The sequence below is a fragment of the Dermacentor variabilis genome, chromosome 8 (assembly GCF_050947875.1).
Source record: "Dermacentor variabilis isolate Ectoservices chromosome 8, ASM5094787v1, whole genome shotgun sequence".
Classification (NCBI taxonomy): domain Eukaryota; kingdom Metazoa; phylum Arthropoda; class Arachnida; order Ixodida; family Ixodidae; genus Dermacentor; species Dermacentor variabilis.
Genome location: NC_134575.1, coordinates 56,647,868 through 56,719,956, shown reverse-complemented (window position 1 = coordinate 56,719,956; position 72,089 = coordinate 56,647,868).

Sequence of the window (72,089 nt, the reverse complement as noted above, 5' to 3'; positions counted from 1 at the left end):
TTTACAGTGAACACGCTGCTTTTGCGATGAATATTTCAAGAGATAGTTACATTCTCTGCGTACGCCGACATCTTGGCTCCAAAAACAGCATCAGATGCAACTGGGCTGATGATAAAATAGGTTCTGTACATCAAGTGTTTTGCGTATGGCGACGACTAAACCCGTTTCTAAATACATCCACCTCGTATTGCCTAACACTAAAATGTCTGCGAAAATATCACAGCTGCGTAAAATCATTAAAATAGACAAATACATATTCATTAAAAGAAGGGTGTGGAAAGGACGGCACCATATTCCCAATGCTATTCACTCAACTTTTGAACGAAGTATTAGACCTGCCTCAGTGCGAGCCAAACGGTATAACAATAAAAAAACAACGAAAATCTCAGCAACGTTTGGCTTCAAGAGAAGATTGCCTAGTTCAGCATTTCTCTTCGTAGGATTTTTCCAGCGTCACTGCCTACAATATAAAATATAATAAATAAAAACTAAAATGACAGTTGAAAAGTTAAGGCAATCAGTTTAGGCTTTTGCATAAGCAAATATTGAGGTTAAAACTTTTCGTAGAGAATCTAAACTACTCTATGCCTCAAGCTTCCTTGATTCAAGGTGTATATGAGTAGAACTTGAGTAGAACTTGTTGCTGGGCGATTTGGTTGGGATCTAATGAATACATTGTTGCGACGAAAGAAAGAAAATGTCTAATGTAGTAAATGTGTGTGTAACTGTATATGTGTTAGTAACGATGAGCACCCCTCCGCCACATGGTGCGGTGTGTATGTGGACGCATTTCTGGGGTTGTTGGGATGTTACATGCAGTCCACGCTCATCTATTGAGAGGGAACCGATTTTTTTCCAGCAGTGTGGCTTTGCATTTGTTCGTGCGTGGCGCCCTTTCTTAGTAGTACTTATTCGGGAAAAGTGGACAGCACACTCATGAATAATCTTTCAGGTCGAGCAGAAAAGGTAGCCCGGTATGGTCATGAATATTTGACTTTCGTTGACAGGCTAGAGTACAGCGTCAACCTCAGCGACGTTCTTAAGGTGTTCAAGATACAAAGTGTCAGACTGACTTTCACTTGTGAGACGCCTAAACAAAATTCAGAACATTGACGTACAAGTAGTCTTCCACCGCGCAAGTGCATTCTGGCAGTACTAACGAAGATTGGTAAAATTCTTATCTAGTTATCAATCAGGCCACTGAATACTAGTGCAGAACCTCATAGCGCCCATTCATGTATTCGCTCGTCCACTGCGTAGTCATGCGGGCATTCAGTGGAACGTATCTTCGAGTTAGAAGACATGAAACTGCAAGATTCTAATTTTCCCAGCCCAGTAATTGCAGCAGCTCTGCAAAGCATTGTCAAATTGCTAAAAGTGGGCGGCAAATTTCAATCTGTAAAAGAACCGCAATAAAAAGGAAAAAAATGGCGAGATTGCATGTATAGACGGCGTCTCCCGTCGCTTGTAAAAGGTGGAATCAAATTACGAAATAAATGAGTTCCTTTCGGCCAAGAACAAGCTGAGGGCTGCTTATCTGCCTGCTCAAAGGCGCATGGTGTGGAAAGAGGTACGTGGCACAGACGGGCTGCAAAATCGAACACGGCCTTAGGATTGTTTGGTGAGATTAAAGGGGTTCTGTGCTAAATTCCGATCAGTTATGAAAAAATGTCAGATAGGCCCGACTGTCTGCTCTTTGAACATCCGCCTTCGAGAGCATCTTAGACATTGAACAGGTGCTACATATTTTCCTTCGCTTCACTTTCCTCCTGGGCACCGTAGCACGCTGGAGAGCTCAGCGTTTTCTCAATATATTATCCTCTCCCTTTCTGTCCATCTCCTTTAGTAGAGCTTCGCTTCAAACACAATCCATTTTTATGTCAAATCTAAGCAATTATATCCGACCTACCTTATCTCTGATGAGCACGCATCAGCCGTAATAATACACTGCAGTTTAGGAGCATGGTACTGTTTTGTACAAAACAAATGTGCGCTGTTCTCTAGTAATAATTATTTCATTGTGCAAATGAACTTGAACCGCTTCAGATCAGTTTCACTACGTAATTTAATTGGAACTACAACGTTTTAAGTGAACCGAAACAAAACCAGAGAGCAAATAAACGTTTTCAGTTCGACAGTCTGGTCTCGACAAGAGCAATGAAACTACTAAATTCAGTGATAAATAGTTACTGCCAGAAAAGTAAAACGCTAACACCTAGAAACACATTTCTTTATTCAAATGTTTTGACGCCATTTTAGTGGCCTTCATGCGTCGTCTGGGTAGCTGCAAGAACCGCTGATATCTAAGGCCTGTAAAATTATCGATACAAGGACCCCTTACATAGAGAGCCCCAACTAGCTTGGGTATTAGGATGAAAAACAGCCAAAAATTTGCGGATAAGGCCACTGTTAGGACTGGAGCGTGCTTAGTTGAAGAATCCTTATTTTCTTTTTTTCTCCGAAGTAAAATAAATAACAGTGAGTAAATATCAAACTTGTTTTATTTTCAGCTTACGGGCTCAATTTAAATCCAAAAATTGAACGACGTGTTTGAAAATATTCATTTCACTTGTTGACGCCGCGTTATAGTTCGCGTGGAACTTTTATATATATTTCGAAGATGGTATCCAGCGCTTGATGGTCATGGGTGGCGCTTTTAATTTCTTGCTTTTGATTTTGCGAAAAAGCTACGCTGTGAGCAGCGTCTTCCAAACGACTCAAGATATTGATTTCAAATGTGTTCAGCGCTAAATAGCTGATAGCCTAATTGATATTAGGAGGTAAAAAACGGAGGTGCGCAGGTCATTATTGCGTGGTTAAGTAATCAGTGGTCAATCAATGTTACAAAGTGTGTGCGAAGGGAAAGGAAGTGCACTCGACGTCCGCTACAAGTTAAGGAGAGGAATGAAATGGAAAATTTCCAGGCCTGAAAATGGAATCATGTACGTCAGGATAGGGTGATCTAAGATCACTAGGAGATTATTTTATTCTGCACTGGACATAAAAATAGGATGATGATGTTTTACAACCAGCAAAACCTATCCGGAATCGTTACGCCACCTTGCAGTTGAGCCACAGTTCACTTCGTGCTGTGGCACTACATTCGCATGTTTGTAGAATGACGTCTGCTGCCGCTTGGATACCACCACTTCCACCTTGGCACCGTACTATTTTTTCGCAGCAACGGCTCAGAACGAAGTGCGTCGGTGTGGATAGCTGGACGCCGTGGGCTGCGGTTTATTTCGAAACCACCTGGAATGTTTAGCCGTTATGTACTCTGCAGGCAGTCCACCGCAGTATTCTGAACTCTACTTGACGTGTGTTCTTATGAAGCTGCTAAATTTATAGAAATGTTGGCTTTGATTATTGAACTAATATTGACTGATTGGCTTTTACATTTACAAGTGACACTCGGGCAATGAGAGACAACGCAAGTTAGATGTTCGACGCCTTGATGCACCAAAACAGTGATTTGTTACAAGGCTCTAAAATTGCAGTGTACGCACCATTGTGCATTTCGCTTTTCTCAGAATTCACCCGCCGGGAACCTGCATAGACGAGCCCTCGACTTCGTGCGAATAAACGCCGCGTATTATGAGCTGCGGAGAAGCCGACAGAAGCGATGAATGCTGATGCGACGCTAAAGTGTGGTAAGCAGCGACGTTTACACACACACAGAGCAATGTTCACTCTCATTAATTTAGCAAAGTCGGTAACCACTGTTCCTTTCTGCATTTGTTTTTCATGGCGCATTTCGTAGCACCCCGTGCCCCCCACAGGCGTCTGAAGCGAACAGAGCCTGTGTTTCGACATCGGCTGGCGCACGAAGACATCGTCTACCAGCAAATTAGAAAATACTGACTGCCTAGGAAGAAGATATCCAACTGTGTTCAGCCTGGTCACAGGCCTTTCTGATGGACGTACGGTTGCTCCTGGCCATGTCTCGAAGCGAAATGATTTGTTTATTATCCTGGTTCCTCGTTTGTTTTTTTCGCAAACTAGCATTTAAATAAGTACACTCACTCGCAGTGTAAATTGGGCACTACCATTTCTTTGACAGTGTAGTGAATGGGCGAATGCAAACGCACTTGTCGGCGTGTTAGCAAAGGTTCAGAAAAGGAAAATGTCGTAGAGGGGTGTGCAGTAACTTGCCATGAGCATATAGTGGCAACTACAGACGCATGACATCATATCATGCTATAATTTCATCGCGCTTCTTTCTTTCCTTCTCGTTTAATCTTACCTGGACTTCTGGCTCTCACGTGACGCCGTAAATGCTGTGAACGTTCGGTTGTGTCATTATCTTACCCTAAAGACATTATCACTAGAAAATTAAGTGGCAACAGCGCAGCCTAATGAATTTCGCAATGGTCTTTCGATGGACCTGTTCTTACCTGTATTCTCGCGATACAGGAAAATTTAAATATACATAGAATAAATGAGTTTCTATGTTCAAGATTTCAATGTTATTATTTTTGGTATTAGTATCCATACTCCCAATTTCAAGCCCACATTAGATTCAACCAATCAATAAACTGATGCAAATCACTGTAGCCAATCATTAGAGAAAAAATTTGAGCAAAGACAATGTTACGATAACTGTTAACGCGGTGTCGTCAGCATACACCAAGTCTTTTGACAGGTTAAGGGCGTTCGATAAACCATTTATGTATAATGAACCCAGAATATGGTCTAAAACCAAGCCTAGTGGTACACCGCATATATTATCGATGAAAGCAGAATAACGCTTGTTAAATACAACTTGTTGCCTTCGTGCGTTAACGTAGCTGTGGATGAATTGAAGCGCGCTTTCAACGATACCAGAACATTCAAGTTTTTCGAACACCACGGAGTGACAGATTGTATTGAACGCCTTTCCTATAGCACGAAAAATTGACACAGCAACGTTATTCATGTTAAGAGCAGAGTTAAGGAATTGCGAAAGTGTTAAAACTGCGGTTGATGTTGATCTAGTGGCAACAAACCCATGCTGCGACGAGCAGATAACGTTATTGCTTACGAGAAATGCATCTAACTGTAGTACAATGAGCTTTTGAAGTAGCGTATTACCTACGCTAAGAAATCAGATTGGTGTACAACTACTCGGATGGTTCGGATCACCAGTTTTGCACATAAGGACAACTTTTTTCACTTTCAATATATTTAAGTAAACATAACTACTAATCGCATCTATTATGCAAGCGGCATCTCTTATGAAGGTTTAAAATACTCCACCCAGCGTAATTCCTAACGAATACATGTCAGCCAATGAGATACCCGTAAGGGTTCGAAATTTCTCACAATCTGCTGTATCAACCAACTATCGAGGGGCCTCTGGTGGGTATTCTTTTTCTTTTTTCTTTGGATGTTGTCAGCAGTATGGGGAAGTGGTTGCTGCCGCAAAAATATTAGGTCTCTTCCCGTTCAAGTTTATGCAATATAGATGCGGAAACCATGCTAAGATAAGTTGAAGAAAAGGTTCTGTTTGCGAGGCATTTATATGTGTGTTCCGTCTTATTCAGCAGACACGCACCAGAGGAGAAAAGAAACTGTTAATCAACACGACCTCGCGCATCTATACAAGAGTCGCCCCACAAGTTACTGCGTGCATTGAAATCTCCAAAAACGGCAGAAGCTTCTAGCAATTCATCTATAAAGGACTGACATTTATGTTTGTTTAATTGGTTATGTGGGAGTATGGAAAGCGAGCAAATGGGCATGACTTTGTTTAGGACAACAACTCGAACCACCACTGCTTAAAGGGGCGTTTGTAGCTGTGAACGTTGACACGCTATGCTTTAATGAATTACATTGGCAACACGGCCTCATGATGTGAGTGCATCATCACGATCTTGCCGAAATGTAACATACTGTCGGAGAAAGTATGTATGCTTGGATTTTAAGCGCGTTTGCAGTACATAAAACACTTTTGGATTGTGTTCATCGATAAGTTCTTGCACATCATCGTGGTTTCTAAGACCTCTGACCTTACATTGTGTAATTTATGCATTCATGCTGAAAGTAAATTGTGGCAGTGTGTACAAAAACGGAAGTGGTGCCTTAGCTTAGAGAGCTCTTTTGACGCCCTACAACGCGGCTTTTGTTCTTTCTGGTGCGGTCGAGGGAGCCTCGCAGCTCCTTAGGCGCTTGGTGCGCGGTCAGGTTAGTTATAGTGTTCATTGCTTCTTGTGAGGCACCCGACACGCGCTCGTGCGAACGAGAAGTTCCGCGAAAGAGTATCGCCTCGGAGGACGAGATCTCTGGGCCCACAAGCCCGGAGGTCGACGGGGCTGCCCTTAGGTTTGAGCTGCGTCGCGTGTTGCCAGTGCCAGCAGGGGCCGTGGAGGCTGAGGCAGCCTTGACTGGCCCGCCTTGGGTGTAGTAGGCTTCATTACTTCCACCCTGGTGGCAGGAGCCACAAGTGACAGCTCGCTGTGCGCGGGCTGGGCACATGGCGGTGGCCACTGCAACGCTGCCCCTCGACGCGCCGTATCAGCATAAGGTGTGGTGTAGAAAGGTGAGCACCTGTTACGGGATTCCTTAAAACAAGTATTTTCTTTAACTTTTAGGGTGATTATTTTTTTCTTTCTTCCAGTTCGTACGGAAACGTGAGTGTGCTGGGTGGTCACCACTGCAGTTCACACAGTGAGGTGCGCCACTACTGTTTTCGGGGGGGTTGCCCTGCACTCCACACTTTGCGCAGTTTATTTAACCACGACAGCTCTGCGAGCCATGGCCGAATCTTCGACATTTGAAGCACCGTATAGTGTTTAGGATGTATGGTAGGACAGTTAGTCTAATGTATCCTGTTTCAATGGTTTCCGGCAGAACGCTAGATGCAAATGTTGGATAAGATATTTGGTGGGGATGTGTTTTACATTGGTGACATTTGGTCTTTCCACCCTTCAAGGAGTTCATCTGAGAATTTCAAGAGGTTTGTTTCTGATAGGAGTCCGCATGACCAACGTATTGATCGGTGTGGAGTAACGGAAATTGATATGTTACCAAACCTGACAAGACTGCCGAGTTCCTCGTACTGATATTTCTGAGGGATCTCAAGACGAAGGTCTCCGCTAGCTATTTTCATAATAATATAATCTGACCCTAATATTTCGGTCAAATGTTTTGCAACTAATAATGAAGAAATGAATCTGGCTTGTTTTTCCGAGTTCTCACTGTGTACAACAGGGAATTCGGATTGGTCTGTTTTGGTCCGTTGAAACACATGTTTAGTTCAACGGTGCGTTCCCTCTTTCGAGGGTGATGATCAAGTATTTTTCGGAAAGGCTGGTGTTCTCACAGTAGTTTAGTTTCTTTTCGGCAGCAATGGCAGCCACTCACCACGGAGCCCAAATAGGAACCCTGCAGCGCTTCACGCGTATAGCTGCAATCGCCAACCCTAGATTTCCACTATAATCTAACATATTATACACAAGGGAGGGCACACACACAAGCTTAACCCAAGCCGCATGGAAAATAGGAAGTGACGAAAGAGAAGAGGCGATAGGGCAGTAAAAGAAAGAAGATAGCCAAGAAAAGGATTGAACAGTGGGACAGAAAAACGCTGCTGCTGATTTCTTCCAGGTGGGTCAGTCTGAAGGTGCCGTCTACGAGAATCAGAGGCATAGGAGGTGTGTTACCTCCGACGGAGGGCCTTACCCGTCCGAACACCCGGCATCAGAACCACCACCAGGATCCCTCTTTCACCGGACACGGCTAAGGCGCACATGGCTACACGCGGGAGGATCCAGTCCTCATGTGGTCGGGTACGTGGTCACTATGCGTTCTATCGATTGGCCAACATTTCGAGAATCAGTGACCACCGCATGTCAGGCCATCCAAGCACCATCAAATATTGAAGATGTCATCGCGACAGCTTTACGTGACACAACAAAACAACTCAGCGCACCTTCACCTAGATCACCTATTGGTCACCAGTACGAGCGATTTCGGGCAATACGGCGTCGAGCAGAACGTAAATACAGAAGGACCAAATCACCACTAGATGTCACTGCATCACGCCGGGCTCAGCGTGATGTCCTGCGCCACCTTGAGAAGCTAGACAAACAAGGCTGGAAATCATTCTGTGGCTCTCTGGATCCGAGAAAACCTCTCTCTAGAACTTGGAAAATTGTACGAAGCCTTCGCTCGCCTCCACAACAGCTTTACCCGTTCAGCGCTGTGGCCATACGGCAAGGCCGGCGTGAAGTTGAGATCGCCGATGGCTTCTGCAAATTACTTGTGAACTCCTCAAACAATATACCAACGCATTCACGACTGACTTTCCCACCATCTAGTGATCACCGTCTTAACGCGCCTTTTACTATGCACGAGTTCGACGCTGCGATATCTACTTCCCGCCGGCCAACTTGTCCAGGACCAGACGGAATTACATACTCCGCGATTTGTCATCTTGGAGTAGAAGTTCGAGAAATTCTCCTGACGCTCTACAACTCTACGTGGGACACAGCAACTGTGCCTAATCACTGGCAGTGCAGGCGTCTTGTGGCTTTACTAAAGCCTGGGAAATGCCCACATGATCTCTCACGTTATCGGCCAATAGCCTTGGCAAGCTGTGTCGGTAAAGTGATCGAGCGTATGGTACTGAGCAGACTGGAATGGCTTCTCGAGAAAAGTGGTGGACTTGCTGATTTTATCAATGGATTCAGAAGAGGCCGATCATCCATTGACGGTGTGATGGACCTAGTATCTTCTGTTCAATAGGAAAAGAGACGCGGTCGTCTGGTATGCGCAATATTTCTGAATATCAAAAGTGCCTACCAAAACGTCTTCCACCATTCCATTCTTCAGGCGCTTGAGGATATTGGTGTTGGTGGCCGGATGTGTGCATGGCTGCAGAGTTACCTCAGTGGCATTTCATGTCCACTTCGGATGGCGAGACTGATAGACATGACGTTCGTAGGGGTGTCCCTCAGGGTGGTGTCCTTCGCCCAATATTGTTCAATATCATACTGGTGGGCCTTGCAGACTAGCTACCTGAAACACCGCGTATCAGTACGTGCGCGGATGATATCTGTATCTGGTCATCTGGGGTCACACGTCCACAAGTGCGTGCAAGGCTCCAACGTGCGGCTACCATAACGGCGAAGTACTTGCGCCGTAGAGGCCTGCAACTCTCAGCAACTAAGTATGCAATCATGGCATTCACGCGCAAATCAATGTCACATTATCTAATCGTTGTCGACGGAACGGCGCTCCCTTTAGTCACCCACCAGAGATTTCTTGGCGTGATCAAAGACCGCAGTCTTTCTTGGACCAAACATGTTACTGCGCTTAGGGCTTAACTGACCAACTACACACACGTTCTTCCTGTAATAGCAGGACTGAGATGGGGCCCCTCTGAGCGAAGTTCGCCCCAAGTATACCAGGCACTTTTTGTGGGCTACATACGCTGCAGCATGCCTGTGTTATCTAACACGGGGTCATCATGTATACGCACGCTGGACAGCCTTCAGGCACAAGCACTACGGATATGTCTTGGATTACCACGCTGCACGTCAACCAAGGGCACAATACCGGAAGCACGGGCTTGTCCAATCGACATATACAGGTCTTGCGAACCTGTGCGAACCTGTCTTCGCCTGCTAACCAGACACTCACACCATCCACTGTCAACACTTCCAAGCACCAACCTTAACTGTGGTTTTTCTAAAGCTATTGCATGTCACGCAAGCATTATAATGCAAGATTCCAGGCCACCGACATCCACGCGACACCTCCATGGACATTGCTAAGATAACTAGTGAGGCTTCAGATACCTGGAATTATGAAGAAATCTCACGTTTCCTCCATTGGCTTGAAGCAGCTCACCCTATCCCATATATTTACATTATATAGTGGGACTGTACAAGTATACACCGATGGTTCGCTTACGCCATCTGCCACAACGGCCCCATTTGTCATCCCACAATTTGGAATTACTCGACCATTTCGATTAGACCACAAATCAACATCTATGGCTGCGGAACTTGCGGGAATTCGGGAGGCTGTTCATTTTATGAGAACGCAGACACCGCATAAATGGACGATATTGTATGATGCCAATCAGCGTTACAGGCGCTAAAATACTTTTTAAAGAAAGGACCGTACTATCTGCTCGTGCTCGAAATCGTCGAACTTCATCACAGTGCCGAGTTAAGTGGCCATGTGATCACCTTTCAATGGGTGCCTAGTCATTGTGGTGTTTTTGGCAATGAACTCGCTGACAGTGAGGCAAGATCGGCCTCCTCTTCCTCTGATGAAGTACGGATTGCCTACTCGCGACCTGACACCAAGTCCATGCTCAAGAAACTCATGCAGGACCTTACAAAGGCTTGCAGAGCCCACTATGACAACATTCACAGACGTCTACATATGGTTGACCCAGACGGTAAATTCTGTTTGCCTCCGAAGCTTACACGGAGCAAAACATCATTGCTACACAGCATTCGGCTCGGCGTTGCGTTCACCCGTCGCTACGCACACCTCATCGGCCAATCGAATAGCCCTGATTGCGAACACTGCCAAATGCCCGAAACACTGCAACACGTACTGTGCGACTGCCCAGCATATATGCTCGCGCGAAGGATGTTAGACAGTTTACTAGCCAGGGTTGGCAGACAACTACTATCGGAGGAAACTATCCTCGGCCCATGGTCTGACACTGGAATTTCAATGCGTGCAACAAAAGTATTGTTGAAGTTTCTGCAGGACACCAAGCTCGACGAGCGGCTCTAGCGAGACAACTGCCTCATATACATAAGCACTCACCACTTCTCTTATCATCATCATCCATCCCAATACTTTCACTCCCCTTCCCTCTTTCCTAGTGCAGAGTAGCAGACTAGAGCGCACTAGCTCAGGTCGACCTCTCTGTCTTTCCTATCAATAAATTCTACTCTTCTTTCTACAGCACTACCCGATTACACATTAGCTCTACACACACTTGTCAGCGCCAGATTATGCTTCAATATTCTGAATAGGAAGAACGCATTCTTCAGAATGCAAGGGTTTGATATGGAATCAGTTCTGAGTGCACTAGTTTACTCAGAACTAGTCTTTTTCGAAGCAATACTATATGTGCGTGAAGATACCTCAATTTCATTTCCAATTTTTCAACCCGAATTTTGCGTGCCTTGTGTTATAGTTACGTCGGTAACACGAACACAGCGCTTTCTTTTCCTCTATATTTTATGGAAGCTCAAACTGCGGTGAGCTAAATTATTAGGTACCAACGTAATCTCTACAAGTACAGAGCCGTATTCGAACACTCATTCTAGCAATCCGCAAATCACAACATTCTGCTTTGGGCACTTCTGAAACGTGCCATTCTCGCCGGCAGTATCAAAGACGTTAGCAGTGACCACAAGAAATGGGCATTCAGTCGTTCTCTCAGTGCATTTTGTAGCGGCAGTTCGCAGTAACGACTAATAGAGTACACTGCGGGCATCCATCTTGACAGGAGATAGGTATAGTAATGAAAAAGAACGCCTGGAAGAAGGACGCTAGTTTCCACCATGCCAGACGCCGACCAGCAGACGCTGCCGTTGCAACCTGTTCTCTGTGCTGGATCGTATGGCAACGACGTTGTCGGGATGGACAACATCGACCGTTAAGCCTAACTTGCGTCCTAGGAGTGGGTGAGCACTCATAACAAATGGGAAGACTGGACCAATCTAACCAACGTCGTTTTATCTCTCGCGGGTGTGTCCTATCTCTGGCTCAAGAACCATGAGGCGGCTTTGCGAAAGTGTCTACATTCAAGGCTGATTTTACAGAGGTATTTAACCGTCCCACAGTGCGCAAACTCCAAGCCGAGCAGCGCTCGTAGATACGCACACAGGATACGGGTGAAACATTCACCAGTTATATTGAGGACGCTGTCGATGTAAGTAGACGCGTCAACGGCACCATGTCGCAAGCGGAAATAATTTAACATATCATGAAATGAATTTATAATCGCACCTTCCAAACGCTCCTGGCAAAGAGCCCAACCACTGTTGCCGATGTTATCACCCTCTGTCAGAGCTTGGACGAGCTCTGACAGAAGACATTCGTGGAGAATTCCTGTGCGAATCTCGAGTCACCAACCCAAATGGACGACTTGATCACGTCCGCCCTCGGTGAGGCCACGCGGAACATATGTGCACCTACACCTGGGTCTCCTATCGACGTGGAATTCGAGAGGTTGCGCGCAGTCCGACGGCACGCTGAAAGAAAATATAGAAGGAAGAAATACACGTACGATCTCGCCCTTTGTCGCCGAGCTCCACGACAAATAAAGCGCCCTCTCGAGAAATTAGGAAGGAAGCGCTGGAGGAAGTTCTGCTCATCACTGGATCCTCGCAAGCCGCTGTCACGTATTTCGCATGTAGTCAGCAGCCTACGTTTTCCCCCTCAAGAAAGGTAGCCTTTCAGTGCTCTGGCCATTCACCAACACCGCAATGATGTTGAGGTAGCGGATGACTTCTGCAAAATGATTGTGGGCGCAACTCAGCCAGCCTCAATCCAATTCAAAGTTTTTGCGCCACCTTCCTCAAGTGACCACTACGACTTGCTCTTTACGATGCCCGAATTAGAGGCTGCACTTGCGTCGTGTTGGCATTCATCTGCTCCTGGCCCTGACGGGATCTCGTACTCGTCTCTCTCTCACTTTGGCAGGGCTGGTCGCACTGCGCTGCTCAGTTAATACAACGCCCCATGGGTATCCGGTATTGTTCCGCAGCAGTGGAAGATCAGCCACCTGGTTGCTCTCTTGAAGCCTGGAAAGACTCCTTATAAGCTTACCTCATACCGGCCAGTTGCATTAGCCAGCTGTGTTGGAAAAGTTATGGAACGAATGGTCCAGGCGAGGCTCGAATGGTTTCTGGAGACAAATGATTTTATCCCAACATGATGACCGGTTTCCGGCGGGGTCGTTCTTCAATTGACAGCGTCATTGACCTCGTTACGACAGTAGAATATGAAAAACATCAACGCCGACTCGTCGCCGCTGTTTTCTTAGACATCAAAGGGGCCTACGACAACATCCTTCATGAAGCCCTTCTCAATGCCCTAGATGACTTGGGTATTGGCGGCCGGCTCTACCTGTGGATTGTGAGCTATCTCAGCGGCCGTTTCGTTTACATGTCCACGCCTGACGGCGAGACTAACCGTCATCAGGTAAGCTGTGGAGTTCCTCAGGGAGGAATTCTCAGCCCAACATTATTTAATGTGGCACTGATTGGCCTGGTGAGCGAACTTCCACCTCACATCCACATCAGTGCATATGAGATGACATCTGCTTATGGGCTTCTGGTGCAATACGCCCACAACTACGTGCGAAATTACTACGGGCTGTGTCATCTACTTCACGGCATATTCGGCGCCAGGGTTTGCTCTTAGCTGCCGAAAAATGTGCTGTGGTTGCATGCACGCGCAAATTCGTCTGCCGCTGCCCGATCTGCATTAACGGTGTCACAATACCTTATGTCTCCCACCACAGATTCTTGGGCATTATCATCGACAGCGGTTTGTCATGGTCGAGCCATGTTAATCCGCTGAAGCAAAAACTTGCTTGCCATGTTCAAAAGCAGCAAAAACTTGCCATGTTCTTCGCTTCGCAGCAGGCATGAAATGGGGCACCACGGCAGGCTCATTACTAAGACTTTATCAGTCTCTTTTCGTAGGCTCCATTCGATACAGCCTTCCGATACTCTCAAACTTGAGCGTTTCCTGCTTACGGACATTAGAGAGCGTTTAAGCACAGGCACTCAATGTATGCCTAGGGTTGCCACGGCGTGCCTCCAACGAAGACACAATTCAGGAAGCCTGCGTATGCCCGTTATCGATATACCTGTCCCACGAACCACTTCGTGTATATTTACGCTTACTGACACGACACCATTGCCATCCATTGACGTCGGTTCTACATGAGCGGCCGGACAGCAGTTTCACAAGTGCACTCCGCTGCCATCTATCCCAGATAGCATTAGGCTATGCCCTTTCATATCACCCCGTCAAACCACCGTGGGTGATGGTTCAACCTTCCGTATGTCCCCGCCATACTAAAGAAATCATTGGTTCTCGTCAGTGGACTACAACAACTTGCTCTCGCTTACATCTGGTCAGAACACCAGACATATGTTCATGTTTACACAGACGGCTCCGCGTCACCAAAGGCATCAACAGCAGCTGTGGTGATACCAGCCCAACAGATGACTTCAGGTTTCATACTAGACCATAATTCTACATCTACCGCTGCAGAGCTTGTGGCTGTTCGGGAAGCGATTCGCCACATCTGCGGGGAAAGACCTCAAGAGTGGTGCATTTTCACGGACTCATTACTCGCGCTGCAAATTTTGCGATGCTTCCTGCGCCACACCGCATCTCATGTTCTGGCACTGCAGATCACCGAGCTACTTTCATGCGGTCAAAAAAAAACACCACCGCATAGTGTTCCAATGGCTCCCGGGCACTGTGGGCTCAACGGTAATGAGATGGCCGATGTTGCAACAAGGCGCGCCCTCAGCAATGGCCTGCGAACTGTAGTGCCATTCTCCAGATCCGTACATCACATGCCTCCTGTCGGAATTAATGAGGAGTGCGACGAGAAGATACTGGGCCCAGCCGGACGCTCTTCACGTCCGCCTTAAGAGGAAGCTTTAGCTCGGGTGCTCCTATCTAAATACATGTAAAAAGAGAATTCGTTTTTCTCGGCAACCACTGCACCAATTTTGACGAGGTTTGTTGCATTTAAAAGAAAACCTTAAAGTCTAGTGACTGTTTGTTTTGAATTTTTGAGTTAGGGCGTCAATCTTTTATTAAGAACTGGCGAAAATCCGAGATTTCCGAAAAACAAAACTGCCAAGTTTACAACTCCGTAACTCCTAAAGAAAAAACGATAATACAATTCTGTGAAATGCATCTAATAGTACATCCAAAGCGGACAAAATTGATATATTACACATGAATCTCAAAAAATTTAGTAACATGGAAATAGAGCTTTTGCAGAACCCTTGTAAACTACGTAACAAATTCACGTAAGATGCAAATTGACATATCGAATTTGTCCGCTTTCAATAATCTAATGGATTCTGTTCACAGAGCCGCAATATCTGTTTTTGACACAGAGCTATCAATTTCTCAAAATTGTGCTTCTATTTTTTTCAAATGGTCAAATATTTGAAAATCATTTTAAGAAAATTGAAGCCCTAAATAGAAATTCCGCTTCCAACAGTCACTAGAATTCAACTTTCTCTTTCAAATGCAACAAATTTCATTAAAATCGGTCCAGAGGTTATCTCATAAAAACGTTTTTGCGTGTTACATGTATTTGAATAGGCCGCGTCGGAGTTGGGCCCGAGCTAAAGCTTCCTCTTAAAAGGCTGGATCCCGATATGAAATTTCCTCTTCTGCGTGGAATTCCTCGCCCTCATACATGCCTGATACACTGACTGCGATTAGGCGTCGCCTTGACGCGCAAATATTTGCACATTATTGGACGGACAGACTCCCCGGGCTGTTCAGTATGTGGCGCTGTATAGACTATAGAAGATGTGCTCATGGTGTGCCCTGAGTATGCGTGCGAAAGACTGACAATGGCAGATACCTTGAGACATTTGCACAATGGACCACTGTCGGAGGACCTCTTGCTAGGCGCATGGCCACAGAGTTGCCAGACGACAGAGACAATGCGTGCTCTTTCAGGTTTAATAGGTGACACGGGCCTGGACTCACGCCTGTGATACCAGTTGTATAATCTGTCCTTCACCTCGTTCCTCGCATTATCATCCCCCATTGTGACCCTTCTTATTCCCCTCTTCCCCTTTCCTTACGTAGAGTAGCAGGCCAGATGCTCCATTACTCGGCCGACATCGCTACATTTTCCAGGCATTAAAATACTTCTTCTTCTTCTGGTAGCCGAACAATATGCCTGCCATAACTTTACAGGCACTGAAAATAAGATAAATAACAGTTCAGTATTCGTTTATTGTCTTGGTCGGTGTTAAAAAAATCATATTATGGGGTTTTACGTGCCAAAACCACTTTCTGATTATGAGGCACGCCGTATTGGAGGACTCCGGAAATTTCGACTACTTGGGGTTCTTTAACGTTCACTTAAATCTAAGCACACTGGTGTTTTTGCATTTCGCCCCCATCGGAATGAGGCCGCCGTGGCCGGAATGCGATTCTGCGACCTCGTGCTCAGCAACCCAACACCATAGCCACTGAGCTACCACGGCGGGTCTTAGTCGGTGTTAGAAGTTATTCAGAAATATAAACTGAAAAAAGAAGTAGAAAGAAACAACTGTTGCCTATCCGGGATGGATTTCAGTATCTGCCTCAAGTAGCACTCAAGTAATTACACAAAGATGCAACATAATCAGTGTGATTGACGCCGTTCCCACAAATGCTCATTTACCGAAGTGCCCGTCATCTTTGCGATCACTGAGTACACATCGCTAAACTCCATTAGAGAAAAAAAGCAGAGCAGAAACGTGTCATTTACGACGTACGTTATAAATTGGACAGCAAGACGGTAGCTTTGAAATGAGGTGTGGCACTAGAAAAATGGCCATTTTCCAGAGCACAATGCTTATAGTAAAAGCACGTTACGATGCAGTGCTACCCGAAATTGTTGTACTATATCTGTTTCTTCTTTTTACAATTTATTGTATTTACCACGAACTGGTAATCGCTCGTTTATGGAGTCTTAGCACAGTATTCAGAAATGCATCTGAAATTGAAGACCACGCTTAACTTGATTTAACTGGCGCTTGTCGGGAAGAAGCCGAAGGAAATGCAGTGAACTCCTTGGACACCTTCATAGCATGCGCCATTTATATGTAGTCAAGTATGAGCTTAAAAAGCCCTGAACACTTGGTATTGAACGAGAAAAAGGGCTATGAAGTCAAAATGGGCTATTTCATAAATATTTCGGCGCAAGAAGTACATCAATGCGTTATGCAGAAGCGGAGTTATTGGCAATCAAACAAGGCCTGCGCTGTATTTCCGTTCCTACTTCACTGCCTTGCACTGCGAAGGCTACGGCGCAGTGGGGCGTGCCCACAACGCTCCTAAATGTCACTGTGGAGCACAGTTGAAACGTCATTTTGTATATTAACATAGACTCGACGAATTCCGCCTTTGGTGCCTACGACGCGCTAAACATAAGCCAAAACGCTGTTGGCCTCAGCGAGCCGCATTGCGCTCTATCTAGTTGTGGCGGCACCTCGCGATGGCCAGGGTATCTACGCTACGTAGCCGACCGAAGCTTGATGCCAACTATCGGGCAAGGGAATGGAGAAATAGTGCGTCCGATGGCGAAATAGTGCGTCTAGAATCGAGTGAGGACTGGGCCTTAGGTTCAAAAAAGAGCGTTTGAGAGACAAAGGTGACTTCACTATCGGCTTCGCTTCGCTTCGCTTACGAGCTCATCGCACTGCGTACGACATCAAGACTTGGCTGAGACTTTGACAGCAACATATGCTACCCGCGGACTATGTTAGTTCACCAAGCACGAGGGGTGGTTCATGGCTCCTTTCAAGTTAAGGTGCATTTCAGAATACGGGAGTTAGGCTCTATGTCACAACAATGAAGCTGTTTCGGTGTAATATTTTCGATGTATAACAGAGTAATCACTGCCAAATTGCACCGTGCAACGACTTGAATAGTTTGCCACCAGCAGCGGCTTTTGTTATGTTAAGAATGTTCGTGTGGTAACGTATGGGAAACAAAAATGGTTTCCCTTAATATGGCTGCGTGCACTGTGGGATTTTTTTCTCATTTCTCTTTGACACTGTCATAGGGCAAAACGTGTTTGAAACAAACAGCTATTTAAGGGTATTTTCATTTTACTATTCATATTAGCATTTATTAAAATAAATTACGAGGTATTGTTACTTTGCTTGGCTGCATGGATTTATTTTTTGATATTTCCCGCATTTTTTCGGTAATGCAAGGTGTTTCAATAAAGTCCGAAAGTAGAAGACCACACATTTGGGATTAAATCCGCGTTCTAAATTGGTTTTCGTCTAGGTAACCAATAATAACTTCTCAGCAGTTCATTTAGTCGGCCTATTTCGATGCCTGGGTGACCATGGGAGTTTGTTATCATTTTGAGTATTGTTTGCTGCTGCTTTCAGGACTGCAAAAGTGTCTGCTTTGGGGATTATCCAGAACCGAAGTTAGCAAATCTACTAAGTGCTATAAGGCCCTGGACTCCTTTTGCCCGGCAGATATGTATGATATGACGGAACGTGATGACCCGTGCCTGCAATACGACAAAGACGAAAGCAAACTTGACGAGGCAGCGCAGGAGGATCAAAAACCAAATTAGCACCTTGTCGAACAAATTGTTGAAAATAAAACAAAACTTTGTCGATGTGCCCGCAGCCTTCCTATAGCACAATCGCAATAATACTCTTCCTGCTACGGATAAGATTGGGTTCGTCCTTGCATACGTTACTTCAGCTATTTCAACCAAGAGCTTGCATAAAAAATGCTGAACACGCAGGACTCTGTTTAATTTTAGACGAAACTGGCTGGGAACATAACATGCTGTTCGCTAGTAGCGCGAAGTGAACACGGACACAGAAAGGAACAGGCAGGACGAACGCTTTTTAAAACGAAGCAAGTGTCTCCTAATCAAAAGATTCGGAGACGCTTGCGTTAGCCATGCATCGTTGTCTCTGTGAGATTGCGAATTTCAGTACCTTCGCAATACGTGGACTAATCTGAAGTAATCTTTTATTGTTTCCTTCTTTGACTTTCATACCTCCTGATATGTTTAACTGATGTTTTTTACCTTGTCATGTTCTTATGCTGCGGTTTTCGCAATAACCTATATATATGTACTTCGTTTTAATAAAAATTTAGTGAAGAGATAGCGCTCGTCCTGTCTGTTCCTTTCTGTGTCCGTGTTCACTTCGCGCTACTAGCCAAGATCATGTTGTCGTACCAACTGGCCCAACTGTCTATCCTTTTGCTGGGAACATAAGCCGCGTAAGGGCAGCCGAATGACTTAAAACGCTAAACAAAAGCAGGAAAAAACTGAAGGTTCCACCTACTAGCCTTAGTTAACTGGTTATTCCTATAAGAATGACCTAATAAAAATATATAAAAGTCCAAAAAAGCAGAATCATACTTGACAGCTTTGCAAGTTCCTGTGGCAGATATAGTAAAGTTGTAATACCATTTCAATAGCACGCAACACAAGTAATACTAGATAAAGTTTTCTCGCTGCTTGCATTCCGGAAAGGAAGTACTCCATCATTGATAAAAGCTTGACATTCTTGTGAGTTGTGTACTGCAAAGCTTTCATCAGTGCTTTTCGATGGTCGAACTTTAAGTAACGCAAGAGTTCAATGCCCTACATGCTTGCGCTGCTTTCGCAGCTATCGTCGCTGGGGAAGAAAATAAGTATATATATGTACATTGCGCTTAGATGCGCGCAGAGTTGGGGCGTTGGTTCACCTTCCGAAATGCCGCCGCACTGTGAAGGCTGATGCGCTTACCGTCACGCAACACTGACAGATAGGCAGCTTTAGGATATCTTAGGTGAGAGATAAAGGTTACTTTACTGTCTAAGATAATATCAAAATACTAATGTTTGGAGCCCGCGTATAGTCGTTCTTCGTGGAGCTCTGTCACGAGGTCCGGTAGTACACGTCTCTTGTTCGAGGGGAGGACGCACAAGCTTTTTAAGAGTTTAGTTTAAAACCGTTCTCGTCAGCTAACTTGGACGATTTCTTCAATGCAGGCTGTCATTGTCGCTCGCCCGTAGAAAGGCTGCTTGATTTGTAACCCATCCGCAGAAAAAAAGAACATCGTGCGTTGTATGACAGTATGGAGCGAGCTCACCTTTACGATAAATAGAGTACAGCCCAGCATACCACCTTGTTGTACACAAGCCTACGGCGTAAGTTGACGAGACAGGACGTTATCAGCACTAAGACGGAACTTGCGATAAGAGAGGTAACTCAGAATTACGTTCAGTAAGCTGCCTCACTCCCATTCCTGCCAAATCATGGAGAATTTCAGCTATATGTGAATTCGAACTTTCAATGTGCGACTATATCTCCTTTGGAGATATAGTCGCACATTTGTTCTCTAAATATTCTTGTTTTAACTATCTATAAGAAAGTTACCGATCTGCAGGCTCCAGAATTGCAGAACGTTTAACAAGCCGTATATTTGGTTCAATGCTACCAGCCTGTTCGTTCACCTCGCAATTTAGCCTTTAGTTTTCGAATGAAATAAAGAATATGACCATGGGTGTAACGCCCGAACGGAGTCCCACCGTGTTATGGCAGAAAAACAAGCCTAATTATGCATTATTCTCGCTAACAATGCCACAAAATGTTAAAATATTTATATTATCGCATAGCTTGAAGAAACACGAAAGTATCACGTGTGCTTGGGGCAACGACGTTGGGTTGAATACCCAGGACCTATCAGCATGTACATCCCGTAGCCTTAACTTCTTTCTTTCGGCATTTTGCATTTTTTGCATTTTGGTTGCTACATCGTGAAAAATTGGTGAAAAAATAAAATTTTAACTCATTCCTCAAGAAGTGATCTCGTAAGCTATAGCAGCCGCTCTCTATAAAGCGTTACGCATAAGCGCAATGAGCCAAAAGGCATGCAACTAGCAGGAATAGCTTTTGCAAGAGCAAGCACTTGATTTTCGCAAGGAGCAATAATAATAGCAACATACAAATAAGAACATAACTATTGGAAAGTGTTACGTTTCGCCTACAACGCGCGGTATAGCCGGCGCGGATGCAACGGACGCCGGGGCTTCGTTCAAAGCGGCGGACATTTTGGCCCGTTCGGCGCCGCTGCTACGCCTCCCCGCAAAGCGCGTCCAGGCATGTTCCAATGCCACGTGTCTTCGTGTGTGCGTGTGTGTGTGTGTGCATGTTGGTGCCCACGCTTGTCAAAGCGCGGCAGCCGGGGAGAGGAGCTCCCCCAACTGTGAAGCGAGGAGGTCTGACCGGCGCCGGCCCGGCGGATGCGTCACCTACTCGTCTCAACGTGCCCGAGCGGCGCATCACGTGCCCCTCTGACGAGGCGTTCCTTCTTGCCCTCAACTGCGAGAGTATAAAAGCAGCTCCCCCGAACGCCAAGAGAGAGGCTCCGATTTCTTCTGTTGAGTTACGTGCTCTCCCGTCTCTCCACTTCGGTCGACCTGACTGCCCGCTCTTATGCGATGATAGAATAAACAAGTTGTTCTGTTAGCAGTCGACTCATGCTTTGCCGGGACCTTCGGATGCTTCCAGTTGTGCCCCAGGCCGCCGGGCCAACGCTACCCTTGGGGCTTGCGACCCATTTGCAACAACGGGCGTCAGCGCTGAGATTCCAACAACTGTCTGCCAGCGGTGAGATCGCGACAACGGAGGCCAGCAGCGAAGATATGCGGTTGACTGTATGCTGAGCAGCACAACGACCATCCGGGAGCAGTGCAACGAGCCCTGTGTGATGACTGGTTGCCTGCAGCGGAACGACTGCGCTGAATTCTTGGCTGCGAGGTTTGGTGAGTGCGGGACTTTCTTCTTCTGAATTTTGCCAGGCTTTTGTTAGTGTCAGAAACAGAGCTGGTAATTGTGGTTGTCGTTGCTGCCGGGTTAGTTTGCGGCAAGACAATAGTAGGCAGTAGAGAAAGCAGCATTCAGAGCAGCCATGGATTTGAAGTCGTTGCGCAAACCGATATTGCTGGAGCTTGCAAGAGAGTTGGGTCTGGATGTCTCAGACAAACTCAGAAAACCAGAACTGCTAAGGGCTATTCTTGAGTTAGAAGCTGAGGATGACGAGCTGTCGGAATGCCTTGAGACCATTGAGGAGAGGGCAAAAAGACATGAGCGCGAACTTAGAGAGCAAAAAGAGAGACAGGAGCGCGAACTTAGAGAGCAAAAAGAGAAACAGGAGCGCGAACTTAAAGAGCAGAAAGAAAATGAAGAGCGCGAACACGCTTTGGAAATGAAGCGTCTCGAGGTAGAGATGGAACGCGCTCGTAATGGAAGTCAGGCACACGGTGCAGGGGAACGAGTATCGTTCAAAATGACTGACCTGATGCGGCCGTTTAAGCTTGGAGAGGACATTGGTTTGTTCCTGGTTAACTTTGAGCGAACGTGCGAGAAGCAGGGGTTCTGTCGGGAAACGTGGCCACAGCGCTTGCTCACTTTGTTACCCGGCGAGGCGGCCGACGTAGTCGCTCGCTTGAAGAGAGAGGAGGCAGAGGATTTCGACAAAGTGAAATCGAGTCTGCTAAAAAAGTACAGGCTGTCAGCGGAGGCGTTCCGTCGGAAGTTTCGGGAAAATGAGAAAGGCAGAAGTGAGTCATACACAGAGTTTGCCTACAGGCTTATGTCAAACATGCAGGAGTGGCTCAAAGAAGAGAAAGCGTTTGGTGACCACGAGAAAGTTCTGCAGTGTTTCGGGCTGGAACAGTTTTATAGTCGGTTACCTGAGAACGTGCGGTACTGGGTCTTGGATAGGCCAGACGTTAGTACAGTGGCTAAAGCCGCTGAGCTAGCCGAGGAGTTTGTGTCGCGTCGGGCTCGCGGAGCTAAGGACGGTCAAAAGGGTGAATTTGGCTCCAAGTTTGAGAGGCCGAAGTTCACACCCATGAGAGCAAAGGGGAACACACGTAGTGCGGATGCGAGTGAAAGCAGTCCGACCGAACCTAAGGAGACGGCGGCAGCCGACGCCGAACGCAGAAAGCGGTTTGAGACGAGGCAAGCGCGCGTGCGTTATACGTGCCAGAAGCCGGGTCACTTTTCGGCGCAGTGTCCGGAAACAAAAACAAAAGTCGTGTTTTTGTCATTATGCAGCACTGACGAGAACATGAAGCTTCTCGAGCCTTACAAGCGAGACCTCCTCGTGATCGGGAAAGAGTGCCGAGTGCTTCGCGATTCCGCAGCTACGATGGATGTAGTTCACCCCTCTTACGTAGAACCCGATATGTTCACGGGCGAGTGCGCATGGATCAAGCAAGCCGTAGAAGCTCATAGCGTGTGTCTGCCCGTAGCAAAAGTGCTTATTGAAGGACCTTTCGGAGCACTTGAGACGGAGGCCGCAGTGTCATCTATGCTGCCCCCCCAGTACCCGTACCTATTTTCGAACAGGTCCGATCACCTCCTGCGCGAGAAGGGGCTTTTGTTTGGTGAGGCTAGCGTTCAGGCCTTAACCAGATCGAAGGTTCGGGAGCTCACTGCAAAGGCGGTAGTTGCGGGGCCGACGTTGTCGAACAATGAGAAAGGGTCAGAGGCGCAGCAAGCTGATATTCAGAGCACGCCCGAACTGAATAAAATTGAGCCTGTAGCGTTGAAGGCACTAGATACTGGAGAGGAAATGCCCGACACGGGAAAGTTAGAAGAGCTATCTGCGGATTTGCTCATCGCGCCTACGTCAGACGGACTTAATAGGTTGCTAAAAGTCAGCCGGTCGGCCTTGATAGCCGAGCAAAAAAAGGATGGCAGCCTAGAAAACATACGCTGCATTGTCAAGGAAGGTATCGCCAAGAAAAATGCTCGCCTTGTGGAAAGAGGTGGGGTCCTGTACCGGATGTATCTAGACCGCAGGGGAGTGGAGTTCGATCAGCTGATAGTGCCTCAGTGCTACCGTCAGGATCTGTTGCGCTTGTCGCATGGGGGTTCCTGGTCCGGACACCTAGGAGTTAAGAAAACTAAGGACCGTCTCTTGCAAGAGTACTATTGGCCAGGGTGTTTTCGGGACGCAGACCACTTTGTGAGGACATGTGACACCTGTCAGCGGGTGGGCAAACCAGGGGACAAATCGAGGGCGCCGTTGAAGTTGGTACCTATCATTACGGAGCCTTTTAGGCGGCTCGTTATTGATACAGTGGGACCTCTGCCGGTAACAGCCACGGGGTACAGACACATTTTGACTGTGATCTGCCCAGCGACAAAGTTCCCTGAAGCAGTGCCGCTTAAAGAACTCAGCTCAGTTGAGATAGTCAATGCACTACTGTCCATATTTGCCGAGTTGGTTTTCCTGCGAAAATCCAATCAAATCAGGGCACAGTGTTTACTAGCGCTGTGACGACAACTTTTCTCGAAAGGTGTGGGGTAAAGCTGTTACACAGCTCGGTGTACCACTCACAGTCGTATTCCGTTGAGAAGCTCCACTCCGTCATGAAGCGCGCGTTGAGAGCGTTGTGGTTTGAACAACAAACTGACTGGGAGCTGTGTCTGCCTGGGGTGATGTTTGCATTGAGGACCGCGCCGCATGCGGCTACGGGGTTTTCGCCAGCTGAGCTAGTGTACGGTCGCTCGCTGCGATCTCCGCTTCGCATGCTTCGAGACGGATCACTGCCCTCTCCAATTGCTGCAGACACTCTCTTTCACAAATGGCCGCCTCCTGCGCTGGAGCCTCGCTTTGCAACAATGTTCCTTTGAGGTGCGTTACAAAAAGGGGAGTCTCAACGGTAACGCCGATGGCTTAAGTCGAAGCCCCTAACGTAGGAATCAGCCTCAGAGTTGTTTGTTACTGATGTTTTTCTTCCTGAGGCAGGATATTTAACATATTGCTTTTGTTTAGTGTTTCAAAGTGATGACGTGCTTTCTAGTGAAATTTTCCAATTTGTGGACACGTTCTGAGTGCTGCTAGACTACTGTAAGGAACTAGGCAGTGGTATAAAAGGGGAAAGAGCCTGGCAGGGCTTAGTGAGGGTTGTGCCGTGCTTGCTGACTGAGCGGTTGAGTTTCGGCGTAGTTCTAACGCTAGCTGGGAACGAGAAACAAAAATGGCAACTCTCCCGAAGTCACTCTGCAGTGTCCTGTGTGAACCTGAATGTGAGAACGAGGCCTTCTCGGTGCGCTGCGCTCAAGAAACGCCGAGGGACGACCGACTTCGGTTGCGAGCATCGTCGAGCGACATCCCTCCGGACAGCGGATGCAGTCCCCTGACCATCGGGATCTCCTTCCCCCGGCGGGGTGGTCTGTTACGTTTCGCCTACAACGCGCGGTATAGCCGGCGCGGATGCAACGGACGCCGGGGCTTCGTTCAAAGCGGCGGACATTTTGGCCCGTTCGGCGCCGCTGCTACGCCTCCCCGCCAAGCGCGTCCAGGCATGTTCCAATGCCACGTGTCTTCGTGTGTGCGTGTGTGTGTGTATGCATGTTGGTGCCCACGCTTGTCAAAGCGCGGCAGCCGCGGAGAGGAGCTCCCCCAACTGTGAAGCGAGGAGGTCTGAGCGGCGCCGACCCGGCGGATGCGTCACCTACTCCTCTCAACGTGCCCGAGCGGCGCATCACGTGCCCCTCTGACGAGGCGTTCCTTCTTGCCCTCAACTGCGAGAGTATAAAAGCAGCTCCCCCGGACGCCAAGAGAGAGGCTCCGATTTCTTCTGTTGAGTTACGTGCTCTCCCGTCTCTCCACTTCGGTCGACCTGACCGCCCGCTCTTATGCGATGATAGAATAAACAAGTTGTTCTGTTAGCAGTCGACTCATGCTTTGCCGGGACCTTCGGATGCTTCCAGTTGTGCCCCAGGCCGCCAGGCCAACGCTACTCTTGGGGCTTGCGACCCATTTGCAACAACGGGCGTCAGCGCTGAGATTCCAACAAAAGCAAAGACCCAAAGAAGCAGTATGTAGGATATAAGGGTTGCAATGAAGGAAAAAGTTCAAGTCCTCGAAAACTTGCTTTCGCTTAATTGAACGCTGCCTTCATGCGGATGCTATTTCAATGGCTTTGATATTTCAGTGGAAATAGCGTGTTAAATCACCCATTTGTTCCTCAGCATTTGAGAAAAAAAAGAGAGGAGTTTACTGCAAGAACCACCAGCAAGTGGATTACCCAAGGTTCTTGTACCACGCTATGTAGCTGCGCACTGTCTCCAATGGGAAATTAGGAGGGCGTGGGCGAAGTATTTTTACAGAAAAAAGCAGCGCAGTTTGCGCGCAGGAGAATGACTGAATGACTGTAATGACAGGCCATACTGCCGGCATAGAAAGCGTTTGCACTCAAACAATACGATGTGACCGACCAAACCGGTGCTAAAGCCTGCTGTTTTAGTGTGCACACAATAGCTGCGAAAGCTGAAAATAAGCTCGCAATAGGGTTGGCATTACTCATTACACCATCGGCTCCATTCCGTTGATGATGAGGACTATTATCGTCCGGTTATTCTCATTATTGCAATATTGCCTTGAGACGACGTGCTTATACTGAGCTTTCCGCTTCTGTAGAACACTGTTTACCACTTCCAAGAAATTTCAGCGCATAGTCGTCTGATTCCGCAAACCCACCTTTGAACGCTAAAGCCACTGCGCGATGACACTGATTTGCAGATTTGAAGTTGTGTAAGATGCGCCGTGGTGTGCGTGCGTGCGTTTGAGCCTAGAATGAGGCTTCGAGACTGGAAATTGTATGTCTGAAAATGAGTTTAAATGATGTTATCTACTATTGCTTTGTCATTGAAGTTTTAAGGTGGGATTTACCAATAATGAGTAGTTCCCAAGCATATGACGATTCCAAAAGCGTTGGTATCGTTCTGCCAGGCAATAAGTAGTATGTTTAATTTAGAGGGGTCCGCTCATTATATGTAGACACATTGCGCGACTATCTGGTTTGTCTGAAGAGGTTTTCACACGCTCTAGGTCGGAAAGACACCTCCAATAATGCATACAATTGTCCAGTTAACATAGCAGAGTTCCAGGCTTCATTGAATCGTAATATGTTCGCTCCAGCAAGCAGCAGAATACTGTATAAAATGATCAAACACTTCAGCCGTGAGACCCCCATAAATTTACTGTCACTGTTTTTCTCGATGTTCTCTGCGGGCTACAGTTGTAGGAGGGCAGAGACTCGAGATCAGCCAGTTGCTATAGGCCTTTGCCCCTTACAAATCGTATATGCAGACACTTCGAGAGAATGATTACGCAGCGGCTTCTCCATTTTCTGCAAACGCACAATATACCTCTTACATTGCGCTTTCAGAGAAGCTAGAGCCCCAAGAGATTGCATCGTCCGCATCGAGACTAACAACCATGATGCCTTTGTGCGTAAACAGCTTTTCTTGGGAGTAACATACTTGAAGAAAAGCTGCGTTACGAAGAACCGGTCTAAAAGAAGAACATATACGACGCACACGCACGACGGACGATTCAGCGTCTGTCCGTTGTACATGTTCTTGTTTTAGTCCACGTCTTTGCTGCGCTGTGTTTTTTTTTCAAGCATCTGATTCCAGCTAGCCCCCATCAAGCTCCTGCTGCTTTCTTGGGAGTATTTGGAATTGGAATTCTCCGTGATTGTAGAGCAGGCCGGTTGCCAGTTGGCAGAAAAGAACGGCCGTCACTGACTGATTTTTCGGCCAAGAACATTCTTTGTGTATGCGACGTCACTGGTCTGATAGTCAGACACATAGAATAACTTTTTATGGACTAAGCATGTGCGATTACTTTCAGTGCAGCACATTAATTCAGAGCATTAATCAAAACCTCAGTCAGCCTTAGTGCAAACATTCGCTAGTATTTTTATGCAAACCAGCATAGTAGTTGGTTAGCTCAGAGTTGTGTTCTTGTAAACATATACGGCATATTGATTAGTCACTTTTCCAGCATAAGTTCAACCTTCTGTATAAATACCCTCACCCACTTTCGAAGGGTCGGTTTTTTCGCGGCAATGATTGCAAGCCTATTTACAAGTCCAGTATGCAAAAAGTGTAAATAACGGAAGACTGAAGGCGTTACCAACGTTATCAGTGCATGCTTGGGATGTGTACGCCTGGAGCAGTCATCAATATCAGGAAAGTCCATTTCACGATCACACATCTTGAACATAAGCTCCTTTGCCAAACGTAGCTGCTCTAACATTTTTTACATTTTATTCTTGAGTCGAAGCTCTGCCTCCACAGTGATCTTAAAGCATAAAATAATAGTTTTCCCAACAGCATCACAAGTATTGATGATACTATTACCTTTTGATGCTATGAGACACAGAATCAATGTCTGTATCCAACTCATGGGTTCACCAACAAAATAACTTTGAAGGTAACTCACAAAAGCTATTTCTTGGGCTCACTCAGACTCGTTGCCTGCGAATGCTACTCTGCCCACCCGACATCAACACACACTCACCAAAGTTTTAGAAAGCCAAGCTTACTCATCCTTGTAATTCTGTTTAAATCTAAATCAGCCTGCTAGGAAGCTGGATGCAGTATGATAGTGCCTGGCACAAAAAAATAGTGTACAACTGCTTTTCATTTGATTGTCTGTTCCTAGTTTACATATCTGACATAAAACAGTACCACTCGTTTGCTTTTGTGACACAAAAAGTCCTATAAGCTGCTTGGGAGGCATGTAAAGCATCTGTAGCAGCCAGAGAGTGACACTGAACACTTCATTCAAGAAATTTTAGGGAAATATTGCGATTATATATGCAAGTTGAAACAGTAATGTTGCTGCGCTGCTTGCTTATGTGGATTAAGTAATGTTGCTGCGTTTGCTTATGTGGATTAAGGATCTGGTGAAGGATGGTGGCATCTGATAAGCAGTTGCCTGCCTGTGTGTCTTATGCTAATGATAAAAAGTTGCATGTATAAACAAGCCCGTTTCTCTTTAACCTCTTTAACACAGCACATATCTTACCACCTTCCATCTATAAACCTGTTGCCTGTAACATTTTTGTGAAGCTGCAGAGTGAATCACCCTGAATTTACCAGGGTTATCTACTTTCTGATGAAGCGGATATTTAGCTGGCCACCCACATCAAGTAACAAAAATGGTTGGGGCATAAGGTAGAAATAAAGACCCTACTAGTACTGAACCTCTCGATAAGCCTTACCTACAGGACGCTGCAAGCGAGCCATGAAAATGTTCAAGCAATGTTAAATGCAGATGTCATCGACCGGCCCAAGCATTGCCAGAATAAGCCATCATTACCGCTGGAACATTTAGCTGAGCTGGATAATGTAATCTATTTACCTTGCCAAAAAGGCAAGGTAAATAAGTAAGGGTAAGGGTGTCGTGTGATCGCTTGGGTGGTCTACGAAGATTAACTGAAGAACTACTAAAGGAGGCATAAGATGTTCAGCTGTGAGTTGTGTGTTGACCTAGGAAGCTTGCATGATTTATTAAGGCAGTTTTGAAGGGCTGAATGTCGTAGCTGGCACGTCTTAGAAGCAGAAGGAGGGGTATTACTTAAACGGCACAGTTTTCTTGCTTTAAAAAGCTCAATATGCCTATTTCAAATCGCATGGTTGCACATTTGAGACCCTGAAAGTATGAATTATGGCAGAGTGCCCGAAGAACGTCAGTACAGTGGCAAACGTAATGTGTCTGCACTGATACCCTTGTTTCACTCATACAATGTGTAGTTAAAGAGCTCGGTCATGTCTAGGGAGCATGCATCACTTATGTGTGCTACCAATGACAACTCAAGAGTGTTCCCTTGAGTCATTTCTTGGCCTTGCTGAAACTACAGAGAGCTCCAACTGCCGACGAAATGCGCCCTCTCTTCGCATAATATCCCTTTCGTGGACACGGAGAGCTACGAACAAACTCCTGAAAGAGAAATGCAGTAAGACGTGCCTACCAACAGTCACAAATTAGGACAGAAAAGTTCACTTCACCTGGTTGCAGTACATTTCATCCGCACGTGCAAGGTTCACTGCCTCTCACACTATGACATCGTATAAGCATTCATCGCTTCTTTTTCGCTTCTCCACAGCTGATAAAGCACGATGATGTCTCGCACCAGGTCAAGAGTTTGTTTCGCAGATTCAGGCGGCCAAATACCAGCAGAGATGTAATGCACAAAGGCGCTTACATATTTAGCTACGATATCAATAATTTGCACACGTTGATGATATCAGTGCGAAGTGGCACTTCATTGTAGTCGAGGCTCATTTGTCATCAGAAAAAATTTCGGCACCAACATTTCCATAATTTTACAAGCCTAATAGAAGCACACGTTCGAGCGCACGTCAGCATACGGCACACAGCATAGAACACGAAGCAGCTAGCGGTTGAATCGTGCAGCTTGTGGGGGAATAAATTGTTTGAACTCTTTGTTCCTGTACTTTGTTCCGAGTAGTCACTGTACATATGGTCAGAGGACAAACTGGGGACGTGCGAATTGTGGCATCCTATCGGCAAGCGACACCGTTCTATAAACCTGCGAATGCGGACTAGAACCACCTAGTAAACTGTGGCTCAAGAACAGGAGTGTGTTATATTTTCTGTCTAATTTTGAATGTTCTAAAACGATCCCAGTCAATTTCTTATCATCACACAATGCGAAGGCGCCTCTCAACGATATCTCATTCCTCCACGCTTGCGCTAGCTGATGCTAAGTTGTGCCTGCAAATTTCCTCCATTTCACTATCCGATCTATACTTCTGCCGTCATCTACAGTGCTTCATTTCCTCTGGCATCCGATAGGCATTTCTAATTAGCCACCAATTACCTGCCCTACATATTACGCGGACTACCAAGCTCAATTTTTTTCTTTTACCTTGAACGACCAGTACTCCAGTTTTCTTTCTTACCCATATGGCTTTCATCTTGTCTGTTAGCGATAGGCCTAACACTTTTCGCTCCTTCCTTTCTTTTTCAACGGTCATTAATTTTCTTTCCTGTTTAATGAATAACCTCCGAGTTTCTGTTTGACGTGACAGTACTAGATGAATGAAATGATCGCAGACACTTTCTCCGCGACCGCGGTGAGCTGCCGGTTAAGTCTTGGCAATGCCGGCAATATGCGCTCCTACCAATTGTCATTCTTCCCGAAATTCCCTTTTCATAATGGTACCCTGTAAAGAAATGAACAAATAAGCCTACTTCTGCACACACTCTTCTTGCTGACTAGTGATCAGGAGTATTTGTTCACTTGAAAGATTTATCTTGTCATTTGCATAGTAATTGTCAACCTACTCTTGCACTATCTCGGTTAGGATCCTCAATAAATTAGTGAAACTTGTCCCCAGCGTCGCTGAACAGGACAGTGCCATCGGTTAGCTGTTGGTTCTAGAGATGTTCACCGTTGTTTGTCGCTGTTAGTCCTTCCCAGAGTACAGCCCCGCAGGGGCGTATACATCTGCAGACATTTGCTGTGCTGTGATACCACGTACGCGCTCACGTGAAGGTTGGACCCCCGCCCCCCCACATTTACCCGTGCGCGGCTTAGCTGTCTCCGGGGAAAGGGAAACCCTGAGGGTTGAGCCGATGTCGAATGTTTCGACCCTTAAGGCTCCTCGGCGGAGACAGTGCACTCCTTTAACCTCGTATTCATGTAGACGGCACCCTCGGAGAGACCCACACGGGTGAAATCGGTAGTTGCTTTTTCATGTGCGCCACCCCAAGCTTCGTCTTTCATCCTGACTTTCAACCTTTTCTGTATTCTCCTCTCTTCTGTTTTCCTATCTTATAGGCAGCGAGGGTTCACACTATGGAAGTAGCCAACCTAGGTCATGCCATATTCGGTTATAGTGATCTGAAGTGAAGTTGTGACAACGACGGTGAACGAAGAAGGAACATATACACATACACAGGGCACCTGTGTGTGTGTTCCTTCTTCGTCAACCGTCGCTGTCGCGCCTTCACTTCAGATCATGCTTAACCAACACGCCTAACTATCTATCCTACCGGTTATAGTGGTAACGCACAGCTCTCTTATACGTGCCTATTGTACAGGTCCTCCTGTAAAATAGGCATGGAATCATTCACCAATTTTATGTCATCCACTCATCCAGTCATCCAACAAGAGAGGCAGATACTAAATATCTCACCTTTTCTTGTTTCAGAATCGCTAACTTAGGCACTTTGACCTGGCTATGAAGCGTCAAAAATGACAAGCAGCGATCTCCTTTTGGAACCCCGTATCAAAAACCAACAAAAGAAACTGCATAAATTGGTATCGTCTGGAGATGTCCCAATAAGAGTGTCACAGCAACACGAGATGAACACGACCCATGGTATTGTTTCAAATGATGACGTGTTGAAGCTGACACAGGCTGATCTATTAGAAGGCTCGACTGAGCAAATGTTCTCAATGGTAGGAAAACCATGCTAAGGTGGGACTATAAGAGGTCAACACCAACCTCCTGATACTTACTTTTGCTTAAAGTGTGCTTCCTGGGAGTATTGAGGCGGGGTACGTGAAGCTCCGCGTCAGACCATATGTACCAAATACTTGACGATGTCTCAAATTCTAGCTATTTGGCAACAGTTCTTAGAACTGCCGTGGCCTCCAAATATATGCTAAATGCAGGGCTCATGAGCACTCCTCTCAATCGTGTGCAAACTCCTGCAATAATTTGAACTGTGATGGGAAGCACGCCGCGTACTCGTCGTGTCCATCATCAAACAAATATAAATAAATTGTAACTACTACAAAAATGCAAGAGAATATTTTATTTAAAGAGGCGCGAATGCAGGTGTGATATCTGCCTAAGAATAGCATTGTCGATGTGGCGCGCCAGGGGGCAGCGGCACATCGGCTTCCGGCATCTGTATGGCCCACACACATTGAGACTCCAATGACTTCATCCGCCCACAAGGTGGGTGTAGCTAGCACTGCTCCGCCGCCCCAGCAGAAGAGGCTATCTACTTCCGAGATCCTACCCTATAGGTCTCATCTCCCGAATGAGGCATTCACGTCAAAAACTGCGCTCATGCCAGCACCTCGGCATGGGCGATACCTGGAACATTCCAGATACCGCGGCCAGCGGCTAAGGAGTGGCGACACTATCGCGCACGCTCCAAAAACTGAAAAAAAGCGCGCAAAACTGGGCCACAAAGGGGCTCTATAAGTTTAGTAACAATTCTTACACGAGACACACAGCACAAACATCGTCTGCAGCATGGATACACAGACACTACAATGCGATGTCAAAGGACTTCTTTGTAACCTAGACGACATCATATAACTCAAATAAATGTAACCCAAAGGCGCTGTGTTTAGAACAAATACATTAAGGCCTACATTTAAGAACCCTCTGAAGCAATAGGCCATTTTCCCTAAATACCGTGAGAGTTCGCCGACCTCGTCCGTGGCTGCAGCTTTACTAGCAAATAAGCCTGTTGTTTGCCAACAGTTTATCCATAAGACGCCCCTAGAGGCTGTATCTGCGCCGCGAATATTGCTGAACACCCTCATGCCAATTTACTCCATTTAAATACCGCCCAACTATAACCTAAGTACGACGAAATTTTACAGACTTTTAGATCAGCTCCCAGGGTCATACATACGCACCAGTGATTTTAACGCTCAGCTCACTCTTAGGGGGAACCAGCGATCCGATGACAGAGGTCGATTCATACAAAACTTACTTGTAAACTAAGCTTCGTGGGTCTTCAGTAAGAAGGGACCAAGATATTTCAACCTCCATCATAATTCATAATCATCAATTAGCCTGTCGATTGCGTTTGTTTCTCTTTCCCCTGATGTCGAAATACATGTAATCAAACAGCATTTCCAATTGACCACTTCCCTGTAAACCTAGTAACACGACATGACTCCCATGCGCATGTCCCTCGCTGGAAACTAGAGGAGACAAAGCAGGCGTTAAGTAGTCCCCATACGTGGGCTCATCCCATAGATAGCGCAATATCCGGCCGACCTGCGGCGGAGGTGAAGCAGGCGTTAGGCAGTCCCCAAGGTTGGGCCAATCCCGAAGATAGTGAAATATTGGGCAGGCCCATGGCCGACATGCAGTACCCCTTTAAGGGGCCCACATAGCTGCGCTGCGCCATCCTTCTTCACAGAGTGAAAGGGCACTGGGCTCACCGCTTTTATATTTCACGCCACACAAACGTTTTTCCTTTAAAAACAAAAGGTATTTCACGTAGAAGACGAGTTCGTTGCTATAACGACGACTGCAGGCAAATCGGAGCAAAGAAATTGAAGCGTAGGGCCTTCTTCGCCGATACATAAATATCGATACCGAATGCAATAGTGAGTGGATTTTTATCATGTCTGCGCGGTATTTATGTATCAAATCAACATATCGTAGTATGTTTGTTGCGAGGCCACTGAGGCACAGTGGGCAATATGCTTGCAGACAAACTTGCTACAGCTATAACAATGAGAGCTGTAACACTACCAAAACTATTCCTCGCACAGACATGAAACCTTTCTTGCACTGAACACAGATAAACTTCCGGCAATTCATTTGGGACAGCGAAACGTCTAATAAACCTACTTTCATCAAGCCACACGTGCAAAATTGGCCTTTCGTAACACAAGCTTGATAAACTGATGTCATATTCTGTCGACTGTGAACAGGAGACGCATACGGTACTGATTCTTACCTGCTGACTGGTAGTGAACCTCCCCACTTTGGTAGGGGTAGTGAGAGGCTGACCGCTCTGCGCGTCTAGGTGGAGTGTTAAGAAGCAGAATTTAAACGATTAAGGCTTTCTTGCGGCCCTTGCGCTAATAAACCCCTATCAAAAACAACACTGAATGAACTTGAATATATCTTCTAAGCTTATAGTGAATATCATTAGCGAGACTGTCTTCTTTAGTATTTTTCATTTGCAACAAATAGAAATTTTTCAAGCAGGCACTATCACTGAGGCTGGGGGCAAGCGTGAAGAGGTAAAATAAGCATAAATAAGGAGTTATAACGATAAGGAAAGAAAAAGGCAACAAATAAGAAGGCTAAGCATAAATAAGGAAGATACATATCAATAAAAAAATGAAGAACTTGGAGTTTTCAGCCCAATGCTGCAATTACAACGGCCTTCGTGTGAAGTTCGCTCAGTTTTTCGGTACAATCCATACGATATGCACCTGCACTCCTAATTTACGCAAATATTGTACCAAGTCCCCTGAATTAAGTGATGCAACTGTGCGCTGCGACGTGAGCACTTAAGGGCAAATTAAATCGACGACGGAAACACTAGTGTTGCATCTACTAGATGTTTAGTGACCGCGCTTATTGTTGTTTACGTTTTCCATTGTTCAATTTACCATACCAGCCTACGCTGGCCGATTTTACAGCGTAAGCTGTTTTTACCTCATTTCAATCACATTTTGGCTGGCGACCGCGTTTAACACCGCTACCACCGGCGTCCGCAGCATCTATCGCTTATCGCGTGAGTTGTCGCTAGATGTCACAAGCTGTCCTCATACTGTCGATACGTACGCACTTTGCATTGGCAGTTGCACATTGTGTTGCGTATATATCATATTGTGTTGCGTTGTATGTTGTGTTGGTATACTTATCGAAACGATTCGCGTTTTATTGTTTCGCGCATGCACATGCTGAAATTGTCAGTGCGAATGTTCATCATCTGAGAGGAATCAAAATACCGTGTCTGTAGGGCGGCAAGGATAGCGACGAAAAGAATACATATTGCTATTTACAAGGATTTACAAGTCAACCACGTGCGAGTACACAGTTCGTTCTTGTTATTGTTACTATGGACTAAGTGTTTTAGACCCTTCAATTTCTACTTGCATCGCATTGTGACACGTATCCAGGGAAGTGACATGGGATCCACGTAGTCGCGCTACCTGTGTTACCTCTCCGCAACGTGCTATTCTGCGACATTGCAAAATACCGAACGGCTGCTGAGAAAGGCACTCGTAGAGCTGCGTGCGCGGCAGCAACCAGGCAATGTCTGGCCCAGCCGACCACTCTGCAGAGCCGCACAAGCCGCAGGTCGCTGTCGAGGCCGGGTGAGCCGCTTAGTTCGGTCTCAAGAAAACGGCGAGAACAGACTTTCGCAGCGAAGGCCATCTAGTATGTGCTGTTGAAAATCTGGCACGACTGGCTCGCGGCCGAGAACCTCAAATATGTGCTGCCGGAAAACAGGCACGACAGCTTCTACTCGAACAACCTCACTAGCGCGAATCCGAAAATGCAGCCTGATAGCCTCGCCGCGAGGACACTCGTGCGCGTGCAGCAGGAGATGAATCTCACTAACGAGCACACGAAAATGAGGCCCGGGAACTTCGCCCCACAGAGCTTCACGTGCGAGGAGCCGAAATGAGTACCGAGAACTTCACAGCTTAAGGTAACCGGCCACATAAACCTAATGAACGGACTAGTCAACGGTGTGATTGGGAAGCTCGCCCAACCGCACCGTTGAAAGGGACTCGCAAAAATACTGTCACCTAAGTTCAACTGTAGTGTGCTGTATGGCATGGCTAAAGCCGGTATCATTGTGCAGTCTATTTGGGACTGCGGTCGTAAACGGCTGGATACCAAATGAACAACGCATGAGGACCACAACATTGGAGCATAAGGTTGACATCACATGTGGCCACACAAGGTTTCCCGTGATATACGTTAGTGCAATAACGATTCATATGTCTGAAAGTGGCATTTCAATCAAAGCTTCTGCTCGCGTGAAACTTTTTGGATTTCCATTAAAATGCGGCATTATGCAAACTGATGATGATGATGAATAAGAGCGAACCATGTGTAATGTTCTTTCCTATATATTGCAATGCCTGATATCGCAATCGTCCATAAATTTCAGGTTAGGGCCGCATTTTATGCGCCATCCATATAGAATATTGTTTCTGGAGCGGGAGGAGTCAGTGTATTTTCTCTCGCAAACTCGGCACAGTAGCACTCTGTACGCTTGCACAACCCGCGTTGTTCACCAAGACTATCTGTAAAAGTGAACACGGCATGCACAAAAATTCTGAAAATCAGACGGAAAGTTATGGCTAGCAATGCGCGAACATTGTGATAATCCGCCGGAGAATCCACACCAAAAATGGGCAAGAATAACCGTCAAAACACCCCTATCTTGTAACAAGGCGCCGAGTGTGGTTAGCCCTCGCCCACGCTGAATGCAGGTCATGTGATATGTCTTTGTTCCCCATCCAGATTTTTGTATGCGTGACTGACAGTACCCTCCCGAGTGGTACGTGGGATGGTAATCGTGTGATTTGCGTTTTTAACGCGTACGCGTGCTGCTCACGCTTGCGCAAGACCAATCCACGATACGCAGACTTGTCCTCGAGCTTACATGAAGGAAGGTCACGCTTAATTCCTTTGACGTGCTACTTGAACCGTCATACACGCCTCATTTACATGCGCGTAATTGCTTAAACCAACACTTTCGCGCGAGAATAAGCATTGGGATTTTTAGAATGTAGGATGAGTGACGGAAGGAAGAGCAACATTACTATGCACAACAGTCTCGTGCTGAGGATCTGCAAGACTCATATGAAGGCTGTGTCACTTTGGTCTATCGCATCAGGTGAACACACAGCTCCCCAGGCCAACCACCTTACCAGCTCGCCTTGGAGCCCATTTTTTCACCTAAGGAAGTTGGTATCACGTATCGCATACGAGGCATTCTTGATGGGCACACTGTCCATAAAAACACTTAATGCAAGTAAACAGTGAATACATCTGTAGAGGTCGCGTTTTAGTGTGACGCCCGTGACGTTATGGAAGTCTAACCACGCTCCTTATAAAACCAGGAGGTGTGCCTCAGCGCTAAGTAAACCCTCGCCTTCTGGGCTACGGCGTCCACTTGCGTATGTTTGAAACAAATAACGAAATTATATCAGCACCGTCGTCGGAAATATAAGAAGAAGAGATTCGTGGCAACAAGCACAGCGAGCAACAAGGAGCTCGGCAACAGCGGCAGGTAGATTCCACAGATGAAGAAAATTCTCTTTCCCATGATACTGCGTGGATGGCACAGATAAACCGTCTGTCATTTTTGCCTTTTCTTGCCTCATTATTAGGGTTTTTCAGTTGATCGCTGAGCGGGCGGTGGAGCGTGACTTATTACCAAGGATTCCTGCCATATAGGCGCCCGATCACGCCATGCGCACAACCTCTCACTGCTGTTTTGCTTCAGGCGGGGAGGAAAAGTGCAGGAGAGGTTCTTACCCGCGATGTGCCGACTTCGTTTCCGTTTAGTTCAACACCGAAAAACGGATAAGACGAACACACGTTGTGCTTTCCTACAAAGAATCGGCAGCGTTCGACGAGCGGCGGTGAGAACTGGCTCTGGAATGGCTCGCCGTCGGCGCACCCATCCAGCCGTTAGAGCCGCCTGAGTCCAGGAAACCTGACAACAGCTCCAACGCCAAGAAGAAGCCAAGCATGGGGAGCGGCAGGCAGAAACTATCCGGCACCGTTACCTAGGAGTTACATGATCCTGACGAAGGTCAGGTGCTCGCAGGGCAAGCTTCGCTTATCCCATCTTCCGGTAGGGGAAGGCTTGGTAATTTTTTTGTATTATGCTTAGAGACTCTAGTGAACCAATACAGGTGGGAGAATTGCAGGATCGCAAATAAAACCGGGCACATATACAGAGAGAGAGAGAGAGGGCTCTTTATTGGAAAAACAGAGAATTTTGCCGGCGCGTATATAACTGCTGGCATGCTACTCTGTATAGGGATGGGGAGACAACTGGTATGTGTATAGCATCCTACCCAACAGACTATTCCCAAGGACAAAATATAAGGACATGCAAAATTAAACTACACTCAAACAAAAATTAATATTGTTAGCATGAAAGAACACAATTTTAAGCTAGTGCCATATGTATAAAACATATCCGAGTGAGTTTAGGTGACGACAAATTTGGGCACATAATGCCTGTCGCGACAAGACTTTGATAAAAGAAGTTGTAGTTCAGCCCGCAATTTCAATATCCGATGGCGGAAAAAAAAGTACAGCTTTAGAAAACAAGGATATTACCATTATCACAGTGTAAACTCATTAACACTCGCTTACTAACAATATAACAAGAATGGTGTGAAAGAACAAAGAACAAACACAGGTCAACAGATCAACGAGGACACTTGTTGTCAAAAGGCTGGCTTGAGGAAGAGCCGTCGCAGCGTCGAGCGAATTGGCCTTTGTGCTGGCTGTCGCTTCAACGCGAACTGAGTGGCTAGAGGACAGCCCAAAAGAAGGTATGAGCTCCCACCGCACCTACACTCAATGCAGATCCCTATCAATATAAAGCCCGCGAGGCCGCACGTGCTCGCGCCATGCGCAGCAGACGTCGGTCTAGAACGCCGCCCCCTCCCCAGCCCTCTCCCGGTGTCCGGCGCGTGATGTAAGACGGTACGGTTACTCCTCGCTTTCCTCGCTTGTGCTGCCGACATTGATGCGCCATCGTCGGCTTACCCTCGCACGATTTTTCTCAAATATACAACATAGAGCACGCGGCAAAGATGCTACCACCCTGGGAGCTTATAGGGTACAGCAAGGCGATGTTGTGGACAGGAATGCGCCTGGAGTGTTCACATAATTGATACTGCAGTAAATATAGTGGCTGTATTGTTGCGGCTTATGCTAGCGTTAGGGCAAGGAATCCACCAAGGCCATCGACTACCACGCGAGGTTGAAGAAAATGAAGGAAAAAAGGGTTGATTGGCTAAGTTGCACGGCTACAGTTACATAAGCCCACTCCAACCAGGCGCAAGTTAAACCTTTGAGTTCACATCAAGAACGTCAGAAAAAATCTGAACTGGTATCTTATACTATGTTTGCTTTCTCTTTTTTGGTGAACGGCTTGGTTAACGTTTGCTGATTCACCAAATACTGGCCATGGCTGATGCTTTGTTTTTTTTCTTTTTTGTCTGGGGCAGTCTGTTCCTTATGAGACTGCAGCTACTGCTGCCACGCTATGCAAACACGAGTTGACATGTGATTTCTTCCTTGGTTCTGTGGACGTTGCCTTTGCGATTTTCATTATGATATTCAGTCTGCGTTACCCTGGTGATTTGCTTCACCATTTCAGGGGAGTCTAGCTTGCGGCCACTGTGGCGACCAAAAGTCAACGTAGGCGGCTGATCGCTCATTTCTACTTCTTTAATTGCGGATTTCCCTACGCACGTGGCGGAAATATCTTGCTTAGGAATAGCTCTTATTCAAAAATATTTACTTATGTCTGCCTATCTTTTCATTCATATTTGAATATGTTCGACTCAGTGTGGAATGGCTTTCCCATTTCTTTCGCTCTGCCCTCTGTTTTCTTTTTAAATAAAATATATATTACTCCTTCCTATTGAAACTGGATTAAGTCATTTTTTTGTTTCAACATGCTTACTTGATAGTTACAGCATCGATCAACATTGTGTCAGCCTGTCTTGACATAAAACAAAGTTCTGGCTCATTCAGGAAATTTTGCAAAATTGCTCAGGCATAACCTGGAAAACTCAGGGAACTTAATAATGCTTACCCTTCGACGCTTTCTCTAGCACATACAGCGTGCGCCAGTGATGATATCGCCCTTCGGAGTTTATACGGTACAGCATGGCGATGCTGCCGACTGATGGGCGCCTGGAGTGTCACATAATTGATATTGCAATAAAATTAGGGGCTGTATTTTTGCCGCTTGTGGCGGCGTTAGGGCAAGGAATACACAAAGCTCATCGCCTGCTATGTCAGGTCGTAGAAACGGAATGACCAATGGTTGATTGGCTTAGTTGCACGGCTCCAATTACGTCAGCCCACTCCAAGGAGGAGCAAGTTAAACTGCGAGTTCACATCAGGATCCTCGGTCCCTACAGTTCGAAAGTCTCCGCGTTTAATACCGTGGTCTTTCCTAGTCAAGTCAACTACAGAGTCTGTCCAGGTAGTCTGTCCAGCAGCAAATTTCAGTCGTCAACTCCGTTGCAATTTCCACGCCTATGATCGCAAAACCGTGCAGTAACACCGCCTCCGAAGCTCGATTGGATGTATATGTGCCAGGATAACAACCTGCGCATCCAGGGTCACCGTCGTTGTTTGGTAGCATTGCATGGGATTTATGCTTAGTTCATCCCGATTCATCCTCAGCTCAAGCGACTAGGTAATGGTAGAGTTGTGACCTTTTTCGGACCCATCAGGAGTCGGTGTCCACGCTGCGTTGACATCTGCGTAGGCGCTATTACATGAGCGGTTGTTTGCCTCGTGGTAAATGGGCAAATAATGTGTTTATGGTGTTCATACATAACAATAAGTGACTGTATTGTGCGGAGGACTGGCGACTGTACAACGATGGTCCACTAGAATATAGATACAAGTATTCGGCATTATGTAGAGCGCATGTAGCATATTATTGTGAAAGTGCATTTTATAGGACAGAAAAAAAATATGTGGGATCCTTCTGGCGTTGACGAGAGCAGTAATGTCTTGCGAGTTTTCGCGGCAAGGAAGCTTTAACTGGGTGATAATTGATGACAAAGAAACCGACTGACTTGTTTTTGATCTTTCTAAAGCATTGGTGGAGTTATTTGTCCAGACTGTGAGAAAAAAAATCTTAAATGCATCTTATTCATGTTTCTTTCTGTTTTTTTTTGTGAACGGCTTGGTTCACCAGGTACATGCTATGGATGATGCTTCGTTTTGTTTTCTTGTCTTGCGCATTCTGTTCCTCATGTGGCTGCAGCTGCTGCTGCTGCGGCAGGCAAACACAAGTTATGTGACTTCTGCTTTGGTTCTGTGGAAGTTGTTGTTGCGATATTTTTTTATCTTCCTCACTCTGCGTTGCCCCGTGATTTTCATGCGCAGTTCAGTGTCGTCTAGCTTGCGGCCACTATGGCGACCGAAGGTCATCGTAGTCCGTTGCACGCTTATTTCTACTGCTGTGAGGACGGATTCCTCTACGCGCGACGCGGAGATTTCTTGCTGGGTTTGTGTGCATGTTTTCATGACCTTCGAAGGCTGTGGCGGAATTGGACGGGAAGATTGAGCACATATCCTATGTGAATTCTTATAAACTAAAATACTAATGGTCTTGAACAATGGTGAGATAATTACCAGAGTATTTACATAAGCACAGATAGTGCAACATCATTTTTATATATGAACGTTGTATTAAATCGATCACTAACGCTGTTAAAATGATAATGGTAGCTTGATTGCTGAGCTAAGGTCATACTCTCACGTAAAAATTTTTAGGAAATGTCAAAGAACTCCCGGACGTCTGTTCATGCCCCTGACGTCACATGCGTTTATAGAGAAACCAAATGTGCCTGATTTCAACTTCTGTCAGAACAAGTCGCAACACAATCACTTCAGCTTTAATAACGTATTTCTCATATAACCCACGTTAATTGTTATCCAAAACGCGAGGAATAAAGTTCACAATGAATATGTAATTTATTTGTGCTAAATTAATGAAGGTGAATTTAAAAACTATGTACAATTTGATAGGTCATTATTTATTCAATATGAAGCGAACATAATTGAAAAATGCGACCAGCAATGCTACATATTGTAGCCGCGACAACATTTTGAAATGATAATTATTGCTGTTAACATGAAAAATCGCACACATATTTTTGAATATATTCCTAGCACACACATTTTATGAAATACCTCAAGACACCAAGCGCAGCAAGTAAGCTGAATACACGGGTGTCCACAGTAAGCAGGCAGTATAAACTTCTTCATAGTCAAATAAGGCTTAATAGTGTAGGCGTAACTATATGATTCGGCACCTGAGAAAAGAGGCAATACTATGGCATAGCTTGAACGCCGTGCCTTCAAATACCGTAATGACGCGTAAAAAATAGTTACCACATTAGCAATCTGCGTGAACAACCTAATTCTATGGGTACCTATTTCATCGAACACGTTTCAAATTATTTTGGCTTTTTCAAATTCACACTGTGCGGGGTAACGGCAGTCTAGAAGGGATGGGCCATATCTGCCATCATAAAACAGATGTAAAACATAAGATGTAAAACAGGCCAGGAGTGCGCACAGCGTAACCTGGCCTTAACGGTCCGAACATCCGGCATCGGTTCAACCCCCAGGGATCCCCCTTTTCCCGAACACGGCTAGGCCGCGCACGGCTACACACTGGAGGGTCCAGTCCTCGTGTGCTCCCGTACGTGGTGTCGCAACACATCAAACGCATGCTGACACAGAAGCCCCTGTGGGGTGAGAAACGGGAGTCTCTATATAAACTTGATTTAAATGCCCGACAAAGTGCAGCAATTATTCGTTCGTGTTTCGGCTCATGATATTTCGTTGTTTCTTGGCGGGTCTACATTTGATCGATGAAGTCATGCAGTTGGCACATGCTGTGGGATATATGTTTCATACATTAAAGACATAGGTACATCATTAGTGCCTTTTCAAGGATGTGTCATCAATGATCTAAATTATTTCCCGCTCTTAGCCGCAGAGGAGGAGCATCGTTTCCCATAAAGTCCTTCAGCCGTAAGGCCTTAAGATCCTAAGAAGTCATTTGGAAGTACTTAAAAAAAGTCTTATTAAGAAGAGCATAACGCTTTAGAGGTGAAAACGCGTTTCTTCAGACTGAAAACGTGAACTTATGACCTTGTGCCTGTTCATTGCTTTAACATTGATTACACTTCTGTTGAGATGTCTGCTATTGAGATGTCTGTACTTTGGAAGTTTTTAGAAAAACACGGTGGGGAAAACAAGTTCAACTCACCGAAGTATTAAGAGAACGTACGGCGACGTTGGACGGCTCAGAAAATTTCATTATTTCTCATAATATTAGAAGGACCACTGGTTTTGCTCATTTTCATCTATCCTAATTGCAAACCACAGTTCGATTTCAAATGCGACCTGAAAAAGAAAGTGACAGTGTGTATGAGTTCCCAACATTAGTTATTTACAACCTCCTTTTGGATCCTATTCTGCATTATCCAAAGTGCCTAGATCCTTGTTTTGCTATCACCAGCTACGGATTCTTTCAGATCTGCTTCATAGGGTGCCTAAAGCAATATGTATGCTCTCGTTACCAGTTCATTATTTAGTAAATACAAGGGTATTTTTGTCAGCGCATGTTGACGTCGGAGAAAGAAAGATGCCTTAATCAGCATTTTACTGTGGTTAAGAGATAAATCTCCACTAAAGAGGCAGCTTCTGATACTTAATTGTGTAGTAATCAGCCACAATCACTGGTCATAACTCCACGGGAAGCTTAGTTTTCTTGTTCGCTGTGTATACGGTTATTGCATGTAAATAACGCAACCACAAATTAAAGACAAGAGCAACTTTTGGACTATCCGAAAAAGAAAAAAAATATATGTCGAGTTTAATGCAAATTTATGCCGCAGAGAAACAGGAAACAACGTTGAAATGCCGATGCCCGCAGTACTTCATTCTACGATTCTGCGAACTCCCGTTAAAAAAAATGGACAGACGAGAGCTGACGCCTTTGTCACTGTCGGCAAGCACGGCGTCGTCCTTCTTGACGCAAACCAAGGCTATTGGACAACATCTTTCAGAAGTGCCCGGGGTTTTATCAAACACGACCAAGCCTTTCAGAGATTGCGTGCTTGTGAACCCCGCGACCTTGAAGCAAGCTCCATTGAGGCAACTGCACAACAGCGCCGATTATTTTGCGGGAGGTTGCGATTAATACAGCGTAGCCACATTGATGTGCCACTAACATTCCTCTAAATGGTAGGAAGAACCATGGTCCAAAATGCGAAGTAGGAACTCTAAGCTCGCTACCTTTGCCCGAGACGAAGCTGCTGCGGGCACAGGAAGCACAGTGAACTGGCGAATATAGAGTTAAATAAACACGTTATATTCGCGTCATGAAAGAGAATATACCGTGTGACGCGTTGCGAGTTCACAAAGTTTTAAAATGCCCTCTCGTTATACGTGTAGTAGGCGCCGACAGACGCGCCACTGGTGGTGGTCTTGTGCAGTACACACGGGAGAAGAGCCAGCCGCGCGCCGTAGTTTGTTATGTCGTTTACAGTGCTTCTCTGACTTATTCACGTTTTCAGCGCAAAATTGGCAACGCCCTTCGCATGTGTGGGATGGCAAAAGCTTCAAGGAATGTCGTAGAATTGTTGCCGGCTGGGGGGCTCAAATGCCTGCGAAGACGTATGGGTGACACGGTTCTAATCATTCCCCGCAAAGCCTCATAAGCGGGAGCAACGGTAGCAATCGATCGTCGCTTCATCTTGAAATTTCTTGTTCTCATCCTTTCCTTTGTCGCGTCGATGTTTTTTGCACTCCATCATTGTTAGACACGTAAACGACGAAGTCTGCCTGCAGTGCTGCATGCCGTTTAAGGGCATTTCGCTAAAGTTTGGAATGCCGTTTGCCGCTTAGGCTGTTTTTCGTTTCTTTACCGGATTGCGCTATCGAGGTAGCTGGACTGCTCGAGCGCATTGTGTTGTATGTTAAACCTAGTGAAGTTTCCAAGAACTGAAATGGTTGCAGCAGAAGCTTGATGTGGGCGAGTTAGTTTTGTATACTTGAAGAGCGGACTAAAAGATAAACAGAATGCGGAATAAAAGAGGAACATGTACGACGGATAAAGTTCGTTGTCCGTCGTACAGGTTCCTCTTTTAGTCCGCGTCTTCGTAGCGCTCTTTTTTTCAGGTATGAAGTTATTGGTTTTACGTGCCCCGGTAAATCTTCGCACCAGTTGTCGCGCACTTCATGTTTTTACGTCTATTTTATGCGTGGCTCTTCACATGTTTACCTGTTGCTAGTTGCTTCATGCATAACTCCTGTTTATTCTTTTGAGTTGCGAGGTTTTCACCCTGCCTCGTTTGTAAAGGGTATAAATCACGCTGTGTCTTATTGGAATGATACCAGGCAAGTGCCTCTTTAACAGCTTTATTCTTTTCGCCCGTGGGCATCTTAGATATGATTTTTTCGGGGAAATGTCTTTAATAAATAGGTAGTTCTGGGGGGCGAGAACACTAATAGTAGCTGAATATGGTATTTTTATTGAATTTTTTGCTGAAAAGTTCGCGCCACGTTTGGGAAATCATCACACCTCCGATGCTGTCTGAGCAGACTTAACACGCCGAGTGAATTCATTATTTCTCAACGTAGTCCAATCTTGCATGTGAATTTTGTACTCAACTGAATTCTTTCTTATTAAGCTTACGCCACAGAGGACTAAACCCGGCCTTGCCGCCAGCGCTCATCTACTTTGATTGATGGATTATAATTTTTCGCGCAAGGGCCACGAATGGCCAAAGAGCGCCATGGCACTTGGTGATGAATGGCACTTAGAATAGTTGAATATGGTAGAAATCGAGTGGCTGTATACTGGCCTTAAATATTCGCTGTAAATGGTGTAAAATATCTGCCTATTAAAGTAATGTCAATGAACACTGAGTGCTGTGGTTATAAAAGTAGGTTGTGAAGGATTAGATACTAAAACATGTGAATTTATAGCGCCACTAGTGCCTCTACGGAGCCCTTCAGCGCAAGGTCTAGGAGGCTGTGCTCTGTAAGTGACTGCGTTGCAGCTGCAGCCTCTAAGCAGAGGTTGTGCTACAAATAGCCTGCCAAATGATTTTTATCGTATTTGCTTCTTCTAAGAATTTGAGCACACATTTAAAATTAAATAGAGGGTCATTGCCTAAAAAGAGGACTGTGTGTAAAGGTATATTATGACGGTATAAGGAAGGGAAGAACTTTTTTCTCTCCTGTTCTAATAACGGGCACTGAACGTAGACATGAAGGACTGTAAGCCTACTGCCACATCTAGTGCATGTCTGAGGGTTAGATAGAGTTAGAATATACGAGTGATTGCTATAGGTGTGCCCAATTCTTAATCTACAGAGCAGTAGTTCCTGGTGTCTTGTTTGCTCAGAGATCCACTTCGCTATTTTTGGGTTGATTAGGTTAAGTGCACTTTGTTGGATTCCCGAGTGTCCCATCGCATCTGCCAATATTTCCGTAGTCTATACCATAAAAATGGCTTAAGGTCAATGTACGGGAAAGGTATATTGATGCTTGCATCACAAAATGCTACAGATGTAGCCCTTTCGTCAGCAGCGACGTTGCACGCCGGGTCTCTATGACCAGGTACCCAACGAAGAACAAGCATTTGTTTCGAATTGTATGCTGAGCATAGAGGGACGTCGGATGCACCGGACGTCGAAAATGACGGTCCGAGAGCTGCATAAGCTACACTATACGTAGACTTTGAAGCATCTGCATAAAACTCCGCGCACGAGTACTTCGCCTGGAGTTCGAGAAAATGTGAATTCAGGGACACCTCAGGCGCATGTTTTGTTATTGTGACAAGAGACGTATCACACTGGAGAGTCTGCCATTCCCAAGGCGGTGCAAGGTTAATGGAAGCCATCAGGACTGTTTCTCGGTGTTGAATACCGGTTTCAATAGCCAGTTGTTCTAAGCGCACATAGAGAGGACCTCGAACAGATAGGCGGTTACGGTAAGGTCCTGGAGAAGGCAGGTCAAGTACAGCTGACACACGGATGTTCGTAATTCGATTTACATTTTAAAAAGTAGAAGCCTAGATATGTTCGTCGTAGGTGTAAGGACAATTCGTTCGCCTCGACATACAGACTTTCCACAGGACTTGTCCTAAATGTGCCTGTTTCCAGCCGCATACCTTGATTGTGGACTGCGTCGAGAATTTTGAGAGCACTATCCGATGCGGATTGGCACACCACGGCTCCGCAGCAGATGCGTGATTGTACAAGGCTCTTTCTGTCACGCCTTCTGTCACGGCCCCAGTTTTTTCGAGAAAGTAGCTTCAGCAGGTTCATTGTCTTCAGGCACTTCGCTTTCAGGTATTTCAAGTGGGGAATAAAATTAACATTTGTGTCCAAGATAATACTTTAAAAAATGTGTTCAACGCTTACCGATAGTCGTTCTCGATTAAGGTCAATAGCGGGTTCTGGTGATATGCCTCTGTTGTTTGAGAAGAAAAGACATGTGTTTTTTAAGAGTTTAATTTAAAACGATTTGCTTCGGACCTCTTTGAGAGTTTGTTTAGGCCCAGCTGTTAGCTTAGCTTAGCTGCTAAGCGAGACTGCTCAGCTTAACAGATGCTAAGATTGCACGACCTCAAAGGTATCTGTACGTTGTCTACATAAACCGAATAAAAGAGTGTACGATGTATGATGGTATGTAAGGAGTTCATTTTCACAATGAAGAGCGCACAGCTCAGCACTCAAACCTGCGTTAAAGCTGTCTCTTGTATGTGTGATCGAGATCGCACATCGACAACTCTAACACTAAACGTTCTGTCAGACAGGTAGCTCTCATTATTGGTCAGCAAGTTGCCACGTATACCTATTCCAGAGAAATTCTTGAGGATCCCGAAGCACGACGCAGTATCATACGCCTTTTCCATATCAAGGAATACTGATACGACAAGCTGTTTGTGGAGAAAGGCTTACCGGATGTACATTTTCATGCGAAAAAGCAGGTCTTTCATCGATCTACCTTCTCTGAAACCGCATTGGTATGGGTATAATATTTTATTGATTTGAAGATAGTGGAGCAAGCATTTTTTTCACCTTCTTTTCAAAGGGTTTCCATAAGCAGCTTGTCAACGCTATGGGCCTATAACTCTTTGCAAAAGAAGGGTTCTTACTCTGTTTCAGAATAGGAATTAAAATGGCCTCTTTCCAGACAGAGGGAATCTGGCCGGAGGACCATATACCATTGTAAAGAAAAGGAAGGGTTATTTGTGTTTCAGATGGCAAGTACTCTAACATTTCATATATTGTGTGGTGAGAACCTGGGGCGGATTTGTTGCAGCGTTTACTGCTGCTTGAAGCTCTGCTAAGCAAAGTGGTGCATTGTATACCTAACCTTTCGCACATTTTCGCTCTAATGGCTGCTGTTTTATTCGTGTTTTGTGTGTTTGGATGGGTCATGGTAGTGCGACTAACTGGATATGTGTTCAAAATGTCCGCCTAGAAAGATCGCCTGGTCTTCCATGCTATTTCCCTGAGAATTTACTAAGGGTAGCGAGTAAGGTTGTCGATCTTTTATTCTGTTCACTCTATTTCAGACCTTTCACTCATCGGTATGAAAGTTAATTCCTGATATATAATTTTGCCAACTCTTCTAGCTTGTCTGCGCGTTCTCCTTCCCAGAGATTCGACATGCTTGAAAGTAACCAGGTTGTCTGCTGTCAAAGAATGGCGGAGCAACCACCATGCTTTGTTCTGCTTCTTGCGCGCTTTACGACATTCCTCGTTCCACCACGCAACACGGCGCTTGTTAAATGATCCTTTGTTTCTGGGATATAGTTGGTCGCGGAATCAATCAGAAAAAATGTGAAGTATTCAACCGCAGCGTCCAGGCTTAGAGCTGAAACGTCAGCTCACGATGTGAGAGTAATTTTTCGGAACTGTTCCCAGTTGGCTTAATCAGTTCTCCATCTAGGAAACAGTGGTGAAAATTCATTCACCTTTGGTATACACAGAACTATCGGGAAATGGTAGCTTCCAAATGGATTTCTAATACCATTCCATTTAAGATCAGGTAAATGGGTCGGGTATGCAATACTGAGGTCTAAAAAGGAATAGGTTCTATGTGCAAGATATAATGTGTACGTGCCTTGCTATTCAAAAGATTCACCAGAAAAAAGAGAAAGTATTCAATCAGTCGACCTTGCACGTCGCAGTAAGAGTCACCTCATAGGTTGCTGGGTGCATTTAAATCTCATAGAACCAAATAGGGTTGCGGTAATGAATTTATTAATGTTTGGGATTCATGTGTATGGAGCTGATAATGCGCGGCTATGTACAGAGAGCAGGTGGTAGTAAGTTTGTTTAGAAGTACGATTCGAACGGCCACTGTTTCTAGGACCGTTTGTAGTAGTACATGTTGACATGTTATAGCTTTGTCGAGTATAATGGTTACACCATCAGATGAAGCGATGCCATCATCACGATCTTTACGAAAAGTAACATAATGACGAAGAAAGTTAGCGTGTTTATATCTAAGATGGGTTTCCTGTACACACAGCACTTTTGGAGTGAGTTCGCAAAGAAGTTCTTGAACATCATCAAGGTTTCTTAGAAGACTTCTAACGTTCCACTACATAATTCGCGTATCCATAATGAAGGTAATTTGATTCTGCGCGAATGAAAAAGAACGTCTTTTAACCTTCAGAGGAATTTGCGGCCCTGTAATTTTGGTTTTGCCTTTCCTAGAGCGGTCCGAAGAATTTCGCCCCTCCTTAGGTGGTTGCTGCACCACCTCGCTTGGGGTAGTGTACATAGCTTCTTGCAAAGCGCTGGGCACTCGCTCTAACGAGCTATGTGTAAGTCGTGTTGCCTTCGCCTCAAGTGAAGAGGGCTGTGACCTCACCAGCCCTGAGGGTGACGAATCTTCCATAGCCTCTGAGCTTCGATGGTTGCTCCCAGCGCTAGTAGAGGTCTTTCGTGTGGTCGATTTCGAGGAGTACATGGCAGCCTCAGCTGATCTCTCCGTGGGGGCGGGTGGCGGTCGCCTCAGTACGCTACGCGTGCCTTGGGCGAGGGACCGGCTCCGTCGTGGTGCTGCCCCCTGTTGACCACTTCGGCGAATGAAGTTTTCACTGAAAATGAAGGTGAAAATCGTTGTCGTGCTTCCCGGAAACTGATATTCCATTTGACGTTGGTAGTAATGATCTCCTTTTCTTTCTTCCAGGCTGCGCAAGATCTGGAACATGCAGGGTGGCTGGCATCGCAGTTCGCGCAATGGGCCTCAGCAGTACACTCGTCAGCAAATGGATCTTTTGTAACACATTTCGCACAAGTTAGTCGTCTTCGGCAGCTTTGAGAGGCATGGCCAAACCTCTCACACTTGTAGCAGCGTTGAGAATAGCGAATGTAAGGTCTTACACGCAGTTTGAGGTAGCCTGTCTCTATTGCATCCGGGAGTGTGCTAGAGCCAAAAGTAAGTATTAGGTGTTTGGTTGGTACTTCATTGTTGTCGCGCCTGATTTTTATACGTTGTACATGTATAATGTTTTCTTCTTTCTATCCATTCAGGAGTTCTTCATCAGTCAAATCCATGAGGTCGTCTTCTGAGACCACACCCTTGTCAGTGTTCGCTGTTCGCTGTGGACTAACAGATATGGTTCTTTCACCAAATAGGGGGCCATCCGGTTTGTTAGTTTCTCGTACTGCGGTTTGTCTTTCACTTCAATCAGAAGGTCCCCATTGGCCATCTTGGTGGCTTTATAGCCACTTCCAATGACCTCCGTGAGGCATTTTGACAAAAAGAAAGGTGATACGTTGGTCCCTTTTTTGTCAGTGTTTTCACAGTGAATCACATGATACTTCGGGAATGTGTCTTGTTTCTTCAGAAAGAATTCAAATATTGCATCGGTGCACCCCCTTTTTGAAGGGTGATCAGGTAAGAAGGGTTTCGAGGGTTCCATGAAATGTATTGTTTTTTCGGTATCAATGCCAGTCGCCCACCACCAAGCCCAACGAGGAGACACGGCAGAGATTGTTGTGAAGCAAGCCCTACCATGCCAGCTGTACATTGTTACTATAGCCGCATATGTTATAATCAATGTAGATCATGGTACACCTGGTTAACCCTTGCTGCCAGGAAAGTCGGAAGTAAATAGAAGAGAGGAGAATACAGGAAAGATAGAAAGGGAGAGAGAAAGACGCAGATTGGAGAGGGCGACAGGAGAAGGCATATACAGATTTTCCCCGGGTTAGTCAGTCCAGGGGTGCCGTCTACGTGAAGCCGATGCCAAAGAGGTGCGTTGCCGCCGCCTAGGGGCCGTAAATATCCAAACACCCGGCATTGGATCAACCCCAGGATTCCCTTTTCCCTGGACACGGCTAAACCGCACGCCGTTAGACGCGGGAGGGGCCAACCCTTATGTGCTCGGGTACGTGCTGACGCAACACACCAAACTCCTGCTAACGCAGACGCTCCTGCGCGGGCTCATCTACTTTGGCTGGCGCTGCCCTGCAGTTAAGTATATCATGCGGCACCTCTCTCTATTAAACTAAAGAAAAGTACTGAAAAGTTAGTCAGACTTTAGCTTTGTACGTTTCCAACAAGCTCCCTTGGGGAACCTAGAATTGCAAGAACTGCAGCGGGAACGGCAGTTCATCCGCGTATGCAGCCGTGCGTTTGGTGACTTTGTTGACTAGTGTACGAGTTTTCATCAATAAATTCGCAATTACTCTTCTTGAGGCGACTGTGACTGCACTTATTCGGCGATGTCGCATGTATTCATCGGCAGAAAAATCGCAACGGCTTATGCACAGATCGCAACGTGCGGATTTGTTTAATATAAGTCTGCACTAACGATGAGTGCTTAGTATTGAGCTATAAAAGCAGCATCACGGCAAGCGTATAGTCTAAAAAAAAGATGGAGCATCACATTACTCAACAAAATTTATCGGCTAGTTTACATTAGCTCCAGTGCATGGCGTTTGCCTGCGGGACGCACCTGACACGTACGTGGGCCATGTTGACCCAAACACCGGTAACGTCGTGTTCATACCCGCTCCCACAGAGGTCAGCGTCTTCCCTACAGCTGTCACCGAAGAAAAAGCAGTCTGGGACCCGAACAAAGGTGAAATCGCCGCCGCGAACTGCAGCCATCCTTGCTGCCAAGGGTTGTGATCAGCTACTGCTCCCGTGTGTACTGTTGGAAGCGTCCGCTAGGTTTCCATCTATGGTGCCTCTATAGGCGGTGCACTTGGCGTATATTCGCGGTAGTTTGTTATACTTTACGCCAACAAACAGAACAATTCAGAGGAATTCGACAGCACGAGGCTGATTACTCATTATTTCTATGAATGCTACTGCTCGCGTAAAACGTTCTCGACTTCAACCAAAATGCAGCATTAAGGCAAACTTTGCGACAAGCATGCTACAGTTATATATACAGTTAGCCGCCAATGAATGTTAATGGGTAATGTCTTCGTATATATTCCAATAGTCCATAAATGGCAGCCGAGGCGCCGCAATATATGCGCCATCCGTAAGAAAATGGTAATCATGGGGCATCAGACGCCGAGAGATTTTCTCTTGTAACAACGACACAGTTGCAGCCTGTACGCATGAACAACCCACGTTGTTGTCAAAGACTATCTGTAGAAGTGGGCACGGATATGCAGCCCCATTCTGAGAATTAGACTAAATGTTATGAGTTGCAATGTGCGAACATAGTGACTGCCCCCCGGAGAATTCACGCAAAAATGGGCGAGAATCGCCTTCAAAACACCTATTGTCTTTTTCAGCCTACGCAAGAAAATTTCGTATTCCCCGCAGAGAGGTGAGAAGGCGCAGAGTGTTTCTCTTCCTTGCCCACGTTCCATGCCAATTACGTGATATATCCGGATCTGTATGCGTGACTGACAGTGCCCGCGCGAACGCTCCGTGGGATGTTAAGCTTGTCATTTGCGTTTTTAACGCGTACGGCGGCTCGCTCACGCTCGCACAATACCGATACATGCCCAGCAGTCTCATCTTTGCGGTTACCTTAAGGAACATCATGCCTATTTTATGCGACATGGTACTTGAAACACAATCCACACCTCATTTACATGTGCGTCAGGCTTAAACCCACAGTTTAGCGTGCGAATAAGCATGGCATTTTTCAGACTCTACGATGCACGATGGAAGGAACAACGGTCATTTCAAGGCCACGTCACCTCGGTCTATGGATCAGGTGATGCCACTGTTTGCCTGGTCAACCACCATATCAGCGTGCGTCGGAGCCCCTTTTTTCGCCTAAGGAAATGGGCCTCACGTATGGCACATGAGGCATTCTGGATGTGCATGTCACACAGTGTCCATAAAGAATACAATATGGAACAGAATGGACAACTTGGTTACTTGGTTTACTTGCATCTTGAAACTGTGAAAACGCACCAAGACAAAAAACGAAGGGTGTGGGCAGGACGAAGCGCTTCAACCCGTCGACTCTCTTCGTTTCTTGTGTTTGTGCGTATCTATCGTTCCAAGATACTTTATGGAAGTAAGCATTGATTATATTTGTAGAGTTCTCGTTGTAGTGAGAACTCAACAATCGCATGACGTCATGGCTGCCGCGCGTGACGGTATGAAAATCTACAGCGCTACCTATAAAACCATAACGTGTGCGGCATCGCCCCTCCTCTTGTGTCCAGCCGCGTCCGCGTGCGTATGTTTGAAATAAAATTGGAAGCTATATCAGGATCGTTGTCCGATATGTATAAAGAAGAGATTCGTGGCACCACGCGCAGCGAGGGACAACGGGCTGGACAATAGCGGCAGCCAGAATCGACCGATGAAGAAAATGTGCATTCTCATTGTACTCCGTGGTTGGCGCAGACAAACCGTCTGGCATTTTTTATTTAAAACAGTTGCCCATTCTTACCTCATTACTCAGGCTTTATTATTTCGTAATTTATTCGTCTATTTATTTATTTATTTATCAAAGCGAAGTCTGGATTGGGGCTTACAAATTTATGTGGCGATAATATGGCCATGCCACACCCCATTTGCCCCCTTAGCAGGGAGCTGCGGGAAAGGGCGGTTGAATGAGTTGAGCGCTGCGCCAGCCGTCAAGCGTGAGTCTTTACTATGAATACCAGTCTGATAGGTTCTTGCTCACGCCGTTCACACAACCATGTAGAGCGGTTTCGCTTCCGGAGGAAAAAAAGGGCAGGAGAGGTTTTGGCACGCGATGCGCCAACTTCGTTTCCGCTCAGTTCAGTATCAGAAAACGGATACGACTGCCACCACGTTGTGCCATCCCCCGAGAAAAAGGTAGCTTTGCACAAGCGGCAGTGAGAACTCGCCTCTGAGATAGCTCGCAGTCGGTGCCCCCGTACCACCGTTAGGGCGGCCCGAGCCCACACTATCCGACAACAACGAGTAGTTCCCAAGCTGAGGGAGCGAGAGGCCGAAGCAATTCGTAAAAAAAATGACCGTGACAAAAGTCAGGTGCACCTAGGACAAATTTCTTTTATCGCATCTTCCGGTATGGGAAGGGCTCATAATATTTCTTTTATCACCTTCAGAGATTCCAGTGAACCATTACAGATGAGAAAACTTCGAAAGTGCAAACCAAACGGGGAAGATATACAAAGATAAATAGAATATAAATAGCATCCCACACCGATATTCACAGATGCAAAATAGGATATGCAAAATTGAAGACCACAGAAACAAACATGAGAACCTTAAAAAGGAACAACAAGATTTAAATGCGATAAGATATTTATGATTTATATCACTAGAATTTTAGGTAATGACAAATTTGGGCAGATAATCACAGTCACAAGTCTTTCGTAAAAAAGTTATAGTTTCGCCTGCAATTCAAAGCGTCGATAGCGAAAACAAATTAATAGAGTGCAATACGAAGTAAGGATATAACTTCATCACGGTCTGGACTCGTAAACATAAAAGAGCGGCCGGTGATTCGAGCTAAATGACGTTTCTGCTGGCTCTCCCTTCAACGCGAACTCAGCGGCTAGAGCACAGCGCAAACGAAGGTATGAACCCCCGCCGGAGCTAGGCTCATCACATATCACTTCCTTGATATGGCCCGGGAGACCGTCGAGACCGAGCGTGTTCGCGCCATACGCAGCTGCCGCCTGAGTAGGACGCCCCACTCTTCTCCCTCGGTCTTCTGCGCGCGATGGAAGACGGCGTGCTGACTACTTGCTTTCCTCCCATGCGCCGGCATTATTGATCCGCCATCGTGCGCTTACCCTCACACGCTTTCTCTCGCAAATACAGCATACAGCACGCGCCAGCGATGCTATCGCCCTTGGAGTTTATACGGTACAGCGCGGCGATGCTGTCGACAGAAGTGCGCCTAATGTGTCCACATAAGTGATATTGCAATAAAATTAGTGGCTGTATTCTTGTGGCTTATGATGGCGTTAGGGCAAGGAATGCACCAAGCTCATCGCCTGGGCCAGGTCGTAAAAATTCAATGAAAAATACTTGATTGACGTAGTTGCACGGCTCCAATTACGTAAGCACAGTTCCAGCAGGAGGAAGTTAAGATGCGAGTTCACATCAGGATCCCTCTCTCCCTACACCTCGAAAAGTCTCGTCTTTTAATACCGTCGTGTTCCCTAGACCGGTCAACTACAGAATCTGCAGACTGTCCAGGAGCCAAGTTCAGTCGTCGACTCAATTGGGATATCACGGCCATGATCGCAACACTGAAGCAGCTGACCTCCGATGCCCGATGGGATGGATATGCGGCAGGATCACAACCGGCGCATTCAGGGTCACCGTTTCATCATTAGCGCGAGCTGCCAGACAATGGTTTGCTTTTTTTGGGACCCGTCAGGAGTCGGTGTCAACGCTGCGTTGACGTCTGGATAGGCGCTATTGCGTGAGCGGATGTTTGCCTTGTGGTTAACGTCCAAATAAGGCCTTTATGATGTTGATACGTAACAATAAGTAACGGTATTATGCGGAGCACTGGCGGCTGTGCAATGATGATCCACTAGAAAATACATAAAATTATCCGGTGTTTTGTAGTGCACATATAGCATACTATTGTGGACGTGCACTTTATAGGACAGATAAAAACGGGCGATCTTTCTGGCTTTGTCGAGAGCAGTAATGTCTTCCGAGCTTCTTGTGGCAAGGATATTCCTAACTGAGTGATAACTGATGACCTATAAACGAACTGACTTGTTTTGTGACATTTCTAAAGCATTGGTGGAGTTACTTGACGAGAGTGCCAGAAAAAAAATCACCATGTTTCTTTCGGTGTTCTGTTGAATGGTTTGGTTGAATAGATATATGCTATGGATCATACTTTGTTTTGGTTTCTAGTCTTGCTCATTCTGCTCCTGATGCGGCTGCTGCTGCAGCGGGCAAACACAAGTTGATATGTAATTGCTCCTTTGCTTCTGTAGATGTTGTTGTGATATTTATAATGCTCTTCACTCTGCATTCCCCAGTGATTTTTATCCGCCGTTCAGTGCGGTCTAGCTTGCGGACGCTATGGCGGTCGAAGGTCACCGTAGTCCGTTGCTCGCTCATTTCTACTGCTGCAATGACGGATTTCTCTACGCGCGACGCGGAGATTTCTTGCTGCCTTTGTGTGCGGCTTTCTATGACCTTCGTAAGCTTTGGCGTTTTTTAACGGGAAGATTGAGCACGTATTTTATTTACATTGTTATAAAGTAAAATATTATTCGTCTTCAACATTGATGAGATAATTACAAATATCTAAATATAATAACAGATACTGCATCATATTTATATAGGAGCGTTCTGCTAAGTCACTCACTAACGGTGTTCCTATGAAAATGGTAGCTTGATTGCTAAGCTAAGGCCACTCTCTCGCATTACAATTTTCAGGAAATGTCAAAACTCCCTAACGTCTGTTCATTCCACTGACGTCATATGCGTTTAAAGAGAAACCAAATGTGCCTGATATTGACTTCCATCAGAACAAGTCGCAACGGAATCACTTCAGCTTTAATAACATACTTCACAGATAATCCATGTTAATTAATAGCCGAAAATTATAGAATAAATGTTAAAACATGTAATTTCTTCGTGCTAATTTAATAAGTATGAATTTAAAAGGCATGATTATTTGATGTATTATAAATTTATTAAATATGACGCAAACATATTTGCAGAATGCGATAAGCAATGCTAAATATTGTTGCCACGACAACATTTTGAAATGTTAATTATTCCTATGAAATTGGAAAAGCTCACAGAAACAATTTTTGAATATATTTCTAGCACACACGTTTTACGAAACACGTCAAGACACCAAGTGCAGCAAGTAAGCTGAAGACACGGGTGTCTATATTCAGCAGGCAGTATAAACTTCTTCATAGTCAAATAAGGCGTAATCGTGTGAGCATAAATATATCATTCGACTAGTGATAAGGGAGGCAATACTATGGCAGAACTTGAACGCCATGTATTCAAATACCGCTGCGATGTGTAAAAAATAGTGACCGCATTACCAATCTGCCTGAATTGCCTAACTTTATGGGAACATATTTGATCGACAATGTTTAAAATGATTTTGACTTTTTCAAATTCACACTGTGCGTGGCAACAACAGGCTAAGAGGGATGTGTCACAGCTGGAGGCGAACGGCAAAAAGTAAAACAGGCCAGGAGTGCGCACAGCGCATACTATTTACGGTGCGTTCTCTGATATAATATTCATAATGAAGTAAGTAAAAGTGGCACAATGCGAAGAACCATTTCCGCGTTATATATATTCTGCTTTGGAGTTGTTTCAATAATGCATGACTTAATATTATTTTTTTCGCCATGAAGATGACGGAGGTTGGGAGAAAAAGCTGAAAAGCAAATTGTCCAGCTCCGGCCTCCAAGAGACTACTTTTTCGCAATCGCAGAGAATAGCGAAATGCACATAATCAACATCATAAGGCGGTAAATGGAGCGAAACAGCGTAAAATAAATAGAAAAAATAACAACATTATGAATGACAATACAACCCATTTTTATTGCAACGAAACATTACAAATAAATTACAAACTGAAACAACTTACATTGTGGCAAGGAGACCACGGTTGGAGAATAAATTATCAAACCAGTTAATCAAAGCAGCATTTAGAAATTTGAAAAGAAAGCGCGCAATTCGTTTCTTGATCATTCTGCAGGGGCTATGTTTTGACTTTTGTATAAGCACAGTAACTCAGGAAGTTTGTTTGGAAGGAATAGCGTCCCGTAGGTAGCTCTACATAATCTTACTTTCATAGCTTCTGTTTGATGAACGTAATATTTCTGGATCCTCCTATGCAAGGAGCCTAATTGAGCGACAAGGTTTCCATTGTTTTTCATTTCTACTTTGTATGCTACGGTAAGGCGAATGCACAATAAATGAGGTATTTGTACAATATAATGCATACGAAAAAGTGGGGGTGAGGGATTAGGGAAAGCTACGTTATATGCATGCTTTAGCATTTTTTGTGAAGAAAGTGTAGTATTGGTAGGTTCGGGGAAGTAGTAGATTGCCATACAAGATGACAGTAAGTTATATAGGAATGAAAAAGCAAGTTAGAAATTATAACTTTAGTTATTCCTACAATATTGGATAAATTTTATGCGCTTTTGTGCCACCGGCTTGAGTAACTCGGCTTGCGGAAACTGATGATGTTACGCTTTCTCAGCGTTTGTGCAGCCCTGACATCAGTTTTTGCTTCATCGAAAAATCGGTGCCGATTTTTTTAGTAGTTATCACAGTAATAAAACCATTAGACTTCGCTCGTTTGCATGGCTACCTGTAAGAGTCTAAAATCATATAAAAGTATCCTGTGAATATTTCGAGGAAGATAAGTACTCTACAAATAGGGAGAAAAACGGTGATGAAGTAAATAAATGGAAGTACTGTTCTGTGCATACCACTACTGACCACTAATTCCAAAGTTTTTCTCAGAACTGTGTACACAAATAATATGCAGTTATGTGCTATTTCAAGAACCAACCTGATCCTTTCTCTCCACTATTCAACAAGGTACTTTGTTTCTGCAGGGCAGAAATATTTGCTCACAGGCGAACAAGCTATATATTGTTGAGGGCCGCGGGAAGTATCACAAGCTCGTTTCCGCAAGTCTCGTCCAAGAGTTCTTCAGTGAGCGCCTTAACAACGCTTTGCGAACGCGGTTTTAGTCACGGATCATGTACTTCGATTAGTTGCGAAGTAATAATAAAGCATTTCTCTCACATATGCCACCAAATCGCCACTGCAATTTTATGGGTACACTGTAACATGTACTAAGTTTCATTAAGCGCAGTACCATGTGACACATCATTACGGCTCTAGCACAAAAAAACCGCCCCTGCCTCGTATTAGCGCCTCGCGGAAGCTACTCTGCGAAAGAATTCAAAAAAAGGAAGAGCGTGAAGGTTGAGAGTCTGCCAGTGCTGGGGGGTGCATTCGCCTGGACAGCGGTCGCACGCTGCTGTACACGTGACAAACGCACATGAACGTCAAGTCGTGGTGCAACGAGGCGACTCGCGTGGGGTCGAAATAACAAGAAATAACACTTTGGCCAGAGTGCAGAGGCGGAGGGGCGGTGTTGCAGCGATTCGAAGCGTGCGCGCCCGATTCCAAAATTCTCAGTTAGCGTTGTCTTCATGGGTGTGAGCAATCCCCATCTAATTAATGATAAGGAATGCGCAATACCAGTGAGTTCAGTTAATTTTTTGTCTATTCAGTGTGGTACTGTTAGCGCAAGACGCATGCAAGCTGCCTTTTCTTTTTATGTCCCTCTTGCAGTGTGCGACGCCGTGACTTGAGTCATGTGGCTTCGTTCTTGACTGTTCTTCCGGCTGTGCACAGGCACTTGGCGAATTGCTTCTCGCAGTCGGCATGAGGAAGAATGCTGGCTGAGTGCTAATACTGTGTTACACAATAGCAAGTGACAAGCTCCCATTTCGCGCTTTGTCCCCGGGTTTGCGTGATGTGCTGTATGGTGCATTCCTTAAAGTTGTTGCAGTCCATGGGCTCTATGGTCCGTTGCTTCTCGTTGTTACAGTGGTTCTGGGACAAAACACTGACGCGTACTAAGTATGTCTTACACAGAGCAGGTGGCAGTTTTCAGGTTTAACAGCAGCCATTCACTGGCGGTTTCATTTCTGTGTGCGGCACGTGTGCTTATATACTAAGGGTCCGAGCCAAACGCACAATCTATAGCAGCACGGCGGTCGCGTTTCTTCCTCGCCTGCTGTCCCGTGTGCACGTTCCCAAATGGAGACGTCGCCTCGCGTTTTTGGATGTGCTGGTTTTTTGGTGCGCGTAGCGCCGCGTGCGGGCGGCCTGTGACGTGCGTCTCGCCCGGTGTCGTGCATTTTCCTCACGTGAAATGCACCCATGATATCTGCGTACTGAAATTGTGCGTTTCATTCGGAAACGCTCGTTGGCTATGTGCATCATTTTGGTGAGACGAGCGAATGTTTCAGAAGTATTCCTGGCATCCATGTTTCCTGCTCTCGCGAGTGCTTCACGTGCGCTTCTTTGTGGTGGCATGCGCTCAGAAAGCAACAAAGGGAGTCACAGGCACGGAGGCCTAGTCCGGGACAGCGGTCTGAGTTCTTGTTTACTTGCCGTGTGCAAAGTTGCTTGCTAGTTTTTATTGCATGAGTATGGTAATGCAGCATTTGTATCTTAGCCCAGGAGTGGCTGTTATGGATTGCAAATATTCAATACGGTTGAAGTCTTCCATCCCGAGTCATTTGTTGAGGAAACATGGCTGAAGAGCGAAACCTACTCAGCCGGACCCATTCCGGACTGTTCGCGAGGCACGTGAACTTTCCGTTCCTGCGGCACATGAAGATAAATCTACCAGCCCCGTAGATTCGGTTCGTCACGATGGTTACGGCCCGACCCACGGCGGTGGTGAAGCAGCCGTTAAGCACTCCCCATACGTGGGCCGATGCCGAAGATAGTACAATGCCTGGCCGACCCATGTCATAGGTGAAGCAGGCTTTAAGCATTGCGCATACGGGGGCCGAACTCGAAGATACTGAAATGCCCGGCCGACAGGGACCGGATGTGCAGCTCGCCATTAAGGAGCCCACATACACAGTTTCATTGATCATCATTATTCACAGAGTGGAAGGGCATTTCTTTTCCTAAGCCAGCAGTTCTTTTTTTCCTAAGCCAAGGAAACGTCATTATTGTATTAAGTACGGACAAGGCTCATTTGCAAAGGCTTTAAAAATTTACAAGCAACGTTTGATGCCTTAACTCTTCATATTGTGGCGTAAAATCTCCAGAGATGTCCTACATAACTAGTACTTGTCCGATTTTTTACAAGGTCATTCTCTTCAAGTGAGGTGATGAACACCCAATTGTGTTCAGGATGAGCTTCTTCTGATGAGTTGGCCACCAGGATTTCGTTGATATTAGCGAACGCGAACGGCAGCCCACGATTTACAACGTTAATAAATGATTGAAATGAACGCGCAGCATTCCTTAGGCAAGACGCAGTTTAGAGAAATTAAGAAAAATACAAACACGGTTGAAGTAGCGTTTTGGATATAACTTCTTCAACCATGAAAATTTCTGGTCATGAAAATCTATTTTATTATAGTATTCTTTCTTACAATATATGATACAATAAAGCGTTGATTTTTTTAAAAAGCAATACTTATGGAGGTAATAGATTTTCAGATGACTGAGAAAGACAAGCATATATATGATCTTGATTTATATGCGCAACGCAGTGCGAAAATTCTTCAATCTTGTTTTCGCCCATGATATTCCGTTGCTTTTTCGTGGCTTTACATTTGATTCCACAAAGTCATTCAGCTGGTATACTTGTCATATATATATTTTATGCAATATAGGCATAGGTACATTATTTGATATCAGAGCGACCTTTTTTATGTTTGTTCATTTTCATCTATCCTATTTCCTAACTTTAGTTCACTTTCACATGCGACCTGAAAAACCAACGAACAGTGTGCGAAACGGATTTAGGGCAGACACGTAGCTACAACCGATGTTAGCCCATCACGCTATCCATAAAAAGTAAGTTTGAAATTTGAACACAGCTGCATGGGAGCACATTCGATTAAACATTGTAATATTGAAGCAAAAATGAGCTAGAGATATGCGTTTAGGCCTAATTTTCAATGCCATCGAGATGCAAATTCTGACAGAAATGATATTCAATGTGAATTTGCCTCTGCGGTCTAAAAACGGAAAAGCGATTATATTTATTTCTTGCAATACACATTTTGCGAAAGCAACCGTAAGCCGCAATATATTTCCTGCATGACGTTGCACTGAAGAAATGTGTATACGAATTCGGAAAATGAGTTATATACAATATTCATTCGATTCCAAGTGAGCGTTCGCAAAGACGCCTACATCATTCTTCTGCTATCACCAGCTATGGGTTCTGTCAAACGACTTCTTCATAGGGTGCTCAAAGCAATATACATGCTCTTCTTAGAAGTTCTTTATTTAGTAAGTATGTCGGCATTGCTTTTAGTGTGTCTTGACCTCGGAGTGAAAAAAACGCCTTCATCAGCGTTTTATTCTGGCTAACAGATAAATCTGTACTTCAGAAGCTTCTTCTTCTATGATCAGGTTAAAAAAAAAAAAACAAAGCGCGTTTCATGCTGAAGTGTGAAATAATCTGTCACAATCACTGGCCAAAACAGCCCGGGAATTTTAGTTTTTCTTTTTCGGTGGTGTATACTGTATTTGCACGTAAATAACGCGACCACAGATAAAACGCGAGGCGGAACAGTCGGACTATGACAAAAAGAAAAGAATATTATGAAGGAAATTTATGCCGCAGAAAAACAGGAAACGACGTTTGTGTGCCGATTCCCGCAGGGCTTCATTTCTCGGTACTGTGAACTGCCGTTGCAAAATGAAGTGAACGAACGAGAGTTGACGCCTTTGCGACTGTCGGCGAGCACAGCGTCGTCCTCCTTGGCATATACGGAGGATACACAAGGAGGATAGAAAAGAACGCTGTTAGAGCGACAATGAATGTTCAATATATGACTCATTCCGAACCACTGTTCAGACAATTGAAATCATTGCCACTGCCTGAATTTCATCAACATACTCTAAGAAAGCGCTATGAAACAGGGATCAGAAAAAGAATTTCTAGAGAGCGCATCCCGTCCCAAACCAAGCGTGAATAATCGAGACACTCGCTTTCTTGAGATTTGGAACATCACACGTAATCGCACGAAATATGGTGATTAGATGCTCGGAGACGTGCTCAATAAATGATTATGCATATATATTTGTCCTCCCGCATTTTATAGGCGTTTGCTATTTCTACAAATGTTTTAGATATTTAGATATTTATTGGCTGTCTGTTTAGATATGCCTTCCTGTAATAATTATATAGCTTTTCCTTCCACGATTCTAAGTGTGTAACTTTATAATCTCCTGCGTTCTTCGATTTCACACTTCTGTGTGCAACCTTTTTTGGTACTGCTGTCAAGTAGGCGGTCAGTAGGTGCAGTCAACCCGTATCTTGAGGCTTTTTGTCCGCACTCCGCAGCATCACTGTCTGCAGATGTTGATGTTAAAATAAACTTAACTTGAGCTCGAACAGCAAGGTTATTTGACCAACGTGACTCAGAAGTGCCCGCGATTCTATCGAACACGGCCAAGCCTTTAACAGATTGTGTGGCGGTCTCCCGCGCTTCTTCGAAGAGCGCCTGCTTCATTTACCTGCAAAACAGCGCCGATCATGTAGCTCAAGGTTGCCAGTAATACACTGCAGCCGCTGATATCGTTTTAAATCATAGGAAGAAGGAAAAAACGCGGCGCAAAAGGCAAAGTGCCAACTCCTAGCTCGCCACCTTTGCCCGGGACGAAGCAGCCGCAGGCACAGAATGCACGGTGAGCTGGCGAATATGCAGTTAAGGAAAAACGTAATATTCGTGTGATAGACCAGTAAATAACATGAGGTGCGGTACGACTTCAGAAAGTTGTAAAATAACCTGTCGTTATAATCGTGGTAGTTTGGTATGATTTACGCCAACATACAGAACGATTAAGAGGAATTCAACAGTCCAGCATTAAATCTTGTTAGAAAAGCACGAGCCTGACTACTCTATTTCGTTCAAAGATACTGCTAGCGTAAAACGTTCTCGATTTCCCTTAAAATGCAGAATTAAGACAAACTTTGCAACAGAAATGATACAAGAAGAGGTTGGGAATCATGGCAAATAAACAGATAGCCACCAATGAATAAGAGCGAACCATGAGTAGTCTTCTTTCCTATATATTCCAATCGGCCATAAATGGCATGTAAGGAGCCGTAGTGTATGCGCCATACATATGGAAATGCTGATCCTGGGGCGTCAGACGTTGATGGATTTTTCCTCGCAACCTCGGCGCAGTTGCACCCTGTACGCATGCACAACCTGCGTTGTTCGCCAAGACTATCTGTAGAAGTGAACATGGCTATGCACACGAACTGTAAGATTTAAATTGAAAGTTATGTGTTGCAACGTGTGAACATTGTGACAGCCCGCAGGAGAATCTACATCACAAATGGGTGAGAATAGCCTTCAAAACATCTCCCGGTCTCCTTCAGCCTATGCAAGAAAAGTTTTGTATTCTCCGCAGGAAGGTGAAAAGCGCCCTCTTCGCCCTCGCCCACGCTCCATGTAGATAACGTGATATATATTGGTCCCCCAAAGCGGATTTTTATATCCGTGACTGACAGTTGCCACGCGAGCACTCCGTGGGATTTTACGCGTGTGATTTACGCTTTTCACGCGTACGCGGCCCGCTCACGCCCGCACAAGACCGATGTATGGCACACAGTCTTGACGCTTATTTCTTGTGCCGTGGTATTTTAAACACCATCCACACCTCATTTACATGCGTCATGCGTTAACCCACAGGTTAGCGTGATATTAAGCATGGAATTTTTTAGAGTGTATGATGAACAATAGAAGGAAGAGCAACATTAATATACACAACAGCCTCGTGCTGAGGCAAGGTAAGACCGATTTCTTGTCTGGGTCATATTGGTCTATCGCATCAGGTGATGCCACACCTACCCAGGCCAACCTCCTTCACAGTGTGCATTGGAGCCAACTCTTTCGCCAAAGGAAAGTGGTGTCCCATATCGCATACGACGCATTCTTGATGTACACGAGACACAGTGTCCATAAAAAATACTTTATGCAAGTAAAGAGTGATTATATCTTTAGAGTTCTCGTAGTAGTCCGAACTCACTAATAGCTTGATGTCGCAGGTGCCGCGCGTGATGGCATGGAAATCTATCGCGCTCCGTATAAAACCAGAACGTGTGCCGCATCGATAAATCAATCCCCGTCTTGTGCGCAGTGAGGTCCGCGTTTCAGATAAATATGGAATGCATATCAGGATCGTCGTCGGAAGTGTAGAAAGAATAGATTCGTGGCATCAAGCAGAGCGAACAACAAGAAGGTTGACAACAGCGGCACCTAGATTCGGCGAATGAAGAAAATTTGCTATCGCATGATATCCCGTGGTTGGCGCTGACAAACCGTCTGTCTTTTTTTCTTTAACACCATTGCCTTTTCTTACCTCATTATTCAGCTTTTGTTTATTTATTTGTTTACTAAACCGAAGCCTGGATTGGCTTACAAGTTTCGGTGGCGACGATATGGTTTCACCTAAACCCATGTGCTCCCAGAGTAGAACAGCTCTGGTAAGGGGCGGTTTGACGACTTCACCACTGCGCCGGCGGCAGAGAGAGAGAGAGAGAGAGAGAGAGCGAGTAATTACTAAGAATCAGCACTACATAGGCGCGCGATCACGCCATTCGCCCAGCCGCTCAGAACCATTTAACTTCAGGCGGGGAGGAATAGGAAAGGAGAGGTTATCACGCGCGATGCGCCGAATTCGTTTCCGCTCAGTTCGGTATAGGAAACGGATGGGACGATCACACTTTGTGTTGTCCCCCAAGGTACCGGTAGCGTTCGACGAGCGGCGGTGAGAACTAGCCCCTGAAATGGCTCGCCGTTGGCGCGTCCATCCAGCCATTAGAGCTGCCTGAGCCCAGGCAATCCGACAACAACGAGAAGAAGATCCCAAGCTGAGTGAGCGGAAGGCCGGAACTATCTGCCACCGTCATTTGTAAGTTACATAACTACGACAAAGGTCAGGTACAAGCACGACAAGCTGCGCTTATACCATCTTCCGGTAGGAGAAGCTTTGGTCATTTTTGTTATTATCCTCAGAGATTCCAGTAAACCGTGAAAGATAGGAAGTGCAAATAAAACTGGGGAACACATACAGATACAAATGGTAGATGCATAGCATCTTACACTGGAAAACTATAAAATTCCCATATACAAAATAAAATGACATCCAAAATCGAAGAGCGCTTAAACAAAAAGGAAGAAGTTTAGCATGGAACAACACCATTTAAACCTAGAATATTTAGGAAGTAGGTCCATGTAACTTTGGTGATGACAAATTTGGGCAGATAGTAAGAGTCACGACAAGTCTTAGGTAAAAGACGTAGTTTTGCCCGCAATTCAAAACATCAATGGATATTAACAAGTTAAGACAGCTATAGTAAGTAAGAATAATAGCTTTATTACGATTGAAACTCCTGACCATTCGAGTACTAATAAAATTAAGATGAATGGTATCACGTGGAGAAAGAGAAACAAACGCAGGTCAATATAAGAGAGCCGACACGCTGTCAAAACGCTTGCCTGAGGAAGAGCGGCTGCAGCGTCGAGCGATGTGTCCTTTGTGCTGGCTCTCGCTTCAATGGGAACTGAGCGGATACAGCACAGCGCAAACGATGGTATAAGCCGCCGCCGCACCGATACTCATTGGAGACGACTTTCGGGATATGGCCCGCGAGGCTGCGCATGCTCGCGCCATACTCGGCAGGCGCTGGAGTAGAACGCTCCCCTGGCCTCCTCCGGTGTCCTGCGCGGTACGCAAGATGGCGCCCTTACTCCTCGCTTGCTTCCCTTGCGCCCGCGAGATTGGTGGGAAATCGTCGGCTCAGCCTCGCGCGCTTTCTTTCACACAACAGCGTACAGCGTGTGGCAACGACGCTATCGCCTTTGGGGTTTATGCGGTACAGCATGGTGATGCTGCCGACCGAAATTCGCCTGGCGCGTCCACGTAATTGATATTGTGATAAAATTAGTCACGAGTATTCTTGCGGCTTGTGCTGGCATTAGGGCAAGGAATTCGCCAAGCCCATCAACTGCTTCGTCAGAATGTACAACATGAAGGAAAAATGGTTTATTGGCATAGTTGCACGGCTCCAGTTACGTTAGCCCACTCCAAGCTGCAGCAAGTTAAACGTTCGAGTTGACATCAGGATCCTTTGTCCCTACAGCACTAAATGTCTGCGATTTTATTGCCCTCGAAGACTGTCTGTATTGCCGTCGTAGACTGTGGATTGTCCAGCAGCAAATCAAAATCATCGGCTCATTTGCGATACCCCGCCCATGCTCGCAACACTCTACATTAACTCTGACTCCGTAGCCTGATGGTACTGATGTGCGGCCCGAATGGCAACCTGCGCATCCAGGGTCGCCGTCATTGTTTTGTAGCGTTGGATGGGGTCCCCCTTTCATCCTTAGCGCAGGTTACTGGGTAATACTGGGCTTGCTGCCTTTTTTGCGTCCTATCAAGAGTCGGCGTTCTTGCTGCGTTGTCGTCTGGATAGGCGCTGATGCATGGTCGCACGTTTGCCGTGTGGCAAACGTCCAATTAAAGCCTTTGTGTTTTTCATACTTAGTATGCAACTGTATTGTGTGGAGGACTGGCGGCTGTGTAACGGTGGTCCACTAGAAACGAGATACAAGTTTCCAGTGGTATGGACGGCACAAATAATATCCTATTCTGGAAGTGGACTTTATAGGACAGATACAAACGTGGAATTTTTCAGGCGTTTGCAAGAGCAGTATTGTCCAGCGTGCTTTCCTGACAGGGACACGGTGATAATTACTGACGATGATATTGAATGACCGGCTTTGTAAGCTCGCTAAAGCATTGATTAAAGTTACTTGGCCAGACTGTCAGAATAAAATCTGAAATGGTGACTTGTAGAATGTTTGCTTTCCGTTTTTTTTTTTTGTTGAATGGCTTTGTTCACCAGACACATGCAATGAATGGTGCTTTGTTTTGTTTTCTTGTCTTGTGCAGTCTGCTCCTTATGAGGCTGCTGCTACTGCAGGCAAACACAAGTGGATACGTGATTGCTCCTTTTGTTCTGTAGGCGTTGTTGAGATTTTTAATATGCTCTTCGCTCTGCGTTCCTCTGCGATTTCCATCCATAGTTCAGTACCGTCTAGCTTGCGGCCGTTGTGGCGGCAGAATGGCATCGTAGCCGGTGCCTCGCTCATTTCTATTTCTGTGATGGCGGATTTCTCTACGCGCGTCGCGGAGATTTCTCGCTGCGTTTGTGTGTGGCTTTCTATAACCTTCGTAGGCTTCGGCGTTTCTTTAACGGAGAGATTGATCACATATCTTATTTGCATTGTTATAAAGGAAAAGAATATTGGTATTCAACATCGATGAGATAATTACAAGATTAATTACATAAGGACAGATACTACAACATAATTATTATTTAAGAGCGTTGTGCTTATCCTCACACTAACGTTGTTCCAATAAAAATGGTAGACTGATTGCTAATCAAAGGCCATATTTCTCTCATTAATATTTTTAGCAAATGTCAGCCAAAGATCTCTCTGACGTCTTTTTGTGTCGCTGCCGTCATATACGTTCCTATAGAAACCTAAGGTTAACGACTTCAGGATCTGTCAAAACAATTATTGTGAATTAAATGATCCCACCGTTAATGACATATTTCGCACGTCATTTATGTGAATATATAACCACAACACAGTCGCTAAATATCAGAATATATATGTAATTTCTTTGCACTAATTTAATGCCTTCATATGAAGCGAAATTTATTGCAAATGCGCCAAGCAATGCTAAATATTGTAGTCGCAACAACATTTTGAATTTAGTTATTGCCGTAAACTAAATGAGCGTACACAAAAGCTTTGTCAATATAATTCAAGCAAACACATTTTGTCAAATACATCAAGACAACAAGCCCAGCGAGTAAGCTCCAGATACATACGTCTGCTGAAGCAGCAGGCAGTATAAACTACATCATACTCAGATAAGGCTTAAAGGGACACTAAAGGCAATATTAGTCACCGTGGACTGTTAAAATACCATCCCAGAAACCTTGAAACGCTTGTTTCATGCGAATAAAAGGCTTATTTTAACAGAGAACGCGTTCGAAAGCGTGCGCGTGCCTCTAGCGCAGTTCAAATCGCCCGCATTCCGATTGAGGAGTGGTGACGTCATGGTCTCATAGTGAAGTTGCGCCGTCGGTGAGTAAAACGGCGCCCGCACACGGCGCAACGGCTTTTCTGCGCAAGACGCGAACAGAGCCAAGACAGAGCCGACAGCAGCGCGAAAGCGGAACTATGGTGGCTAGAGAAGGGAAAGCGTGCGACGATAAGCGGGAGATTATTTTATGACGCCAACTTCGACACTCGTTGCAATGGACGACGCTGGCAATGACACATTCGCTCGCGATGCCGGGCTCGACTTCAGCGATTAAAGTACTAATTAACGTTACCTGCTGCTGAGGCTTCGCGCTGCCGGCATCGTTGCGTTATCCTACGACGGCAACTTTACGTCATGGCTGTACATATTCGCACATTTGTAGATCTTCCTTCGTGAAAAGCAAACGCCGCACACACAGACCCGTCTTCGACCTGCAGTTGTTCTCGTGCTTCGGAGAACGCAGGGAAGACCGACGGAACAGCGCTAGGGGAATGCATTGCTATGAAAGACACTCCACACGACTTCAGTAAGACGGCGTTGAACTCGTAATCCTCTGGACGAATGTGCAGCGAGCACACTATGCGATTTTCCGGCTCTTTGCTAATGCGCTGTGACAGAGGTACCGCGCTTAACCACTTCGAACGGAGAGGTTCACTCGTCGGCACACAGTGATAAGTAACGTTGGATTCGCCTCTGCAACTGCCCTTGGCCAAGCTCCGCGGACCGTTACCGCATCCCACGACAGTCCTTGGACGTGGCATTCTCGCTTATTGTTCCAAATACAAGTTTCACGAGTCGGCGGAACCAGCGCAGCACGACGCAATAACGAAACAACTGAAACTCAAAAGCGCGCGCGGCGCAGAGTCGGGCGCGCAGAGTTGAGCAAAAACGAAACCTTTCGACCACCGATACTACTGAAGGATAACGTCAAAATGTTATTTTTTCTTAGAATTGAACAGAAGTAGACAAGTAGCATTTTCTTCCGTCTTATAACCTAATGAAAGGATATTTTTAATACGAGTAGTTGAGTACTAGTGACATAAATTATGATGAGGAGTGCCTTCGTCATCGGGCTAATACCGTAGTGTCGCTAGCGGGGTCTCAAATCGTGTCATGAATTTACATCAATGAGTCGGTTACTAAAGCTGTGTTCGCAATTATATTGACGCCTTAGACGTTCTAGAGCATAGCTTTATCACTTTAACTTGACTTCAAAGTAACCTTTAGTGTCTCTTTAATTGTGTGGGCTAAGTAGATGGAACGGCTAGTGTTAAGGGAGACAACATAATGGCGGAACTCAAGCGCTATGTCTTCAAATACCGTACTGACGTGTAAATAAATTGTTACTGCCTTAGCAACCTGTGTACAGTGCCAAATATTTTAGGTAGTGAATAGATTGAAACCACTTCAAATGGTGGTGATACTTGGAAATGCACACTGCGCGTGGCAACGGCAGACTGGGAGTGATGATCCATATCTACAAGCGATCGCCAAGAGGTAAAGCAGGCCAGGAGGGTGGGCAGCCTAACCTATATATGGCGCACTCTATAATACAAGATCCACAATAAAGTACGTAAAAGTGGCAAAAATATGAAGAACTATTTCCCCGTGATATGTTACGGGGATGCTGGGAGTATAGGACTGTATTTAAAATGTATTTACAAGCAGAGGTAAACTGGCTGACTAGCAACAACACGCAGCAGCCAGCGTCTCGCGATCTTCTTCCTCTCTCTCTTCTTTCATCCTTCCGTAACAGCGCAGTCTTGGCGCATGGTAGGCGAAGAACTGCTAGCGAAAGTATGGCTTCAGCCGAGAAATGTGCGCGACGTTAACAGAAGACGTACTTGAGGATGAATAAAACTGTAACGGCGCGATCTCGTAATTCACGTCGTTATCTTGACGTAAGACTTTATAAGGCCCAGTGCTGTGAGAGAGAAGCTTCTAGGAGAGGCCGACCCGACGAAATGGTGACCAAAGCACCACCTAGGCCCCAGGGGCAAACTGAACATTGTGATGACACCGGTCGTAACGCTCTTTTTGCAGATACTGCGAGACTAATAAGCGAGATTGGGCTACTTGACGCGCCATGTGAGCGCGATCGATGACTTCACTAGGGTACTCAGTGGCAACCCGGTGCACAGAGGTAGGATGGTGTCAAAGGGCAAAGTGGGGTAGCGACCATACGAAAGATAATAAGGTGAATACCCTGCGGTGTCATTTCGGGACGAGTTATACGCGAATGTCACGTAGGCCAGCGTGGTGTCCCAGTCGCGGTGATCGTTGGAAACCTACATCGACAGCACGTCTGTGAGTGTACGGTTGAGTCGTTCCGTAAGACCGTTGTTTGTGGGTGGTAGGCGGTGGACAGCCTAAGCTCTGTGGCACATGAGCGGAGAAGGTCGTCCACAACTCGAGACAAGAACAAGCGGCCGCGGTCGGTAAGTAACTGTCGAGGTGCACTATGCTGGAGAATGACGTCGTGAAGGAGAAAATCAGTGACGTCCGTTGCGCAACTAGTCGCAACGCCTATGCTATCGCGTGACGTGTTGCGTAATCAGTAGCGACGGCGATCCACTTATTCCGTCTATTCGCCGTCGGAAAAGGGCCAAGCAAGTCAAAGCCTACGCGAGAGAATCGTTCAGAGGGAAGTTCAATTGGATGGAGTCAGCCGACAGGGGGCAAGGGAGGTTTCTT